General features: G+C 40.2%; 2 protein-coding genes across 2 annotated transcripts; both read left to right on the forward strand.

Annotated features, from left to right (window-relative positions):
* Positions 1-4,201: 4,201 nt before the first annotated feature.
* LOC128712636 (serine-rich adhesin for platelets) lies at positions 4,202-19,020 on the forward strand. The gene is made up of 15 exons (XM_053807526.1): positions 4,202-5,622; positions 5,671-5,771; positions 5,955-6,748; positions 6,785-7,415; positions 7,452-7,922; positions 8,084-8,184; positions 9,328-9,772; positions 10,166-10,318; positions 11,189-11,389; positions 11,936-13,989; positions 14,071-15,943; positions 15,980-16,120; positions 16,469-17,755; positions 17,816-18,061; positions 18,170-19,020. Exons 1-15 carry the CDS (start codon positions 4,202-4,204, stop codon positions 19,018-19,020), a joined length of 10,770 nt encoding a protein of 3,589 aa, XP_053663501.1.
* Positions 19,021-44,098: 25,078 nt separating this feature from the next.
* Positions 44,099-51,012, forward strand: LOC128712637 (ras GTPase-activating protein raskol). Its single transcript, XM_053807527.1, has 5 exons — positions 44,099-45,152; positions 45,475-45,580; positions 45,675-49,287; positions 50,165-50,625; positions 50,781-51,012. The coding sequence occupies exons 1-5, from the start codon at positions 44,099-44,101 to the stop codon at positions 51,010-51,012; spliced, it is 5,466 nt and encodes a 1,821-aa protein (XP_053663502.1).
* The last annotated feature ends 8,835 nt before the right edge of the window (positions 51,013-59,847 follow it).

Below are 59,847 nucleotides of genomic sequence, written 5' to 3' on the forward strand. Positions count from 1 at the left end.
CATCAATCGTTACTGTGGTCTGGAAGATTACACATCTTCTGTAATATTCGATTCGTTCACAATTCTGTACATGATTGAAGCATTCTGAGGCATACCTGTCATGACCAACCCAACCTTACTTCAATGCATGTTTCCTAGAATCTCCTAATTGGAAAGCTAATTCAATGCAACAAACTGTATGTATTTTGATAGGTTTCAACAAATGTGCAATTCTAATAATTCTCTGAAATTCTCCTGAGTATCCATGAAAAATAGTGTGTACTATGTTGTTGTTGTTTATTGTTTTTATAGAGACTTTGAGCTGGGCAGCTTCATTCGCCTCTCAGCGTGTACTATTCAAATGTTATTTTATAAATAATTCCACTCTTGCAAAAGAATGCATTCATTATTCTGTTACGGGCTCCAACACGGCGTACACAACACCGGTACAATTGTTAACAAACTTCACACGCACACTTTTACAAAGGACGTGCAATCACATAAGGGCGAAAACAGAAAGCACAAACATCTAGACACACCATAGCCCATTTACGCACATTAGAAACGTTGAATCGAACAAAAAAAAACACATCGGCGCTGATATTGTTTTCCCATCTACAGCATGCGTGCGCGATTATGAATGTATATGTGCGCGATTTGGCAATTCTCTCTCGGTGCACACTCTGATGTCAATTGGAAAGGAAACGCAACACACATATTCACACGCACACAATTCTATACATTAAAAGTGATGGCTTGATGATCCGTGCAACGGAGATGAAGAATGGAGCACAGAGAAGTTGAACATCAAACGCGTCGTGGCCTAATGTTGATACATACACCGGTCAGAGCAATTGGCTACAGATAGCACCACTACTACTGCTACCATCGCGACGTTGCGTTAACGCAGGGAAACTGTATCCATAACGCAGCAACCAATCATTCTGTACCGTTCTCGATTGCGATAAGCTTGAAGAAATTTCACTATGTCACCACAAACCAAAACAAATATAATAGACAATTATTAAGTTCAAACTCAATTTAAACCGTTTCTTAATTTATGCTTAACGAATCATAAGTAAAAATAAAAACAAATTAAATCACTCCTCCGTTGTTGGCTCACACAACTTCAGATACTCGGGAAGATTTTAGTATCAATATAATTTAATCGACGAAACATACAAACTTTTCTTGGTATTTTGCTTTCCAACCTATGTGGTATACGCATTAATTTGCTTAAAATATGGTCAAATCAAATCATATGGTGACAGGCACACATCCGAGCTACATTACGAAATAAATGCTTAACGGTGAGAACGGCACTAAAATCTTTCATTTCCTTGTTAGCCGCAGCTTGGTTTCATTATTCTGCATCCTCATATTATCTTCCATGACGAATATACACGGCACACACTGATATACATAATGACACCAAATGAGAAATGGAATTCATCCAATGCTACGCTACTTGCTACAATTTCATTATGCGTAAAGTGTTCTTATTAAGTTTTGGAACACATTTTATCTAGCGCTCCCCACCTCTCGTAAACCAACATGCAAACGCCTCACACTAACTCAATCAGATTCCCAATTTTGTCATTACACCCGCCTGGGAAACCACGCGCCTTCTGTCTAATCACCGTACAGTATAAACGATTAACCACACTCAACATTTACCCGAAAGATTTGCGGTTTTATGCAATATTTTGAATGGTATTTTCACGTTTAATCATGGTAACAATTTCACTCAGAGCGTACTCGCCAACATAGACGCCATCAATTTTTTTCAACACTGGTGGCCATTTTGAAATAGGGGCACGGAGATAAACGTCATTTTTGCGCACATAGCAATGCGTCAGGCCATACTTCTGACAGTTAAAACTTTTGATTTCACACGCATTCATAAAATTTATTTGCATTGTTCAGTTTAGAGCAAATTTTTTGATTGAACGACAAACTTACCAAGCAAGGTTTAATTTTGATCATGAAAAAAAAATTCAATAACGCTTTTCATTAAAAACGGATAAAAACGAGCAGGACTTGCGGGAACTGTCATTGCGGTTATTTTTTTACCACCAATATTCACCACAGCAGGGTTTATAAGCCTTTTCGAATAGCTGTGAAAATAATACCCTATTAATTGATCTTGTAGCGGTGGAGAAGGTACGAGGTGGTTATAGCCGGTAAGAATCCGGTAGTACCCAGGGGGTCTACCGTTACTGTACAACGTAATACTGGGTTCTTACGAAAGGTTTCCACCACAGCATACAAAAAAGCCTTTTAGGATAGGTCGTGTCTACACAAAACGTATGCCCGTGAACCAAAGCAATCCCACGCAATATCTTGCAGAATATAAATTTTATTCATCTCGATCGCTAATAATCCGCTAGAGAACTATATAGAAGGAATATGTAATGACTTCAAATATATTCATTGCAAGGCCACGATGGAAATATTGCAATGAACTTAAACACTCCGAATTTGTCGTCTCTGCAAATGCAATTTTGCGTTAAATTGTCAAATACACGTATTATGCGTTAAATTCCTTATTTTGGAATTAGTTTAAAATACATCGTTCTATTGTGAACAGCATTGGACATTTAAAAGAGCATCGAGGTTTTTTACGATGCACAAGCCGATTTTTCCAAACTACGATAATACATATACAAAGAACCATAATAATCTTCCATTCAGCAAATATGTTTTCATAATGTATCATCAACTTCATCGAGCCATAGGTAACGTTAATCTTTGAAGTCTCGTGAGAAAAAGCTGCTTAAACGCTGTTTAAAAGAGTCGCGAACCTAGATGCTGTTGAGCTACTGGAATTCATGAAAGATCATAGAGGTGATTCCAATTAGTTGCTCTCAATAATTTGTTTGTTTTCTTTTTCAACCTCCTCTGCGTGTCGCGCATTTGGCTGAAAAAAAAAATTGCGATTTTTCAAGCAAATATTTATAACTTCCCCCCCATGTCCTGTGCCATAGCCCTTTGTGGGTTGTTCCCGAACTGGTACACACACCACTACCAAAAATCGTAAAAGAAAAGCAAGATGGCTACCGTTTTGCTCGCCGTGGAATAATTAAACAAGAAGAGAGCCAAAAGCTCAAGATAAAATCGTATTTTTATTGCTGTTAGGGATGTGTCAACATACGTAATGTGAAATATGCCGTGTGTAAAAAGTTTGCCATTTAGTCGAATGTAGTGCAAACCTTGGGGCCCAATTCTGTATTCAATAGCCGACAAAACTTGTGCAAGGTCTGTAAGTGCAAAAGTAAGCAATAGGGGAAAGAAAGTTTCTTCCATGTGGAGCCGTACCAAAACATCCACCAATGCATTATCCATCAGCGGTGATAAATGTGCAGAATCTTCGACTATTGAACCAAAATATCTAACATGTTCCGTGAAAGGGTGTTTACAAAGGCAGTGTTGAATAGAGAGAGGAAAAAAAACACACAAATAAAAGAAACAATGCTTGTGTTTGTTAGTGCGTGTGCGAAGAAATGTTTGTAGCAGAGCAGCTTTTAACAAAAAAAACGTAAAACAAAACACCACTTACATCTGGAGCAGTAAGCAATCGTACATCGTTGCCAGTATGTATAAAATTGATGCGTATGCGTAATATAGAGATTGTCCATGCGCTTTCCTTTGAAATGAAGCTACTTGATTTATACACTTTGTTCCAATATCCAGCTTCTTTTCTACCTTTCTTGCAACGGCATGCAACGCATGGCATAGAACGAAGTGAGCACAGTATATTGCAAAAGGTGTATATCAAACCACTGGTGTAACCAGTGTGTGTTTGTCGCATGAGAATCAGTGAAGAAGGGACGTTGTGTTGTCATTCGAGAAGCAAAAATATTCCAAATCAACTGAATTCTGTGGATATGTAATTTCGATGGCACAATCCAACCAATCAGGAAATGTTTTGTATAGCTGCGTGTGTTAAAAGTTGGAAATATGTGACATTTTAGAACTGCAATTCGCGTACTGGGTTTTATGCGTAGTGAAAATACATTTTTCAGAGCAAACTATTTCCCACTGTGAACGGATCATATAAATGTTCAATGTTGCACCTCTGGATGCTGGATTAAGTAGGATAATGGTAAACACCTGCGAATTGAAAAAAAATGGTAAATATATTGTTTGGAAGAAAGGTTCATACGATTGCAAAAAAAAATAATAACAACGGTATCATCGTTTTTTCTGTCCACAGACTAAAATGATACGGTTACCAGTTGGCGCTGATCAGGAACAGTCGCCACCGGATTTAACCACTGGGAATGGCATTCAGAGCGAAAATATATGCACAGAGATCCCGAGTCTGCGTGAAAGTGCTCCGAAACCCACCATCAAGACGCAAGAACCCTCTTCCAAAACAGCGCCAGCGTTAGTGGACGTAGTAGAGCAGGATATCCAAAATCAACGCAGGACATCGCACCGGTTGTCGACAGCTAATCGCAATGACGCTGTTGGTACTACTTCCACACTATCGTCGACAAGGTCTATCAATGACCAGGGTAACATGCGAAACAGTGAACAAAGAATGTCGGCGTCAAGTGATCCTTCTAGCACCGCAACCAGCATTATTTGTAGCTTGCCTCTGAACAAATTGGAGTCAATACTGGGAATGCTAAATGGAATGAAGAAAAACCCCGATCACACCGCTGATCTGGTATCAGCAAACGCGGTGTTACGTGACCATGATCAAAACAATAGCTCGCCCGCTGGTTCGGACAGTACGCACGATGCACCGAACGATAACAGCTTAGTATATAAGGTGCTATGCTTGTACTGTGACCGAAGTTTTACCAACCAAAAACTGATGATTAAACATACCGATCGCATTCATCGGATAGCGAAAGACCGGCGTAGCAGTGCACGTGTACTGTCGACCGCATTGAATGGGTCGGACGTTTCATCATGCTGCCATTTTTGCCATAAAGGCAAGACGCTAAACTTAATGTCAGAAAATTTGCCGGAACTGTTCAAGCACCTGATCTCCGTACATTCAGATCGGTACTATGCTTGCGCGCATTGCACTATACGTTTTCCAAGCGATGAAGCCAGGGAAGCGCATATGGAAGCTTTACATCCGTCTACCAATAGTAGACGACCAAAGTCTAAAGCCGCGCTTAAAGCCTTCAGTCATGGTCAAAACAGCTGTACTCTTCACCACCCACAGCCGGTTGTCAGTGTTGTGAACTGCAAAACGTTCAAAACTGCTGGTGTTCCTCGATCGGAAGCAACGGAACCTTTGTCAACGATGCTGGAGCTTTGTTCCAGATCGATCGATCGTCTTGTTGTAAATAATAATAGTATAAACAATAGCAGTACTAAGGGTGAATCGGCAGTTCAAAACATTTGTTTACGGTCCTCGCTGCGCAATGCTACCGCACCGACAGTAGAAAAGGATGCTGCGAATTGCAAACCGAAATCCAAGGCCTTCAAAAAGTCAGAGCGTCTGCTAAGAAGGAATTCGGAACCTATGCTACTGTCACGTTTGGGTATTACACAGCACAGATTACCTCGTCAGAGCCGTCGGCTACTGGCAGCAGCATCAACCACTGCAAATGCTTCCCTGTTATCATCTGACACAACATCCGCATCTTCTATATCATCCACATCCTCAGCCATGGGTTCGTGTTTAGGCAAATTGACCACAAAGAAGAAGAGCACGATATTGGCGAGCGATGACGTACAACCGGTACAAAATTGCTACAATAAAATTACTAAATTAAAAACGATACGTTCGACACTGAGTACCAACCCGATGGTGTCGATCGCTGATGGTACGATCATCGAAACGACAGATTCTGGCAAAGTGTTAAGCAAAGGACTCGAAGCTACAACAAACGGTGGTGCTGCAGTCACAACTGCCGGACCAACTAATGAAACTGTGGGTGGGATGAACAACCGTGGAACAATGAATAATAGCTCCCTTACTGGCAATAGTATTTGGTGCAACAGCGCAGGCAGCGTTAGTAACAATGGATCTAATGGCAGCACCGTTATGCTAGCAACTAACAGTGGCATATTTGACGAAGATTTCTACGAAACTGTCACACAAAACGTGAAAAACAATCTTAGCTGTCACTTGGACGGAAAATTGGAAGCCTCTACACCCTATGCACCGAGCCCGATGAGTCCAGTCTCGGTTGTACCTGCAGTACGTTCCACTGTCGTCAAGAGTCCAGTGTCGACGGATAGTAAAATTCACGAAGCGACCAACCTTCCGACTGTCTCCGTAATGTTTCCTACGTTGTTAACTGTGGAACAGTATGGTACGGATCCGAAGCCAACGACGAGCACTGCAACGGTGGCTTCTGTTTCATCTGCGTCGTCAGTAAAAACGAAAAAAACTGTTACAAAAAATTCTTGGAAGTGGAAGTGGGACTTTGTGAAGAAATACAAGTATGTAAACGAAAATGGACGAATCGTTAAGAAAATCAAACAACCAACAGTCGGACTTCGCGATCTCTCTAAACTTGACATGTGGACACAATTAACCATGCGTACGAAGCATGAGCTATTTCAGCATCGACGAACGAGCGATGATCAACGTCAGCTACAAGCATCATCAGCCACGAAAAACGATTCTGCCAAAGAGGAGCCGATGATAATAGCGGAAGTAGGAGCCACTTTGCGACATGAAAAACGGGCCATGGTTGAGCAATTGGATCAAATTCTTGACGCACGGTTGTTACCACATATAGATTTGGAGCAGAATGATCAGCGCATCATAAAAATTGAACCATCTGACGAACACGTAACGAAAGAGGAAACGCCGAGTCTTAGCACAGAGCCAATTGATGACAAAGCCGAGATCAATATACCACCAATGCAATGTTCGACGCTCGTACCATGGTCAAACACACAGTCCTTGTCCAAGAATATGGATTTCCTGCACAATCTACAGTTAATTCAACTGAACAGACACCATCAAAATTCACCTGTCGTGTTAAGCGGAGAATGGGCCCGACCTAGGTGTTACATTTGTTATGGCTGTGGTGCAAAGTTTAACTCCTTAAAGCAAGTAGAAGAGCACAGAATCTTTCGACATCCTCATGTGCACTCTACCTTCTACGAGATCGTTGGTCGCGAACTCATCGAGAAACGATTGTACAAGCATTTTTTCATTCCTGTTATAGCACTGATGATGCAAAAAATGCATTGCATGCGATTGGGCAAACCCGACCGTGTAATGAACAGTGCCATCATGCATGGCATGATCCCTCAACATGCTGGAGTTTGCAGAATCAATACTGTTACGGAAATTAAAAACGAAGATTCTTCGTCGAATGAAGCTACCTCGTTTTCGACATCAACCAGCGCCTCGTCATCATCGTCGTCGTCGTCATCTCTACATTCTGCAAACACCACGGTGACTACCCTAATGGATACTTGCTCTGATGCTATTAATGTTCTTTCGCAGTGTTCTTCACTTGCAATCGATGATGAGGACGAAGCAGATAGTGTCCGCTCAGTGATATGCAGCAAATGTCAAAAAGAATGCCAGAATCAGATTTTGTTATATGCACACATTCTGCACTGCTCCAATGATTATGTGTGGCTACAAGCGAAAAAGCGTATGAAGTACCGTCGTGCTAAACGGAGAAGAGGTGGAAATCGGAGTGTTGCTAGTTGTGCCCCAGCTATGCTAACAATGCCTAGAATGATTCAGCCTCAACCTAACTTAGTGGAGAAGGTGGATTCGATAGGATATGTCACATCTGTAAATGAAAAGCATGGTTTGAACGAGGTGGTCACATCTAATTCAAGCTTAAACAACATTAGCCTCAGCAGCAATGTCAGCAGTAGCAGCGACAGTACTTGTGGCAGCAGCAGTACCAGCAACAATAGCTCCATAAACAGCACCGATCTTTCAAAAGTGAATTCGAACCAAAAGGTTCGCAGATCTCCTAAGCCAAAGGAGAATGATAGTAAGTATTAAGCATTAACGACCTCATTGGTTAAATAACATTAGTTATTATCGAAATTAGAAGTACAATGCTTATTTTTTTCTTTTAAAGCATATTTGTAATGTGATCTTTACCGTACAAAAATGTTCTAACTATTATCGTAATTCCTGGCATTTTTGCAGGTGATATAGTGAAAAAGCTACTGGCAAATCTACCGGCAAAACGCAACTCTCGTGAAACAAATTCTCCAACTTCGATACAAATCAACAAGCGATCTCGGGTGGTAGGAAGGAAGAATTTTTGTTCTACCACCGTATCTGCTGCATCTAAATCGCGAGGACACGAAACGAAACTTCCATCTTTACCCTTGGGTGAATCTGTAGTAGCGCAACCAACTCCAGATAACACTGCTCCGGTTCACAATGGTAACGATAATGATAGTAATAAGTCTTTGTCAACTTCCTCAATATCTCCAACAAAAAGGGAAATAATCTCACATAGTACTATTGCTACCAAATTACGAACACGACAAGGTTTGTCGTCGTCTTCTTCCAGTACTTTGTATGTATCTTCGTCGAACAAGACACAAAGGGTATCTTTCAAAAAATCATCTCCATCCTCAGAGAATACCGTGAATGATGCAAATTATAAAAGAAGCTCCAAAGAATCTGCGCTCATTTTAGGGAAAGCTCCAGAGATTAGAAAAAAGAATAATATTAAAAGAGGAAAGCTTGTAGGGACGATCAATAAGAATAAAATGTTGATGTGGAAGAAGGGACAAAAACGTCAGCTGGTAAGAGTATCGACGACCAACGGACATCACCGAATGTTACGCAGCAGTGGTAAGCGCTTGCTTCCATTATCGGTTTCCATTCGTCAATCATCCTTATCATTGCGGTCCATCAGACATTCAACGCGTGGTAAAAATGTCTCGAATAAGAGGAAAATGTTGAAGAAACATAATCCGTTACCACCTGTAGTAACGTTTCAAGGCGAAACTCTTGATGAAAAAGAATCTACAACGATGGTGGCTAAGGAGGACACCAATAACGATGCAACAGAAATGGCGTATGATGGAAGTAGTCGGTCGATTTCTTCAAACAGAATTGATTCATTTTTGGAAGCTGTCGCATTGGAGAAAGTTAAAGCAAGTAACTCAGCAGAAACCGAAAGAGAGGATCCGATCATTAAAGATACAAACATGAAACAGACTGTTGATAACATGCAACCGCTGGTCAGATCGAGAAAATCATCCACATCCATGGATTTCCCACACAGTGCAACCCAGGTGACACCAAACCAACCCATAAAGAAGCAATGTTCAAAAGATCCACCTGCAACACCGACGAAATGTGATTCTACCCAAGCAGAAAATTTACAACAGTCATTGTCCTCATATTCTGGTGTTGCCGAACCTAATGAACAGATAAGTACTAGTGGCGGTCAATCGTCCGGAAACAACAAACCTAGAAAGAAAAAGTTAAACGATTGTATCGCGATGTTGACGGGTAAACTATCACAACAGTTAGGAGTAGATTTTTTTAACAATGAAAAAAATAGAGGAGAGGTATATCCAACTGAATCGGCTGCTTCTTGCTCTACATCAGAGCCTGAAAAGCTTGTAATAAAAAACACGACCACTAGCAGCTGCTCCCTATCCTCTGATGAATGTTCAAGCTTCAAAGAAGATGGTCTGGTTAAGGAACAAAATGTCCAGATACATTCTATGCTTCCAGCAATTGCGCCAAACAATAATTCTAATACATCTTCATCTGTACAAGTCGACACGGCTGCATCATCCACCCCAACAGTTTCGTCGAATGAGTATCGTCAAGCTTTAACTGCCTTGCCACCACAAACGGCACCAATTCGTATGAAAACTGTCAATAGCGTTCAATCTATATTGCCTAGCCTTGCCACACCTTTGACATTCGAACGATTAGCAACTCAGCTTGAATCGGTAACTGAACAAATCCCGGATGAGCCATTAAACTTATCCTTAAACAGCCCTATAGGACGAGGTGTGATAAGAAACCCCAAAGTGCAGTGGAAACCGGATAATGATTCCAGTACCGTTTACAAATCATTTCATTCAAAGCAAGAATCCGCAATTTCGGCGAACTCCATTTCTACGCAACCAGTGCATGCTCATCGTTTAAAAGCTGAAAATTTGGTTACACATTTCAATCATTTGCTTGGATCCTCAACACATATAAACCACCAGAAGGTACGAAAACCAAAATGTACGTCACCAACAATGACAGATTCTGGAAGTACCATTGCACCGAAAATGGGAGCAGGCAATTTTTCGTCGTTAAAACTACCGCCGGGGTTAATAATAGAACGTGTTGAATACAAGCAGTCTCGCCCATCTATTACAAAGGAAGTACCATCTGTTACAATTGTGGCACGCCAACGTCAATTGCCGGCTCCAGATCTAATTCCATCGATAACTGAAAATAACGCAACAGATTTGACAATAGAAAAACCGACACCGTTAACGCACAGCTCAAACTTAATCGCCTTTGCTAGTAATTCTACTAATTTTGTAAAACCTTTAACAAACAACACTTCTGGATTAATCCATCACTCTGATGCTAACCACGTGAAGATCTTAGGATATGGTACCTATTCCGATCCAAATGTTCTTCCTCGCCGTTCTGAACCAACCACCGACACTGTAATACCAATGTTACCTTCAGTTTTACGATCGGGTCCATGTGTAGAAAATCGAATATCAGTTACAATTACCGAGTCTAAATCAACTGTTCACGAGCGAATGCAGGATGTACATAATCCTTCGATTAGCGTTGATTTATCAAAAACATCTAAGAACGATAAAATGGTTTCATCATACTGTTCAACGTTGCAAAAATCACCGTCAGATTCAGTGCAAATAAGACCACTACAGCGAACATCATCCTCAGTTACGCCATCATCGTTGCACAAATCATCCATCGCTGCAGCAGTACATACACCCGGGTCTTCCGAAAAAACACCACCTCCTATGACAACATTGATTATTCCACAAGTCCCTATGCCGCCGCTATCGAGTAAGGCTATGCACCCCATAAAACGAGCACGACGTAAAAGTGTGTTTGTACCATTACCTGTACCTACGGACGAATCGAATCGTGATGGTATGGTTAAACCTTTGAGACAACAACATCCAATCATTCCCACGATTTCAACACCTCCATCGACATTACCCGTCCCTACTGGTATAACTAGTGCTAATCTGTTGGCGTCTATGTCCCTGTCGTTCATTGCACCGGGTTTATTACCAGTGCCTGGAACATCTATGTTAGGACCAATCGACATGCAACGGCTTGCTGCTGTGAGGCTTCCTGCTCATCTGCAACCTCCCGTGATTCCACCTTTAAAAATACCGGATGCTGCAACTTCGGCTACATTGCTAGAAAAAATATTTCACCCAACACATAGCGACGCACTATCCACTGGGCTCGAATTGAAAACAGACGCTCATTGTAATCAAGCTAAACAACCGCCATCCCTTCAGGCGACTGCTGTACGTTCACACGTGTACCACAACACTGCTGAAGAGAATTTACAATTCATTTCGTCTACAACGGCTAAAACTTCAATGATCAATGGATTTGTTAACCAATCAGAGCAAATATGCAAAATAAACGCCATCAGAACAGACGGAATTAGAACACCTGATACGAAAATCATGAAATCAAATAATTCATCCGCAGCGAGTAAACCGAGTGGTCGCATAATGAAACGCAGAGCCTCCGTAGCGGACTTGCAAAGACAAGCTTTGATGGAACAAATTTGGAACCAGTCAATTATAGACAAAATGATGCATGAAAAAGACGCAAGAATTGTAGCCGGTCTAGATGAGACATCGAAAGCAGTTGAACCTACTACCCCAACAGCAGAGATCGCGATAGAAAAATCCAGTAATATACAAATAGCAAATGAACCGACCTCCGCACACAAGGGAGAACATTTAGAAACAATTGCCGAGGGACTTCGTGTACATTCTTCCGTCTCTATCTGTGCACCAGATGGAAATAAAACTGAACGACAAAATAAAAACGAATGTTTGCTAGATCTGATGTCGTCAAAAAAAATGAAAATACCGGAAAACATTAGCAAAGCCATATCGCAAAACCGTCATAATGTCGAAGAGCAACATCAACATAATACTGTTGCTGTTGCGCTAAACGTGCAAGAAGCAATTGAAGCAAAACTGCAAAACGCACAAAAAGAAAACAATGTACAACTGCAGAACAAACCAGAAGATTGTAACATCGCATTGACGCATACTGTCGATAATACAAATGATTCGAACACAACGCTTGGACAAGACCATAGTATTAAGGGGATCAATCCACCAGCATCTTTATCAGCGATTGATACTGCGGACATGATGAAGACTGTGGATAAAATCGATGCAGCCTCAGAGGATGGTTCGGTTGATACAATTGACTGTCAGGTAAGCGCTGACACACAAAAACCGGCTTTGAAGAAGATTGCTCGTAAGAGGAGGAAAAATGAACTAGCCTCGATACTATCGGACCAGCTGTTGGAGAGTTTTAAAGAAGTGGACAAGTCGAGATTGGATGATCTGAAGCTGCTGCATGATTTGACATGTGAGACGCCTGATGTGAAATTCACACTGGAACAGATTCCACAACTGGCGAAGCGCAAGTCTAACCCTAGACTGCCAGAGTTAGTAATGCAAGAAACATCAAACATCAAAGCAACCTCACTAAACATAACAACAAAAAAAGGACAGAATACTAAAAGACAACCAAAAGAAAAAGAACAAATATCACTGTCAACAGTTAAGGAGGTAAAAAATAAACCATCAAATGACACAATTGACAGCGGCGAACCTAATGAGGTGAAAAGTGTCCAGATACAAGAGAGGAAAGAAGATGGGTTTGTAAATTCTGGCAACGACATGAAAGACAAATGCGCCCTTCAAAACGAACCTTTAGAAACGAAAAAAAGTACCGGAGATCTTGGAAGTTCAACGGAACAAGAGCTGGCGAAACATAAAGCAACACGATCAAAAACACAAACTACGTTTAGTGGTGAACATGGTTCACACAACTCTCCAAGAAGATCTTTAACGCGCGCAACGAACTCAGAATTGAATGCAGATGTAGTAGCAAACGACCGAACTGCAGATATTAACATCCAAGACCGTAAGAGCTTGCTACGTAAACGGAACATTGCACCAGCTGCAGAAATAGTGCAATCATGTGAGAAAAATAATTTTACCAACAGTATCGACAATGCAGAGACTGCGAACTCTCTGACGGGTAGCAATAATCGTTCAACAGAAATGGTATCCCATAAAAATGTGGACACAACACCAACCCCACCTATTATTGCAGAAAAGGCGTCTTCAAATCCTCCAAAGCGAATTATGTCTCGTCGCAAATCTGTTTTCGTGGATTGCGATCTAGCGCTGTATGTTGAAAAAGAGGAAGAAAAACTGAAAAAAGAATCAACCAATGTCTCATTCAAAGACGATTTCATGCTGACATCTAGGCGAGGTACGCGAAGCCAAGGACAACTGGGCTTAGATTTAGTGGAGAGCCTTGCGGAAGCGACTATGAAGCCTCGTGATCCTCGTAGACGAATGTTGCAGAAACGTCGTGAAGAAGAATTTAATGCTAGAGAAAACAAAATACAGTTACAAATCAAGAATGACCCTCCAATCCCAGTCGAAGAGCAAACGGCTGACGTAATCGAAAAACAAACGAAAAGCGTTTCTTCAAACAGTATTGCTGCAAAAGGCAAAAAGTTGGTGACGAATGAGTTTGACAGCTCAGTAGACACAAATGCTAAAAATGATAAAGAAATCTTATTTTCTATCGGAACCGAAGGACATGCCCCTTTGCGAAGAATTAGTGCTAGGAGAGCTTCTGTATGCGTGCGCCCTTTAACAGATTCCAAAAATGTTAAAGGACATGACATGAGTACAATGACAGCATTGCCGGAAGATGACCATCTGCGTGACATTGGCAATGAAGTGAAGCGTATCTACAAGCGTAGAGCTTCAATTTATCAACCAACACCCGACTTGCAACAGGAAGATAAAAACGCCAGTGGGGGGACAGAAAGCAACCGTAAAGAGAGCCAATCCCCAAATTCAATGGAAGAGGAAAACACGGTTCTGGGGAAGAAAAAAGAGACGACGCCACAGAAATCTCACAATCGCCGTTCTAAAACACCAGGCCCTGGTGATTGCAAGCGTCGCAAACAACTTCCGTTAAATGGCACGTCAGAGCCTCTCATAGAATCGTTACTGCTCCATGCCCCGGATTCGGAATCGAATGCTCCAAAGCGAAGAACGACAAAAAATAGCCAAATAGCAGAAACAGTTTCAAAATTGTTTAACATACAGGAGGAAATCATGTTGATTGACAGTTCAAGACGTAAACCAAGGAAAGTGAACTTTCCATCCGTATCAACACAACCGGAATTATCCGTTCAGGAACAACAGAAAGAAACATTAGATAGTACAAATGAAGGCACGGGAATGGAAAAAGGGATTGAAAGATGTAAAGGATTATCTTCATACGAACTGCCAATGGTTGGTAATGAAGGAATTGAGAAAAAATCACCACCTCACATACCAAGAAAATCGTTTTCATTTTCCAACGACGAAGATGAATCGCCGAAAGCGATAAAGAAAATGGTGGAAAATATCATTAACAACACGACAAACTCATCTAACGCTTCGACAGACTATTCGGACGACGATAATATGTCGCTGGCTTATTTCGCAGCCCGTAATAACGCACCTGTTACTAATTTGGGACAATCGACAGACAACTTTCTGAAACCTCCTTCGAGTACCCCAGTACGTGCTATGTCGGTTATTGCAGACGACGAGAGTACCACCTGCACTGATGCCTTAGATGATGATATGATGAGTGTTACTACGGAAATACCACCATCGAGCAACGCGTCCAGAATGGGCACGAGTCGTGTAAGAAGAAAACGTAGAAAATCTAGGCGCCAGAATAGCAAGATTAAAAGGCAACAGACAAAAACACAGGAAGAGAATAACAAACCAGTGCAATCTTTCAATTGCATTCTTTGCCGAAAAATGTTCAAAAAACATGACGCGTTTAACAAACATCGCATGACGCTCTCGCATATCGCAAAGCTTTCGGAACAGGAATACCTAGTGTCGCAACAGAATCAAGAACGACGGGAAAACAAATCTTTACTCGAGCCTAAAGAAAATATACAGCTTCAACCAAATCCCGACGATAACCAAAGGACGGAAAAAGTAGATGAACCTAATGCAAATAGTATGGATGCACCTGAACTAGTTCCAACTACACCTAACGGCAATTTAGCAATGGCATCATTGCAAATGAAAATGACAGACAACAACAAGCTGCATGGTAATCAATCAGTGAAGGAACTAAGTCAAGAGGAAAAACTTTTCTTCGAATGTTGCTCGATGCTGAAAGAGTCTAATGCTGGCGAAAGCGATGAATTGAAGCGTGTTACTGTTTCCTTGGAAACAAACGAACTATTAACTTCATCCGATTCCATCAGTCCGTGCGTAGTTTTTACTGACAAATCAACCAATGTATCAGCTACTGGCGCTTCCGTTAATTTACCGCTAGTTGAACAAAACCAAACAAGTCCAGTAAGCATGACATGCTGTGTGGAAGAGTTTGTTGCGACACAAGTTACAAATATCCGCCAACAGGAGCAGGAAGGAACAGGAACACCACAGAATCATGAAAGATTGCGCGAAGGTGCAAATTTTATGGTACAACGGTATGTTGTTGCGAACGTTGCGAGGAATACCTCACCACACAACTCGATAAAGTCATCATCGACCATGCCTACCGCTACTACCAGTAGTAGTATTAGTAGTAATAGCAGCAGTAGTACCAGCAGCAGCAGCAGTAGAAGTAGTAGCTGTAGTGATAGTAACACTGTCAGCAAGAACAACGCCAATAATGCAAAAATTAAAACTAAAGGAGCCCTGAAAGGATATGACAACTTCAAAGTTTCAATACCAATGACTGGTCTAACTGTGATGTCAACTAACACAGCAAATACAGGTGTCGCCGTTGGCAAAGAATCACGTTTAGACACTCTAGCAGATGTCGCGCTATGTGGAGACATTCCTAAAGAGTTTGGCATTGAAGTTCAAAGCCATGAAATAAATGCTGCTACACTAGTCAGAGTGGACGAGCGCGTTAGTACATGCCCGGAAACACCTGCTAGGTTTCCTGTGGTTGACACTGACATGTTCATAGGTGGGAAAGTGCATGTTCATTCTTTAAAATTGATAGAAAACAATGAAAAATTCTGTAATGCTGAGCCGAAAACGAATTCCTCAATATCACGCGCTAGCGAGCAAAGCAATGCAAAGTCCATGACATCGAATAAGATTGGCTGTGTAAAGAATCGAGAATGCTCCGCCAAACCACAAAATAAACTCTCGAACAGATGGATATCAGGGCCGTATCGGAGAAGAACGGAAAGAAACAATCCTCCTGCGAATGCAGAAGCCGCATTACAATGTGATCATACGTTTCTACATGAAGGGGATGATATTTATGCATTCCAAGATTCACCATGCGATGGTGATCTACCTTCGACGTATTCTTCAAAGAAAAATAGTAATACAATGCAAAATCAAGGTATGATGAAAAACGAGGAAAGTAATCAGCAACAACAGGTAAAACAAAATGCCACGATCACGGCCTCACTGGAAGAACATGACGACAGTCAGATGTCCAGCCTGAGCTTTTCCGATCGAGATGATTTTGTTTACGGTACAAATACAATGAGCGAGGAGGAAGAAGAGGAAGACGACAAAAACAGTAGCATAAGCAGTGAACAGACTACACCGAAGAAGCTAACAAACGCGGATGTTCAGAAAAAGAGTTTGATTATGGGTCGTATTTTTAAAAAGGGTGGAGCAAAAGATAAATTTGTAGGAGATGTTGGGGTGCGAAAGAGTTCAACAACTTCACCTGAAGAACCCCCGGTCGCAGAGGTACCGCACAAAGCTGCAGGTACGCCCGTAACTGCTTCCAAACCGGCGACAACTCTTAAATCAGCTGTTAAAGACTTCGATAAGCTGTTCGACACGCTGAAAAATGATGCTGTGTCGGCAAATGAACTACAAAATAACAATGACACAGTTTCCGACATACGACACGCAGCATCCCCTGGAGAAGAAATTCTTGTTGCCACAATGGGTGTGAAGGACAAGCTAGCCGAATGCCAAACAAATAATTCTGATCATCCATATCATCCTGGACGCAATGATTTTGGAACAATCAATACCGGTACAGATCGTTTACGTCGACGAAGAGCTGGTCAACAAAAGATTCTCACGGAAACGTGGGATTCTGACGAGTTTGAGGACATTCAAAAGGATGATATCATGAGGTTGATTAATCGTACTGAAGATGATGAAGTGATCGACAATACATTGTCTACAAGAAGGATACCGTTGCATAAGACAACAGATGAAAAGACAAAATCTGGAAATTTGGAGTGCATATCAACTGACAGATTGAAGCAGTCATCATCTTTAAACGATATTTCCAACAACGAAAATCACAGAATAGAACAAATGTTGGATAAGCATGCTGGATCAAAACAAGGAATACACTCACTTTTCGATAAGAAACCATTAAAATTCGACACTACCACCGTTACGGACGACACTATTCGTAAAGTGATGGAAAGCGTTATATTGGAAACAATGGGTAAAAGCTGTAATTCCAACAAGCGAAAACCAACAACTGCTCATGCACCCACATTGGGTACAGATAGTACGGCAGCTTCTAATAGTAAAGTGCTTAGAGTCTCGTCGAACAGTGATGGCCATGGAATTAATACATTTGCTCCAAATGTTTCTACAGAGGATGTTTCACTAGCATTCGAAATGACATCGTTAGAAGAGCACACACTAGAACCGAGCGTAGTAATATCTTCAAAAACAATAACAAGCAAGTTCAAGCAAAAACTTAATTCATCAATGCGTTATAATCTAACAGAAATTGAAGGTGTATCTGATAGTTACGAAAAAGAGCCCATGTCAAGACAGTCAAAATTGGCGACAAACACTTCTAGCATATCCGACACAAATTCCGGTACAAACATAAAGTTAGCCACAAACAACAGTAAAAACAATAACAACAATAAGAACATCAACAATAATAATAATAGTAAATTATCAGTCAAATCATCGAAACCAGTTACGGGAACCAAGAATAAGCCAAAATGCACAGAAGAAGATTGGATCGGTAAAACGCCTGTTGCGAGTGGTAAACAGCGCAAAGTGGCTCCAAAAAAGATGAAAAACATTGCTTACGATCCTGATAGTGACTATGAGCAAAGCATCAAATGTAAGAAAGTAAAACGCAAATTATTGGAAAATGACATCGAAGCCAATTTGAAGATAGAACAGCTTCAATCGACACTGTTGAATGTAGAAGATAGTAGCATCCTGTTAACGACGCCGCGGCGTAAACGTAACGCCGGAGATATGCTATACTATTGGTCATCCAGTAGTGACGAGGAAATAGAAAAGGAAGAAAAAACTGGTCGTACAAAAAGACATGGCGATATCACGGAAGATCGTCGTCGTCATTGCAAGCCTATAAACAACAACAATGTAACGGTAGGAAAGAAACGCGGTCGCAAAAAGAAACAAACACAATTAGAAAGCATGAATTCCATAGAACTCATAACTGATGATGTCAAAAAGCAGGATGCGTCTGACTCCGAAAAGGATGAAACTAAATCAAAGAGTACATTATTGAGCCAACCAACTACTATTACGACGGAAGCATCGTTGATAGAGGTATCGGCAAAAAAATCAAGAACAAACACAGGATCTACTGATAAAAAGGTAGGAATAGTACCCAAAACTAAGAAGCAACTTGATACGGAAAGGTCGTTACAGATACAAACATTACCAGTACAAACAGATGAAGAAACGTGTGGTACTAGTAGTGAACATCTTCAACAGCATGGCTGGATAATGGGTGACTCACACAAAAAGCTTGTAACGATGTTGGCACATGCTAAGGGAAAACATGATAGTCGAAAACAGTCAACCACCAATCGAAAGAAGTGAAAAAATACAAATCACATTATCAAACGTCCAGGTTAGGCAGCACGATGACGATGGTGTTTCATAGCTGCACACGATCAGTCCATGTTGCAGTAGGACAATTTCAATCCCTTTATGTTGCCATTACTTATAATATTAAGAAAGTTATTGAAAAACAAACTATTTCGTTGTCGAATGGTAAAACATTGTGGTAAATGTAGGGTAACAATTTTTGAACAGCTTGAATTCCACATTAATCTTAGAGCACGATTGGACGTTTATGAGCAAAACTAAAAAAAAAATACAAATCGCCGTGCTTTAAAACGCCTAATGTGTGTTGATATTGAAGTATCGATTTGATCCCATATAGTGGATTACAAGTAATGGCACATTATTACGCATGACTTAAATGAAACAAACTTGATTGTATCTGTGAAGAGAGAAACTTTTCTTGTGCAATCAAAAATACCGTACGGAAGGAATAATCGGTGTGGCAGAATGGGTTCACCATTATTGTAAACAACACAAAAACCCCATATGCCGATAGAGAAAATACAATAGTGTTGAATGGTTAGAAATAAGATAAAATTGTAATGCTATTAACTCCATAACAAAACATGTCTTGCATTTCAGAAACAAGCGAGCTGAAGGGGTTTCTTTCGATTCTGTTATACACACTACTGACACAATAGATTGTACGCGTAATTTTAATTGTAGTAAAATTGATGAATAGTAACAGCATCACGATGCTGCACAAATTGCGATTAATTGTGGCTTTTGAACACTAACAACAAATGTGTTTAATACTGGTAGCATGCATTAGGTGGCATTAGGTGAACGAAACGATGTGAGGGAGGAGTTATCTTAAAAATGACGGTCAAAATTGTAAAATATCCCTGTACACAATACAGAGAATTGATGAACAAGTGAGCAGTGAACTGTTGTACATAGGAACTGGCAAACGAGTTTGCGTGGTGATCGAATCTCCTGAGACTCTCGTTTGAATCGTTGTATACAAATAAGAGAATGTGCATTCATTAGAAGAAAAACAACAACAAATGAACAAGACTAACATTAGCAAAATTTCGTAAAGACAATTAGTGGAGAATTTCCAATCTGACACTCATTTTTTTGTGTGTAGATGGTGTATGATAACATATAGAATGAGTTCATAATTTTTGAAACCAGTGAAGTTTTTTGGTTAGCACCAGATGAGGAACTATCTGTGTATGTTTCATATTTTTGGAATCATTACTTTCTTTCAATAAATGTGCAATTAATTGTTGACATTTAATAGAGAAAATGGTATTGCTTGTAATGAACGTTATGTAGAGGGGAAATAAAATATAAATTTTCCAGTTCGTGTGGGTTTCTGATGATTCGGTTTTGTTATTGGTTATTTCTCAAGTTCAGAATAGGTATAATTTTTCTTCAGGATGTCTACCAAATCGAGAACTAAAGCACTTGGGGCATTCACAGTATTCATCAAGGTATCAAGGTACATTTTATTTATAATTGCTTTAGTTCGAAATGTAGAGCAAACCGTACTAGCGGACATATATATTGCTGCGACGAGAAACATGTATAAAAAACTAACGAAATACATACCGTAAGAGACACACTTATTCAAATCGTATAACACTAATTATGTGGCATTATGTGGGAAAATACATGAGATATATTTGTGCATGATCAACTATACTTACGGGATAGAGTATCGAAACAACAAGTAAACAGCAATATTTAATAACAAGCGATCTCATGAAGAGCACAGAATACCGGATACATCAGAAGTAAATAAAACGGTTAGCGCCCCCATGCACAAGTTAAAAGGCTGAGGCGCAAAAGGGAAAAGATTGTTCACAAAAAACACAATTTTATACCACATTATAAGGCATATAAAAAGAAAATAGTATTGGAATGAGCGTCGTATAGTAAGAGTGGTGCTGTAATGGCTGTAAAACAATAATTTCTGAGTATGTAAAAAACAATACCTATTAATTCATACAATCCTGCTGCTAAACGCACATCGGCAAATGTAGGTCTGATGCATGCACACAATAAAAGCATAAGTTTTGCAAAACAAAACAAAAATATCAATAGATGCAAAGAAGAAAGGAAAGGAAAGCTTATTAGCGACATGTTAATTGTAGACCTGCGTCTCTTTGAAGTTTTATCATTTTTTTTTCTTCTCGTTAGAACGGCCTGGCCGTATCGACTTATTTGACCACGTAGCCGGATAGTCAGTCCTTGCTACGGGGGATTGGCCCGGATGGGATTTTGGTCCGGTCCGTTCGTGTGAAGACCGGCGCCGCTACCATCATGCGGGCCGCCCCAAGTTTTATCATTTTGGCCAGGACGGAAATCAAGCTGCTAAATATTGGTGAAGCAAAATAACATCACACAGATCTATGTTGTATGACTGCCATATAAACTTAATACACACGTCGATAGTCCAAGAGTAAAATATCATGAATGTTCGTATTGTGTTGATTAGTTGGACCAGTCTTTATTGACAAAACGCTTCTGATACACATTATGCTGTGCTGCAACAAAGCCATCTATTATATGTGGTTTACATACAGCGCATGCATATGAAATAAAGCATTATTTGGGAGATTGCCGTTTCGTTATTAATGACTCTGAACGGCAAAACCAGCTTAAGATAATGAGACACACTGTAGGTTACGGCCGAAATTAATTTTAGGTTCTACGTGCATCAATGATTTCTGGTGATTAATTCATACGGATGACGGTAAAATCAAATAGTATAAATATTTTATGAAATGTACATGGTATAAATTGTTGAAAGGAAAGTGATGAACAAAACGGTTAGATAATACTTACTGCTACATGAAACTATGCTCCCCACATTTCAGGTGAATCTGCTATCTTACAGGCCAAATCATGTTTATTTCTAAACATCTCTTTGTTATTTGCAAGCAGATTCATTTTCTCTGTTTACTAAATGTATTTTAGTGATGAATAAACAACTACTCGAAAATTTGACGTATCGAAAAATGCATCCAACGAAGGAAAGAAACTTGGTCTTTATTTCCTCCTATCGTCTTAAATAAAAGCCTAAATATTCTCTTAGTAGTCTGAGCCTGTTAGAAATAGAAACGATATTTAAATTTATCGTACTTTTCCACATAAAAGATGCATCCTGTATTTAAGCTACAAATAATGTATAAGAAAAGCGTTTTATAAGTAACAATCATGGTCGTATGATAAGTTTTTTCCTAGCATAACACAAAATTAATGAATATGATACATTTTTAGCCATTTTCTAATATAACTGCACTTTCATTTGTATGCGCTATGTTAATATACTTTTCTGTGTAGCCACATAAGTCGCAGGCTAGATGAATGATTGGTTAGCACAAGCCAATACAACCGGAGCTTATCTGCGTCTTCAAACAATTTTCAGGGATTTACAGTGTAGCGATCTTTCTTTCTCATCTATTGTTGTAAGATGTTATTTTTTCAGTTTTGGAACGGTGAATATCACGATAAAGATCACTGTTGGAAAACTACTGATTTTCTAACTGATTTACTGAGAATAAGAGTTTTTTTTGTCGGACACGGATATAACGTGTGCCAAAAAATTGGTATTTATTCTTCACGTGTCGCTTTTCAAAGATGTTGTTGTTTATTGTTTTTATAGAGACTTTGAGCTGGGCAGCTTCATTCGCCTCTTTACTGTAGGTGACGGTGGTCTAGATGACTATGGATGGTTATATTTCTTCGTACATGTTACTGATGCGGATAAATTTGATGAGTTTGCGTTGATTAGCGAGGTTCGTTGATAAAATGTCTGTGATGTGTGTGTCAAGTTGGCAGGATAGTCGATGGTTGGAGAAGGCAGTCCGTGGCAACCATGGCAGTCGGTTAGGATGTGTAGTACGGTGATGTCGACACCACAGAAACTGCAGAGTGGGGGTGTGGATTTGTCGCAAATGTAAGAGTGTGTAAGTCGGGTGTGTCCAATGCGGAGTCGGGAAAGTATTCTCTGGTTACGGCTGGATTCAGGGTCGTTCCATGCTGCTGTGGTGTGTTTTATGAGGCAAAGTTTTGAGTTGTTGGTGTTTATCCAGGTGGTGTTCCATTTCTGAGGTTTTTCAAAGAGGCCGCAGGCGCATCCTGCGATCGGTTTTATAATTTATCTTTTTCTTTTACTATGTTGCTTTTCTTTTTCCCTGGCGCTGCCTGACAGGTCGTTGGGACATTTCTCCCGCTGTTGTAGTGTTCCCAACAATCACCGTTTTCATGGACCCCGTTCCTTATACTGTAGCGGTTAACCTTGGTGTCGTTGTCACTTAATCATTTTCTGATGTCTTAGATGTTTTGCACAATTTTGCATGTTTCCTTTTACATTGTTGACACACGAATAACGATCTACAATCACGAGCCGAGTGTCCCTTTCGTAAGCAATTGAAACACAACCCATATTTCCGCACAATTTCCTCTCGATTCACTAGTGACAATTTCACGAATTGGTCACAGGTTGGTAATATTTTGACTGGAACGCTTCATTTTCATCACATTAATATTTGGGGTTAAACAACTTTACATAGCTGATGTATGACTTCTACATATCTTTTCTGTAGTATACAGTTAAAAACGTATTAAAACATGATTATATTTCGGAAAAAGAGGAAACACGTGCGTTCACTATCAGTTTCAATCCCCGACTGACTTTTATTCGCTACTATCACTTTGACAGATATGACAAACATATTCCAGGTCTTTGATATTTTTTTGTAAAGTGATCAACAATGAAAAACGCTTGAAACGATTGGTAGTTCTAGTGCAAAACGCGAGTCATTTTGTTAGTTCACCATCGAAAATCGGAAGATCAACCTTTGGCAGTTAAAGATGTTGTGTTCCTGCACTAAGCGGTGTGTTAGCTCGTGTACTGTTAAACAAACACATAGGGCCTGATTTGGGGTTAATGTTTATTAAAAAAGCTCTTATCTAATGATACCGTTTGTTAATCTCTCTTCGATCCTTTTGCATCGCATCGAAAGCTTTCGAATCATCCACTGTTTCATTGAACTCCTTACGCAATGTAATAAACTAGCTCCGAAGCTCTTCCAATTCCTCCGAACGGCGAGGTATTTGCAATGCATTCATATCAGCGTCGAAATTCTGCACAAACTCTTCGAAATTCTGAAGCGTGTTCAGGCTGCTCTACTTTCTTCAAGTTAATGATAACTGGGGTTTTGGTGGACTTTTAATTTAAGTTCATTGAAAGCTTCCTGACGGACCGGACATTTACATCACTAATAGGAACGGAACTATCCAACCCCAACACACTAGAGAATGGTGTTCCACGGGCCGGGTTATGAGATATCACTCACCAAATCCAAAATCCTCCTCATTTGTAAACATACCTTCTGTACTTACCGCCGAACAATCACGTTCAACAATACCCTAATACTCAACACACGGACTGACTACATACTCGGCGTAATCTTAGACAGACACCTTTCTTTTCTTCCTAATAGTATGAAAAAAGAAGCAAACAGCCGGCTCAACTTATTCAGGATGCTAGGCACCGGCAAAGCTCGGGTCTTCTACTCGATCCTGATTCGCATCAACAACGTCCGGCCCCTACCCAAACTACACTACGCCATCAAAATTGTTTCCCGCAAGCGAGTAACCTTCGAGAAGAGAGTAGCACCCGTATATCACCTATCCACCAGTCACTCCATTGGTGCATTCTGCATCAGCTCGACAAACTCCCCAAAGGGAATTCCCTTTGGGAAGTTCTTTCGATGTTAAGAACTCCACAATCAGCGACGAAAGACAAACCATGCAAGCCATCCCGCAACCATGAGCGTACGAAATACGCAATCTGCTGACTGCGATGCAACCCGAGATCCTCGAGAAAGTTCTCGGCATCGTGCAGAATCCTCCAACCTAGAATTGATACACTTTCTTGAAGGACGACTTTCTACAACGCCTGTCGATTAACGATCCAAGCTGTTGCACAACGCTGATATGGGAGACAGCAGATTTTCATCGTCGATTGGTGCAGGAACTACGGATATCTCAGATAAGTTGATTATTAGATTATAGCAAGGGCCGTTAGATAGTTACCGAAAGCAACCGAATTTGCCGTTATTTCAATGGGTACATCTAACATTGCGGAAATATTATCATCGCGGATAAAATCTAAGAAGCATCAAAGAGAGCATTAGGTTAGTGCGTTCAAGCCTGATTGTAGTCAAATTTCAGTTCTTAAAAGCGAAATATGTGAAATATCGCTAAAACATTTAGTACAGAAAATGCATGTTTCACATGATTGCGATCGATCAGTTTTGCGTAAAGAGTTCCGTGAGTGTGGTATCTCGCGAGGAAAAAATGAAATGAAAGGGACAAATTCGTCGTGTTTCGTACGATAACAAATATGTGCGGCTGCAAAATGTGTCTGTCCACAAAAGCATGCATGGCCATGGTAGATACTCCGCCACCCAAATTATCTACGGTAAACTATGTATACACAGGGTTGTTCAAGGAATTTCCATCTTTAACGGAATCTCCGAATTTCAACAAACTAATAAAACAACAAGTTGTCTATCACATGCATACCAAAGGACAACTCTTTGAGGCATGGCTAAATGAATTAGTACCGTCATCGCAATTTACTGACGATAACTTCTTTGTTTTCCGGAGTTATGCGACACTCGAGTTACGCGAATTCGAGATACGCGAATCTCAAAAATTTGACATTTCGTGTAATTTTGTATGTGGAATTGAGGTTTGTATTTCAAATATTTTTGTCAATTTTCAAATTTTCCCAAAAGTACATTAAAAACATTAATTTTGGTAAAAATGTACTATAATTGTCGAAATATACGTAAAGACATCAATTATTAATGTGCTTCGTAACGTGAAAAGACGAAATAGATCACTGAATACTAACTATACTATAGTTAGTAAATAACATATTATAAAGGGTATACAAACTACGCGAAAATTCGAGTGACGTGAATTTCTCTGGCACGCATTATTCACGTAACTCGAGAAAAGACTGTACAGACAGTTCCCGAAATACGCTATTATAACGGACCGCTATGACCCGGGAAAAATTCGCGTATCTCGAATTTCCACGAAAGTCGAATCTGGGAGTAAAATCGTTTATACTTAAAGATTACAAAGTTAGATAGTTGACTTCCTTCTCTTCACTTAATTTATTCAGCAAACCAGGATACTTTTTGGAAGAATACTTCAAAATGAAAACTAAAAACTAAAAACAAATGATGTATGACAAAGGCAGCTATTTTAGAGAAATTTTACTCATTTTTGCTTATATTTAGTGTTATAAACTAACTCAGCAGTCAAATTTCCAAAAACTGTGTATCTCCGAAACCGCATATAAGAGGAACCGCGTATCTCGGGGACTGCCTGTATAGTTATTTTCAGAGTTAAGGTAGCCGGACACGCTAGCTACAAGTAGCCAGCTACATTTGACGTCTATAGCTTTCCATTGTTCTCTCGTCGCCGGCTTGTATCCCAAATAGGCGGGATACGAGCCAGCGACGCTGCTGACAGCTCAACGACCGCAAAGGTTATACTAGTCGGGTTAACGAGTTGATGCATGTTCGGTGAGAAGATAATTCGCGGATTTGAATTTCCGCCGTTGAAACCGGCGTTTTGAAACCGAACATTGTTATGATTTTCCAATTGTTATGATTTAAAGGAGCATTACGGCGAGTATTATTGAATGTATGTCATTTGTTAAACACAGTATACACACAAACGCTGCCGATGCATTTCAAGGCCACACTACAGTTTACCTTCCAATTCTTGCACGTGTTATATGGGAAATTATTGCGTGGAAGTAATTTCGTAAATAATACACTTGGTTAGCGCATAGCCTTTACCTTTGAACATTGAAAGAAATTACGTGTAAAGAATTTCCCCGTTAATTGTATTTCTAATGGTAAAATCGCTAGATGAAAAAAAATATAACATATTAACGTAATCGCGTACTGCGCAAACTTGTATACACATCAGATAACTGTGTTCGTCTAAACAAGAATGTTTTCTTCAACATTTAATAGATTCGAGAGTAAATAGTAATTACAACTTGTATAACTAAGTGTTAATAGTTTGTTAACATGAAGAATTCGTTATTATTGAAGACGTCATCGGATCCATCAACTTTTACGACATAAACACACCGACATGTCGCTTGACCGACGATTGACAGCCACAGCGGCAGCGACCACAGAAGGCCCGAAAACGTTAGCTACTTGTAGCTGTCCCTACGTCAATGAACCCCGTTGAAGAACAAAGGAAAATCGCTGGCTGTCAAATGTAGCTGGCTACTTGTAGCTAGCGTGTCCGGCTACCTTTACGCGACACTCGAGATACGACAATCTCTAAATTTTGACATTTCATGTAATTTTGTACAATCGTTTTCCAGAGTTACGCTAATAATGCGTGCCAGAGAAATTCGCGTACCTCGGATTCACTGCAGAATATCGTTTATAGTTAGTATTCAGTGATCGGTTTCTTCTTTTCACATTACGAATCACAATACCGTGCAATTTGACGGTGACAATTTTCTCGGAGACTTTATCCAATACTTTTTCGATGAAATGTGATATGGACTGATTCAACAAATGATTTACTAATAAATGCCAATTTATTTAAAAAACATTATTTTTTTTCAATTTGACATAACACTGTTGATTGTTGCAAGAGTCTTTAAATCTGCGTAAGTCTTTAAATCTGCGTAAGTCGAGAACTGCGTAACTCGGGTATTGATTGTATATTATCCGTATTGTGCTAATTATCAAAACCATTCCTGTCTTGACAGCAATCTCACGCAGTGTAAACACACCTTTGTTTCGGCCGTACTGTCAAAATGATTTGCTGTCCCCCCTCCGTTTTTCGCCGTTTGTTTACTGCGAACGATGTGCGAGCGAAGCGATCGGAGACAGTCACGCAGAATTTGCGGTCAGTCGAAAGGCAGCTAAATACTGAAGTGGAGTGATCTTTAACTGCTTCAGATAACCCTGGAGTAACAACATTGGCCCAGTAAGCTGAAGGAATGTAATGTGTTTGTTTCGGTGTTTTGTTGAGCACTGGGCTGTTTCGTTACGTGTAATGTATTTTTCCGTTTTTATAGAACATCCCAGTTAATAATATGAGTGCAAAGTTTACCTCAGTGCACAGTGTTTGTTCACAGCTGTTAAACGAAACCAAATGTATTTTCCATTTTGTTTATGTGGCATTATTGTGTATCCCAAGTAATACCAAACTCACTTAGTTTGTACAAAATAATAGGAATGATGAATGGGACTGGAAATTGGTTTATCTTGTGATTTTCCTGTGCATATCGTGTGCGTATGGTGAACCAAGTGTATTGCTGGCATATGGCAGTTCCATAATATAAACTTGACTTCACGCCCAGATAATTGTGAAAGGTAGCGGATGCGACTGGAAATTAGTATGTGTGAATTTGTACGGCTAGCTCAGCAAGATGACGACAATGCCCCGTACCTCGCCTGCAAATAACCGCCTCGTTTCCATCAAATTCCCATCCAGGCTTGAGGGATGGCTAGACATCTTTGGTAAGTTGAATTTTTCATACCTTAACGGTACTCACGGTTTACGTTGAATTTATTCTTGGTACAATATAATGCTGGTACAATATAATGCAATGAATCGTTTCATAACTGTGGTACACAAATTTCAGTAACCTCCAGCATTTTTTAGTACAGAAAAGCGTAACTTTAATGAACACATAACATCGGCTAAACAGCACATACGTTATACTGGTTGTATTAGTACAACGTGGATTAAGCAAATTTGTTGTTTTATTACCGTACACAGCAGCAGAGCTAATTTTTGTTTCAAAGCGTCGTTTATATTTGTTAAGTGCTGCTTATGGTCTATGGGTCACATTTCGCAGCGCAGCGTTTTCCACGTTTAACGCTTTTATTTCTAACGTGCTTATTAATGAAATCAACGAAAATGTTTGAAATAACAACGACAAAAAAAAAGATAACTGTTTGAAGACAATGTAAAAGACAAGACCAAGAACACTAACGCGAACAAATTGTGTCATGCTTCATAGGTTTGGTTGAATAGCTTTGTTTTTCTTTCTCCCGTTCGAGAATAACTAACGGTGCATCTATTGTGCCACTAACCTTTTGTTGGAGTGTTGTGAGCGATGCGCAAGCTAATTTTAAACTTCGCTGTAATGGAATTTTGTACGTATCCAGCGGAGACGAATATTGTGAAATATTTCACATTTGGCATATGCACAGAAAAGCGGTAACTTTATACTATCGCTATCAATTGTTTGTGATATGTTGTAGCGAAAACATGTAATTCAAACACCTCAAACACTTCCCGACTCACGACCCAGTTATACACGGTCCGTTTATTGGAGCGTGAAAAATGACCCGACACTCTAAGCCGAGCTTCCACCCCGGATGTGTGTGTGTTACTTTTGTTAATTTTTAATACATAAATGTGCACTGTTCAAAACGGGGTAATAAAATCAGTTTCTCTTCAGAAACCATTGCATTTATCACATGAAATTTTTTTTTTCGCTTCAGTATCTCCAAATTTGTTCATGTTGCATAAGATTATTGAAAACTCTTGAATCCGCGTGTGCGTAAACAGCCTGGCCGAATTGGCATTCCCTAAATTGTGCACGCGATTCCATATCCAGTTTTTGCGATACCGTAATGTGTTTTGTGTTTCACTATCAATCTCATCGTTTTTTTCTTATTCGCTTGCGCGATTCAATAAGTTGGGCACGCCACTTATTATCTATCGCTAGACCCTGTAATGCTTGTATACAGGTAATACAATTTTAGGATCTGTCAAGCGTTTTTATCACTAACATCTAAGCGATGCCTAATTTCAAGTTTCATGAAGAAGGAAATAACTTTAAACATTCACCATTCACAGTTTTAGGTTTCATGATGCTCAGACTAGGTTGATCGGCACAATATACATATTGGAATACTTTATTTTGTTATCGCAGTGCAAATTTCCGCTTTGTGAATGTTAAATTTACGTACTTGAATATATATTCAAGTTACCCCATTGTTACATACCAACATAACTATTAATAATTGGTCCGATTACACATCTATTTAGCTCTGTACATTTAAATAAGCATCCGCACACACCAGATATCCATTTCTAAAAACTCCAACCATATTGGTGAATGTTTTTACAATGTAACAATTCACATTCCATTGAAAACATTTCCATCTCTAAACAGTGTAAGGGCATCTGGGTGGTGGTGGAACTAACGGCGGAAGAAGTGTGCAGGCGCATAGGGCCTTTAGCTGTAGCTTAGGGCCTCGAGGAAACTCCCCCCCCCCCCCCCCTCTCTCTCTCCCTTCCCCACCAAGCCCAAGACGACTTGATCCGTCACTGATTCCGAGTGCACCATATTCAAACCATTCGTCAGACAAAAATTTAAAATATTATTATAAGATAGGCTAAATGAGAGCCGCCCATCGCCCAGAGTCGCTGTCGAAAACCCTCTTGATGGGACATGAGTCCGGCATCCTCATAACATGCTCCAGCCATCATATCCTGCCGACCTTCGTTGCCAATTTTTGCTGCTTCGCAGATTTGCAGAACAAGCAGAAGCCAAGATATTGGAGAGACCGGTAGAAGATCGTGCCACGGATGTAGTGTAGTTGATGTTGAAGAGTTCACAGGAGAGTCCGTCACCTTGACCTGTGAGGTTGGACAACATATTGGTCTGCTGTGGTGATCTCCAGGTGCAGCTGAAGCGAGGAGCGGAATCTGGAGGAAGGAGCAGCGAATGTTCATGTGCTTGGGGGAGGCTAAATTGATAAGCCTGAGGCCCTTGTTGTTTGTCAGCTGCTGGGCACTGAAGCTTCCAATCGTTGGTTTATAAGCTTCCTCCCGTCCGACCTGAGCATTAAGTTCTCTAATGACGATCATCCCATCGTGTTGTGGGAAGCGATCGTACATCCTCATGCGCCCGTACACCCTGCTCAGATTGAAGGATTTACTACGAATCACCCTCTGTTGCACCGCACACAGCCTAATGAACGCAGTGCCGAGTCCGTGCATCTCTCAAACACTAGTAGATTACTGGTAGATAGTGCAGTTGCTACGATTCTGAGGCACCGTCGTACCTTTCCAGGGCATCTTCTGAAGTGCAACTATCCCGAAACGGTGGATCAAGATCTCATCTAATAGAACTCGGATGCTTCCATCAGATGTGAGGGAGCTACAATTCCATGTTCCGAACTACTAATCGTAAGTCCTTTTCCCTAGCGTGGGTTGGTCCAGACCAGTTGGTCCGATACGGTACTTCAACTTGTTTACTATACGTTGCTTATAATTTTTATGGAGATGGCTTGTAAGGCATCCCTCCAACCTCCAGTCTCGTCGTAGGGCCTACTGGCTGTTTAGAGTCCTACAGCGAGCCAGGACGAGAGTAACTAGTGCAGCCCTTCAGGAAGGAATATACACTAGAGGGGGAGTCGCATCTAACATGGAGAACAAACGCTCGGTAGCAGTGTCATAACGGACAAACATATTTTCCCCCTCTCAATTTAGCCATGCAACCCATTCTTCCAAAGGGTTGGGTTTCCCCGTATACCCGAGCTCGGATTATTGAGATACATGTTACCGTGTTCCGTACGATGAGGACGTATTGAGTAGGAGTAGGGGTTGTAGAGCCTGTGTTATTCTTCTAGATGCTTCGGATCCAGCTCCGTAACCACGAGGTATTGCTACATCACTGCCACGTAACTAGTCGATTTGACATGGTTCAGTACTGGTACAGCATGGCCATAAAAACTGGCCTTACCCTTCTGTGCCTGGACTCAAGAAGAGCTTGAAAAGTTGACTGAGTACCTTATCAATATCCTTATATTCGTCCCCACCGTTTTTCTATGTGTTTTTCGTTATGTGCAACTGAGAAATCTGCAAGGGCACTCCTGTGAAAATGTCTTAAATCTTGTACTGACGAGGTAGAAAGCGTTGACATGGACGTTGATTGGACAGACAAAACGAGAGATAAGGCATGTCCTTTTGGATCTAAGGCGAGCATTTGAGACAATATCAGAACCGTTATTACTCTTCTATTTCTTTGTTTTTCTTTGCGTAGTAATCCTCAGGTACGACTGGCGAATCCAGATAGTTTTAGTGCGTTCTAGGTCCGCAGGTTTGGGCGTTGAGTCATCAGCAAAGTGGCTAAGAAGGTTGGCCAACAATCTTTTTTTTGTTTGGAAAGTTCAGTTACTCAGCTAGCCAAATCAGCATGCTTTCTCATTCTGGGGCAAATCATACCATAAGTTAGAAAATTTAAGCTTTCAGCTTGTATCTGTCTAATAATACAGGTACCCGGCTCTATCAATCGGTGTAGATTCGTAAAAGACATAGCATTCTAACAAAAATGACACAAGGGACATGATTTTAGATCAGTTTTTTTTCAAGCCTGGCATCTTTCTAAAATATAACATGTGGTACTTTGACGTTTGGATCTTTTTCTTTTACAAGAAAGACATAAGGGACATGATTATGAATCAGTTGAATCAGTTGGATCAGTTGACCCATGTCTTAGAGGCGTATGTGAGTACTGGTACTATATAAGTTTGTGATGACCAAAGCATCCAGGATAAAATATACATGTTGGCCAGGACACGAACTTGTGCCACCTAGGGAGATTAGTGGTTAGTATGCACTACGCAGATGTTAGTTGGGTAGAAGGTAGCGACAAGACTTGAAGAAGAAATTAAAGTTTTGTATTGTTTTTTTTTTCTTTAGGTCTCTCGACTTTTTGAAGATGTGTAAATGAAAACAATTTTATGGCCCCTCCATTTTGGATGTCATTTAGATGGATTACATTTGAATTAAGATGTTGTACTCGTGGTATACATTGGGATTGTAATGCAATGCTTCTTCAAAATCAATTTAAAACTACGAGGAAAAAGTGAAACAAAACGAAAATGAAAAAAATACTAACTGTCAAATCAAGTAATGGTATGCGAAGACTTATATTTTTGTACTGCCACAAAGACAATGAAACACGCAAATTTTGCTGCTGAAAAAGCTATGCATGTGCTGAGTATTCTCGGACATCATCGACGTCAAAACCCTCAGGGGTGCAAACGTCGACTCGGACCACTTCCTACTCATGGTTAAGCTTCGCCAAAAACTGTCCGTGGCTAACAAGTCACGGTCACAGCCTACCCCGCGGCTAAACACGGACCGGCTGAAACTAGCTGATGTGGCAGGGGTCTACGCGCCAGCCCTCGGGGAGACTCTGCCGGACGACGACGCAGTCACCACGATGTCCCCCACAGCCCACTGGCGTATAGTGGAGCTTGCCATCAGCAAAGCAGCGGAACGACATGTCGGCTACGTGACACGCAGCCAGAGAAAGGAGTGGTTAGATGATGAGTGCAGGCGAACACTATCCGAGAAGAATGCAGCACGCGCCCGAATGCTGCAACGGGAAACTCGTCAGAACGTGGAGAACTACAGACGGCTGAGGAGGCAGCAGACCCGACTGTTTCAGGAGAAGAAGCGTCTTCTGGGGGAGTCGGAAGAGCAGCAGATGGAGCGGCTTACTCAGTCGGGGGAAACTCGTAAGTTCTACAGGATGCTGAACGCGGCGCGGAGTGGTGATGTCCGCAACATCACAATGTGCCGCGATGCAGAGGGGAGTATTCTGGCGGACGAACGGGAGGTGATCGACAGGTGGAAGTGCCACTTCGACGGACATCTTAACGGAGCACAGGCAGGAAACCTAGATTTGGGGGTGGAATGCAGAATCGAGCAGTACATCAGTCTGGTGGCAGGTGACGAGGTGCCCACGCCATCTTTGGAAGAGGTAATTAGTGCCATCAAGCAGCTGAAGAACAACAAATCAGCAGGCAGCGATGGCCTAGCTGCCGAGCTCTTCAAGATGGGGCCGGAGAGGCTTGCCGTCAGTATGCACCAGCTGATCGTGAAAGTTTGGGAACAGGAAGAACTACCGGAGGAATGGAGGCTGAGCATCATCCACGCAGTCTACAAAAAGGGCGACAGGCTGGACTGTGGGAACTACCGTGCTATTACAGTCCTGAACGCTGCCTACAAGATCCTGTCCCGAATTCTCTTCTGCAGACTTGCCCCACTTGCCTCAGATTTCGTCGGGAGCTATCAAGCCGGTTTTGTTGGAGGAAAATCGACGACCGACCAAATCTTTACTCTCAGGCAGATCCTCCAAAAATGCCCAGAGCACCAAATCCCCACGCACCACCTGTTCATCGACTTTAAGGCGGCCTACGACACCATAGATCGGATGCAGCTATGGAATACCATGCAGCGGTACGGCTTTCCGGGAAAGCTGGTGCGGCTGTTGAGGGCCACCATGGACAGGGTGCAGTGCAAGGTGAGAGTATCGAGCATGCTGCCGGATGCGTTCGAGTCTCACCGGGGATTGAGGCAAGGTGACGGACTCTCCTGTCTGCTGTTCAACATCGCTCTGGAAGGTGTCATGAGAAGCGCGGGCTTCGATATACGGGGCACGATTTTCACCCGTTCCATCCAATTCCTTGGCTTCGCGGATGACATCGACATCATCGGAAGGACATCTGCGGCGGTGTGCGAGGCATACACCAGACTGAAGCGCGAAGCCTCAGGGATTGGATTGCTGATCAATGCGACGAAGACAAAGTACCTGCTTGCCGGAGGCTCTGACCGTAATAGGGCCATGCTGGGAAGCAGCGTATCGGTCGACGGCGATGATCTCGAGGTAGTAGAGGAGTTCTGCTACCTCGGTACGATCATAACTTCGGACAACAACGTAAGCAGCGAAATCCGAAGGCGCATTGTTCAGGGGAATCGTGCCTACTAAGGGCTCCACAAACTCCTACGATCCAGAAACCTTCTCCTGCGCACGAAATGCACGATATACCGTACATTGATTCGACCGGCTGTCCTCTATGGTCATGAGTCTTGGACCATGCTCACAGAGGATACCAATGCACTCGGTGTTTTCGAACGCCGTGTGCTAAGGACGATCTTTGGCGGTATCTTGGAGCACGACGGGTGGAGGAGGAGAATGAACCACGAGCTTGCTGAGCTGTTTGGGGGACCTGACATCCTGACGGTGGCGAAGGCCGGAAGGATACGCTGGTTGGGGCACGTCATGAGGATGCCGGACTCGTGCCGCACCAAAAAGGTCCTCGTCGGCGACCCGTTCGGCACGAGACGCAGAGGAGCGCGCGAGCCCGTTGGCTGGATCAGGTGGAGCAGAACCTGTCGGAGATCGGGTGCAGCAGAGGATGGAGAGCGGCAGCTCTGGATCGAGTCTCCTGGAAACGTATTGGTGACCAGGCCATGTCAGCACAACGTCCTCAACATTAAGAGCGGGCCAAAGAAGAAGAAGCGCTAAGTATATTCGTTTTAGACACAAAAGATCATGAGGGGCGGGGTATTTAAATGTAATTGAAGCGAAAATAGATTATAATATATTTTTTCGCTTATTGGCTTGGATGGAAAGACCCATTTCCATTCGCCTAATTCAAGCCTGGCATCTTTCTATAATATAATAATAAGCGATACTTTGATGTTTGGGACTTTTACTTCTACAAAAAATACCCCGAAAGTCATGTTGAAGAATACATATTGGGTTCTTTGTAGACTATAGCGGATACACACTTAGTTTGTAGATACTGTCAAGTCTCTCTAAGGTAGTGTCTCTCAAAGATAGCAAGTCTCCCTAAGATGAACATTTTTGACAGTTCCTTCAATCAGTCATTTTCAATACATTTTTTGTCTCTCAAAGCTGCCAAGTCAAAAGCTTCTGCCATTCTCTAAGCTGCACATGATGTTTATACCCCAATGGGAATTTTACCCCCAACGGGAAAACTTTTATGAATGTAACTACATTCTGTTTTATGCGTAATTATGGTTGTATAAGCACAATGTTTTGACGTACGGTGTGATGTTTTTATGTCTCCACAACGTACTTTTTGGAACACTGTGTGACAAAAGTTGTGAACATGTTTTATAATTGAATTGATATTTTTCAACTGCAATATGATTGATGGATTAAGCTCCTGTAATTAAGTAAATGATGATTTAGTTTTTAATCAACAACCACAATTTTTTTGACCATATTTTCCATAAAATTGAAACAAAAATACAGTAGAAACAAGAAATAAAAATACATGAAAAACATTTTACTCGTCACACATTGTGTGTTGTCAACGTCCAAATCCAGTAAGGTCGCCACTAAACTGAAATTGAGGGAAACCTCAAAAGGCAACGGAGACTTTGGTTTTCAGTGACTTTTAGTCTCCTTCCTGTTAGGTTCCTTTCCTGCTTTGTGAAAATCTGCATGGCTGATTCCGGTGCATAAATAGGGAGATAGGGACGATGCTCGTAACTAACGTGGTGTCTCCCTGCTTTGTGCTCCATCCAAGATTTTCGAATATGTTGTACTTTTCTCAGTCGTTCCTAGTGTGTCTAATTACATTTCTCGTCATCAGCATGGCTTTATGCCGAAACGTTCCTCCTCGTCCAACCTCATGTCCCTTGTTGCGTCAGTGTTCGAGAACATCTCCGTTGGTCATCAAGTAGACACTATCTACACCGACTTTAAAGCAGCATCTGACAATATTCCAATTGATCTTTTACTTGCCAAACTGAATAAACTCGGCCTCGGGAGTCCTGTTCTGTCCTGGTTAAGTTCCTATCTCCATGGTAGAACTTACAAAGTTTGAATTCTGATTTCTGATTTATGATGAGATCAAAGATGATCTTTTCTGATTTATTCGTCGGATCGTCTGGTTTTCCTCAGGGCAGTGTGCTGAGTCCTCTGCTCTTCCTGTTGTTTGTCAATGACTGTGTTGATGTGCTTGCCTCTGGTATGTATGCTGATGACCTCAAATATTCCTCCCTGTAACCTCGTCTTCTGATAGTCGCCTACTTCAAAATTTCCTTGACTCCTTTTCCGCTTGGTGTTGTGCAAATTGTTTATTACTCTGTCCCCAAAAATGTAACGTGATCTCGTTTGGTCGTTCTGCCAACATGTTCCTTTGGCGATAAACAATTTGAGGAATCGGCATAAATCGTGTTTCATCCATCAAGTCCTCTAAACCGCTCACTGTCGAGCGCCTTCGTCAGCCAATCCATTACCCCGGCCTTTCTGGCGGACGCATCGACGCCAACACTCCATCTCAATTTGGGCCTAACGGCTTTGAAGTTAAAAAAAGTTTATACTTAAGATCGCTCCTTGTGCCTTCTTCACAGATTCTATTCCTAATTGCTTACCTTTTCAGAATCTCAACATACATTAATCAACACTTCAGATGAGCATTGGCATGCACAGTATTGCGTATTACTAGAAGACGAACATACACTAACCACCTATTGTAGAGATGATATTGCCGTAAGTACATGCATTTAATTCTTTGTTTTATGTTACTATTAATAACTTGGTATAACATTGTACCACAATTACATTATTCAGTTGAATATTCGTTATTGCGATACATACAGTGGAGCACCTATTATCCGTGCTCATCGGGATTTTCCGGTTTCCGGATCCGGTTTTCGAACAATCGGATAACATGGATAATGAGCACATCTTATTTTTATGATAAAAATTAGCGTATAATGTATCATGGGTAGGAATATTGAAGTGTATTATTTATTTTTCCTACGTGTTTTACTGTTGCAACTGTAGTTGTTTTGTTTCTAGAATTTGAGCTCTTTTTATCTAATTATATTGTGGTCTTTCAATTATTCCGTCAACGATATTGAAAGGAAATTGTCAAATTTCCTTTGCAGCTGTTATTTCCGAGTGAAATAAATGTAAATGGCATCCGGATAATCGGCGGTTTCACTGTACTATAGAAAAATTTAATAAATGTACAGTCATTTCGCGAGTTATGCGAATTCGAGCAAGTTGCAAATATCAAAATTTTTACAGTTTGTGTAAATTTGTACGTGATTCTTTGCTAAATTTGTTGCTGTTTATCGGCAAAACATTCTCAAGAGGTCTATGTCTGCCATTTCTGGCTTTCTTTGACTTTATTTACCCGTAGCCAGATAGTTATTCTTGCATATGCGATTGGATAGTCCGTACTGCGAGGATTGGTCCGGATGGGATTTTGGACCGGTTTTGTCGTGTGAAAACCGGCGCAGCCACCAATACCCCACCGGACCACACCACGTTACATTTGACTATTTTTGAGTTACATTTACAGAGTTACATGTTATGCTTAACTCGAAAATTCGAGTTACGCGAATTTCTATGCCACTCATTATACGCATAACTCGGAAAATGACTGTATATGTAAAGATCTTAACCTGTCTGAAATCAAACTCTTTAATCTAGCTTACTGCACCGTCACAAAATGACTTCTCACGGAATCGCTTTACGCCTCGATGTATGTCTACCTCATGGAAATCAGCCCAACCTGCAGTAATTGAAGAACAGGACGAAGATCCCGATCTCTACGCTCAAAGAATTTTCCATTGCAATATAGGTGAGAGGTAACTACATTTAAGAAATGAACAATGTGAAAAAAATTTGAATGAAATTTTCTATGACATATGTACTATATTTCCTATTCCAAAATATTTCAAAATACTATACTTCCAAAATATTTCCTTTTGTCAAGTACACTCCATCAAATAATTTAAATTTGGGCTGGGCCATGGTTGCTAGCCGGATAGGCAGTGCTTGTTACAGGTCCGGATGAGATTTGGTATCAGTCCTGTAATGTAAAGTATTTGCAGACTTGTATGCGTGCGCTGCGTGTGTGTGCACACGTGCGCTATGCTATCAATACTACCAGGAATAACAATGGGTCACACTTATACTATGTCCATTCAGAATACATTCACTAATTCCCGTATGTGCCCGTAAACTAGTCAATGACATTCCATACTGCTTTTCATATAGCATATGTCATTGCTTATTTGACATATGTCAATTGATAATAAGAATCACCACTGAAATGCGTGGATTAGCAGACAGCGAACTAAAAAACAACTAAAAACGAACTAAAATTGGGGAAGCCCGGTGGTGTATTGGTAGCGGCGCCAGTCTTCACACGACTGGACCGATCCAAAATCCTATCCGGTCCAATCGTTCGTAAGCAGGACTGACTATCCAGCTACGGGTAAACAAAGTCAAAGTAAGCGGGAAATGGCAGGCCTAGACCTCCTGAGGTTGTTGTTCCGATTAAGAAGAAGAAATTTAGCTCTAGAAATTTAGAAAAGAAGAAAGAAAGAAGAAGAGAAATTTTAGCTGATCCATATAATGATAATCTTATTATAGATTATCTGTGCTAAATTGTCTCGATCAGTGGACAAAAGCGGAAGATTCATGTTATGATTTCTGTTTGTGTTGTCTGTTGGAGAAATGAGCTTTAACAAAAGGCAAGCTTTCAAACGCACTGCCAGTATTTCGTATTCTCTAACACAAACAGAGACACACAGACACACAAACTCGCTTGTTGTCAAGTACTTTTATTGCAGTACCACCTACCCAAATGTACATATTTTATCTCAAAAAGGATACGAAGGAAATTGTGAAGAAATTTTGTATGAATCCAAATGTATATTTAAAGATATACAAACTGTATATTTAAAGATTTTTAATCTTGCTCACACAAGTTGCTGTTGATAGTCTGCTGTTAGTTCTGCTGCAGCAGGCGGTACGTTGTTGTTGCTACTCTTGCCGGTGCTGCAAAGCTAATGTGGATACTATGGTCGCTGTGGATGGTAATAGTACAGCGTTTTTTAGATAACAGGAAAACGCAAGCGCGTTTTTGAGTTAACAGTTCTATCACTACAAGCACATGACATTACAATGGCCTTACAAGACACCACAACCGGAGCAAGCGTACAAGAATGCGAGCACATGATATCACAATTGCAGCGTAGCTTACCACAAAACTCATAGGGGCTGTATTTTATTTTTTTGCATTTAGCATGTCGATACTCTCGGCTGTTGAACTAATTCTCATGCATAGTTCATTCTTCTACTAAACAGCACAATTTCTGTTGTTTTCGGGTTTAACAACGGTATTTGCAATCACATTTGCCTTTACGACGAAAATTTCAATAATTACTATAACAGAGGTTGTTTAAAGCAATTAAACGTAGAGTGTTCATTGCATTGTATTTGTGTCATGTTGGATCAGATAACGTCTTTTGTCTTGGTAACTTACAGACAAGTGCCGGTTTATCCGTACTACTAGGCAATTAATGTTCTAAACACAATTTTACGTACTATTTTCCGAATTTATGTCGGCTTCATCAATGTTGACCAATGTCGGTTAAAAATTAATTAAAATCAATTAAAATTGGCTGTAGTTGGATATATGTACATAAAAAAAAGTTTGGTGTAATAATTAATCACAAAAACTGTGCACTTTTTCCAATACAAAAGAATAAACTCAGCTCACGAAACATTATGTATAAACAAAATCATGTGTACGTATTATATTGTCCGTATGCTAAGCTAATACGACCATGGAACAATCCCGATGCGCACGAAAAAACGCTGTTGTACTATAATAATACTATTCATACATTTTAGTGTCCTATAGTGTCGGAGTATTGGTGTGCAATCATTAATTTCAATTCTACAACAATTATAAAAACAATGTTATCTAATGATGAGGCCATAATCAAATCCTTGAATTGAAATGAATTTAGATAATAGAAATTATCGTTTGTGGTTGAATAATTTAAACATAGATAAACAGAAATCTGCAACAAAGCATCAAATGCCACAGACGTATAATTGAAGTCAAATATGTCTTATATTGATCTCACAAATTCAACTGCTCATCAATAATACTGTTCTTTAAGAGATCAATAATATTGTTCAGCATATATCTATAAATTTCGTTCATTTTGATGCAACTTAGTGAGAGATTGACGTTATGTACGCTTCTTGGCGACTATGATTTTTTTTTTCGTTCTCACATCTTTATATACCTATATTTATTTACATCTCAAAAGAAACAAGCTTATAATTCTTCACACGACACGGTTAACTCTGGTTTGTTCATTCGAAGGTTGAAACCAGTGTTGGTAAGTTTGTTCTCTGGGAAAGAATTATCTCACACATATATTACTGCCATTGTCTGAGTCATGGTAACCAGCTAACGAACCCCCGCATGAACTAATTGTAATGTGTAAATCAGTCGTGCGAGTGAAGATGTGATGTGTAGGATGTGCAGAATCGCAACAAACATCCAATAACACATGTCGCTGTATGTTGGAAATAAACTTGAAAACACAAAATTTGAAAGCAAAAATCGGCACTAATTATTGTGTTTGTGATAAAAGTGATAAAAGTGGGATTATGCTATGTTCTGTGCATTGAGTTGCGTCAGTCGAGCAAGGAAAAACCTTTGCGCATGCTTGGACGGTTGGATTGAAGTTGGATATACATCAGGGACTCTAAACTCATATCGAAAATACAAATAAGTATTTTAGATAGATTTCTTTTGTGATTAGTAATAGTGCAAGAATAAGGTGAGATTAGCACGAATCGACTCCATCATCGATTTAATTTTGGAACATTAAATTTTTCCATATTTTTCATTTCATCAATATGAGAGTATTTCGTGTAGTTGAATTGCTTTTGTTTTTGAATTAGACTTTTGCAATTCATTAATAGCAAACATTACTAGCAAACAGATAAAAAACAAACATTACTAATATAAGGATCTGGAACACATTGTCCCTTATGTTAGTTCCATAGTTGCTACTTTTCGGGATTACTGGCCAAATAATTAATTCAATTAGTAAGTATAAAACAATATCTTAGTTATTTTATGAGCGGTCCAGTGTAAACTATTTGGAAGCGGCCTGCAATCACCATTGAATGATCTTTGTGCGAATATAACGAATAGGACATTCAAAACGATATTTATTCTAGTATGAGTTGTTTCCGTTGCATAAATTCTTTTGCCACCCAATTAGCTAACACTAATTTTAATGTTGTCTAAAAGAAAATTGCGTCCCCAACAGCGTTGATTCCAGGCATTATTCAAATGCAAGTTACTTCCAACAACTTTGGACGGTTCCGGACGATTCCGGACGATTTAATCGTCCTTGACGTTGTTGCTGTAATGTCTTGAAAAGACTTTGAATTCCTGTGAAATACTTGCGTCTAAACGGTGCCTGAGATACCAGATACGGACCGGAACCTTGGATGCGCTGCATCATTACTGAGGAGCATTGTTAATCGTCAATACACGCAAATCCTGACTGAGTATTAATACTTAATGGTGATCACCATCTTTCGCCGACTATTCTAGTAAAATTTACTGCAAAACTAATTGCTTTATTGTCGGCAAGTGTGAAATGCTTTCCATATTCAGTGTATAAATACACATAATCCACTGCATATGGCACACGACAATGTACGTTGTATCGCCTTGGTAGCGACTCTTGAACAGAATGAATGAATGAATGAATAAAGTGGGCAGTACAGTGAAAGATATCGTATCAAAATAATACCGAAGAACAATAATTTGAAAGAGTGGAAGGAGGGATACGTGTACGTTTTTTAGAACTGCCGTATTGTTTTTGGTTATCGATGCCCTCGGGACCGCTATCTATTATTAGCCAAAATAGCGACTGATCGCTTCTATGGGGCTCATCATACACCATGCGCATTAATAAACACGCTTTACAAATAAAGAAAAGCAAGATGCCATAAGCGTTTGCAAATGAATAACCACGAAACTTGCAGATTTTCGGAAAACAGTTTCGTGTGTTGTAAAAAAATATTCAGCTTACTTTTCGATTGTTTGCAAACAAACCACGCATTAAATGTCAAACTGGCTTCCAAAATGGCGCATTGTGAATGTCATGCATTTCCCTATGCGCCTGCACAACCAGCTTAACCATTTACTTCAGTGTTTCATACACGCTAGTGTGCGTAACGTCCATTGCAGGGGCAGTGCATAAAACTTGAATAAAAAATTGAAACAAGATATTTTTTATTCTGTTTGGATCATTTGAGAGTCTCCGACAAACCATTTGTCATCCAATGCTTAATTGCGTACGTTGGATTTCCAATTAATTAATCCTGAACATAGAACTTGACATAACTTCAAAATATTAACTCACGAATTTAAAGTTTTCTTGTTAAATTAAATGCCTTATCTTGAGACAAATGAGTTAAAGTTTGTTTTCCATTTCTTTATGGTCGATATACATATGTCAATCAACAAATAAAATACTACATATGGAAGGATGTCACTGCAACGAACCCTGCAATATTCTTTGTTACTGCGTATAAGCATACGCATGCGGAAAGAAAAGGAAAGATATATATAAATGCAAGAAGGAATACAGAGAGCAAGAAGGAAAAATATGTCAGCATACCAAACGAAAGCATACTTTCCTATTGCTCAGCATTTCGTTTAAAGCTGCTGGTGCAGATTACGCCTGTCTGCGCGCGTATTCAATGCATTTGTGTAATATTATGCCCATCAGCTATCGTGTGACAATGTAGTGATTGTGCGGAAAAATGTGAAACTATGGTGTGTACGAGCGATAATCCCTGTGATCAGTGATCAACATCACCATGAATCGCATTTCGAACCCCAGATGCTGCCACAAGCTCATTTAGAATCTTGCATTTCTTTCGCACGCTCATGGTGCATTATTGCGTGAAAGTGAGTGCGCATTATAACCACCCCAAGCATATCAACAAAATTCCATGGCTGATGTGTGTTGATCGAAGCAAGTGTGTGCGTGAACGGATTGGTACCTTTTGGTGCCGAGCAGTTCTTTTTAAGCCCTATGTTTTGTCGCAGTCACCAAATCAAACATATAAAACCACGGAAAGGGAAGGACAAATATGGGATTGTGTATGAAAAACTTTCCACGCCAAGCATACATGCTTCATAATTAAGGAGCGTTTAGATTCCCGTTGGTCGGTGTAAGCTGGACATTCGCGATGATTCATCTGCTATGCTCCATGCAGAAGTTTCATTATCATTGTATTGACTTATCGGACGATAGTGAATTCCAGTGTGTCATTTGTGTTGAGTGAAAATAATAATACGAGCAAAGTAAGCCGAGAAATTATGCACACATGGCTTCGTCGGACACATCATTTTCCTCGACGGCAGATTCGACTCGGAGAAGATCGACATTTTATGTGCCATTGACAACCGCAGACCAGTCATCTGGTGGAGGAACTGCCGAATGCAAAGATGGTAACACAGAGAAAACGCTTGCTGCAGAGAAGCGAGGAAATCGCACAGGAACAGCAAATACTTCCACAGCAGATGACATCAAACATGCTTCCATGGAGAGCATTTACCATCCAGACCTCAGCGGGTGCAGCTTCGGTTGGAGTTTGGATGAGTCGGGTCAGGACAATTTGGAACCAGTGGTTGGGCATAGTGATCACGAGAACAAACTGAAACGATACGGTGTGGTTTTAAACGCTAGTGTAAATATCGACGACGATGAAACAAAGTGCCATCAACAACAGACGCCGCGTCATCACCAATCCAACACGTCCACACCGATTCGATTGGGACAATCGCGAAGCCGCAGTAATATCTTATCCACCAACCTGACGAATGAAAGTGGAGTTACAACAGAACCCGTACCACTAAGCCGTGGCGGTGGTGTCATCTACGGTTTAATGAAAAGAGACCCACCGCTAAAAAATGTAGTACTGGCAGCGAAAGATAAATCAAAAACATTGCCACAAAACATGTCCCTTGCTAGTGCTATGCCAGTGAAGAGTTCATTTCTACTCCATTCCACACCACGCATTTCGTCGGAATGCTCGTCATCGCTAGATGTTAAAAACTGTGGCAGCATAGTTGGACAGTCACCCGAATCAACTGTACCGGCGATAGCATCTATGTTTAGCCCCAAAAAATCACTTAGCTTCATTCGGAGAACCCATTCCACCAAACTTTCAAGGAGCAATTCGCTGCTGAAAAGTCTTACGTCCAAGTGTGTCGATCAAAGTGCGATTAATGCTAGTCTGCTGCAAGTGCCAGTGAAAGAATTGGACTACGATCGTTTGTGTCGGATATTGGACCATCCGGCAAAAATAGATCAAAAGATTAGAGACATGTTTATCCTGTGCAAGGATGAAAAAGAGGAAGAAAATGCTGTACATTCGGGTAAGTTTGGTGAAAAAAGTCCAAACATAGCGATGAGCAAAATGCAATCAATTTTCATATAATCTTGATTCACAAAGTTTGCACGCGTAGTACAATAGAAACAGAGTTCCCAAGTAAATGAAATAATATCACGTTATATAATATAAGAATGGGATAAAATGTGAAGTAGAAAAATGTTCCCAATAAAATATCTTGTTTTGATTTGTTGCATAAATGATTCGACTTGTAAGATTTAATACAAGAAGTGTTTTATCGTAACAACTCACTGCACTGTATAGCTTTTGAGATTAATGGTGAAAATTTATTTGCTTACTCGTTTTAGATACTTCGTACGAAAAGGCGTGTCGCCGGGGATCAGCTCCGAACACGCCTGTAATGGGCCAAAAGGTGGAATCGTCGTCAAGATTTACGAATTTCTTTTCCAAAAGGTGTGTGTATTGGTTTGCCGGAAAATCCGGTTTCACATCCTATCAATAGTGTCGTTTTAACCTTTAGCTATTGTTATTTGGTTTATCGTTTTAGGTCCTTTCGATCAATACCATTAAAACGGACTAAATCGGTTATCAAGCTGGACCGTTCCAAGCGTGGCCAGGGAGGTATAAGAGGGTCTAGATCGCACGAAAGTCTGCTGTCGAATCATACAGTGATGTCCACCATTGATTTGTCCGGTATCGGCATGATCGAGGTAGTACCGGTCCATGCATCGGTACTTGGCAGACGCCATTGCTTTCAGGTGCGTGGAATCGCACGCGGGGAACGCTATTACAGTTGTGGTACACGTCAAGAACGAGACCTATGGATATACAGCTTGCGAAAATCCATCGCTCCGAACAAACACATCGTACGGCGTCTGGATAACTCGTTGAAAATGTGGATTTACGAGGCAAAATCGCTGCCACCGAAGAAGCGCTACTTCTGTGAAATTTACCTCGACAACACGTTGTACGGCCGAACGTCAGTAAAACTGCGAGCGGATCTTCTGTTTTGGGGTGAATTTTTTGATTTCCCCGATGTTCCGGGAGCGAGCACTATAACCGTGAATGTATACCGAGAGGCGGATAAGAAGAAAAAACGCGATAAGCATGTGCTGGTTGGGTCTGTCGCAATCCCCATTGAAAAAGTAACTGCCCGTACGTTTACCGAAGATTGGTACCAAATTGTAATGGAGAAGCATGACAACAGCATTATCAAAAGCACATCCAAAGATCCGACACCAACGCTTAGAATCAAATATCGATACCAATCGATTGACATCCTACCTTTGGATGCGTATAAGGACTTTCAAGGCTTCATGAAGGAAAACTATAAAAAGGTATGCGAAGCAATTGAACCAATTATTGGCGTTAAAGCTAAGGAAGACATAGGGCAAGCGTTGGTACTGCTAATGCATTCCCAAGGAATGGCTGCCGCATTTTTGTCCGATGTAGTTGCGCTAGATCTGTTGCGTGTTGACGACCAACGATTGACGTTTCGCGGTAATTCGCTAGCCACGAAAAGCATGGAAGCATTCCTGAAGCTCATCGGAGAACAGTATCTGCAGGACACATTGTCCATACCGATAGCGGAAATAATTGCGTCTGATCGAGATTGTGAAGTGGATCCTACGAAGGTGAACGGATCATTATCACGTCAACAGCAGGCTCTTCGCCGAGCAGTCAAATCAGTATGGACAGCAATAGCAGAAAGTAGCCGCATTTTTCCGGTTCAATTGCGAGACTGTTTCGCTACATTTCGTGAACGGTTGCAAGATCTAAACCGTGAAGATATGGCCGACAATTTGATAAGTGCTTCTATTTTTCTGCGTTTTTTGTGTCCGGCCATACTGTCACCGAGTTTGTTTAACATTACGAACGAGCTACCATCTGCGCGAGCTACACGAAATTTGACCCTGGTGGCCAAGACACTGCAAACGTTGGCAAATTTTACACGCTTTCAGGGAAAGGAGAACTTTATGGAATTTTTGAACGATTTTCTTGAACAAGAAGCTCCCCGGATGACGCAGTTTCTTTACGACATATCTTGTACCGATTGTAGCAGCGAGGACAATTTTCTAGACTGGTCGGGTTGCATTGATCAAGGCAAGCAACTGTCAATTTTACATAGCTTACTGTCCGAAATAGTGCTTAAGCTGTCGGCGGAAAAGCAGCACGAAATTCACCCACTGCCAGCTATACTTGAATCGATTACGAAAGCCAAGGAAAATAACGCACAAACGGAAGACGATCAAGATTGTGATGGAAAATTGCAGCACACTTATAAGCAAGAAAACTATGCAGGCAAAAATATCGGAACTGGAACCAATAAGCTAGGTCTCATGTCGGCTACATTTTCTGGCAGAGATTTGAGCATTTACAACACTGCCGAAGCACAAAACGTGCTAACGCCGAAAAAACATCATTCATCGAATGGTTCATTGCATCGCTCAATCGGAGCTTCTAACAGTGAACTAGTTACCAGCTTGAAGCTATTGAACGGTGTGCCAGACAAAGGCATCAATCCACTTACTACACCGGTACAACACATTCACGGTACGACGAACGAATATAGCTTCAATCACCACCAACACAGTAACAGCAGAATGAACATCATCGGATGCGCTAGTCTTCGATCGTATTCAACTACTGCTGGGGCTGCATCGTACAGCATTGGAAACAATATGGCCACAAATAGTCTACGAAGCGAAAAGGACAAAATTAACAACATGCACGGTGATGTACGGGCAAGTACATTGCCACGATATAACAACTATACGACAAGTGTATCCGTCGGTGAGAATAATTGTTCCGTTGGTAAACCAATAGGACTGGATCGCGAAATGAGCGAAAATACAACGCCCAATACGACCAGCAACAACCTTATTCAAATCGATATAGATCCGAGCAATCCTTTCCATAGAAAAAGTCCCACACCTTTGTTGAAGAATCTTTCCTACAGTCACTATATCGCTAGCAACTGGAATCAGAAAGGGTCTCAGCAAAATCTTCTAAGTCCTGCCTCCGATCATAGCGATTTGGAAAAAAATGCCCTTAACTTAGGTATTCCGCATAGTGAGACAGGTCGGGAACAACAGTACGGTCAGTGTAACTACACGGCAACTACTGTTACCCAGAAAACCTCAAGTGTTGCAACCTTATCGTCATATGCGCCCCGTCGTACCACGGTAACAACCAATCCTTCAAAAATGCCAATGAGTCTAGAAGATTTGGAAGATCTGCTCAACTATGCCGATGAACAAAAACAAACTTCCACGGGCGAATCAGGTCTTAGCGCCAGCATCGATGGCAGTGGTGGTGCGTGCGAACCTACCAACACAAATGTCAAAGGTCTGCTTGGCTGCAACGGCAGCAGCGTATCAATTAGCCAAATTTCAAACATTTGCAGTTCGGGTTATCAAAGCATCCCAAACCAATCCGCTTGTTCGAGCCCGGGTGAATTGGCTGGCCAGCAGCGAATAGAATACATTAGCAACAAAGCGCCACCGCCACGCAAATTAACGACCACCCTTATTGGGTACAACACAGAAAATGGAATTGATTTATGCTTGAATGACCGCACAACTACCAAAGCAGACCTGCCGGCGTCCAGTATTAACTTGCAGCTATTTAATGATCGTGACCAAGGAACCACATCACATATTACCGATCGTCGTCGTGATACAGAGCACGAAACACCATACAAACAGAGTAATTCTAATAGAATTTTAAACAACAATTACGTTGATAGTGCATATGATGTCATACCATCGTTAAAAAATCCCCTGTCTGGTGGAAGTGCAATAGTTAGTACCGGCCATATTCCAGCGAAGGTACATTCGCGCAATGTCCAACCAGATACTGTCGAATATTTTGGGTCCAGCCGCATTAATGAACATTCGCGAGCGAAAAGAATCATTGTGCAAGGTGTTCGCAGTTGCGGCGATAGTATACACAGTGAGTCGAGCAGTGATGAACGATTCAGCAATACCACATCAGAAAACTACACCGAACACGACTCTCTAACGACGGCCAACGTGTCGTCAATAGAACGAAATCCCGTCTCAATCAACAACGGGAACGATTATAAACCTATTGCCACTGGTCTGTACGGACGCCGACTAGGAAGCAACCGTGTGCCACGGACAAATCCTTTGATGCAGGTAAATTATGCTATCAGTTTCGCAATTCACCATTGTTGTAATATATTTTTTAACTATGCGACTATGCAAATTTATCCTAAAAGTAGGTTGAATTAGGTTGAAAATAATCAACTCTAGCCACAGTTTTGCATGTCAGATTAAATTGGAGCACAAAGCAGTATCGCATGAATTAAAAAAAATAGTAAAAAATCGTTTAATACAGGGGCGTTTTGGTCCCTTTATGTCTTCTCCTATTTGAAGAAAGAACAGATTGGCGAATAATTGTTTTGTTTTGACTGCCGCAGCATAGCATGCCACGATAGCAGACATAATGTTATGTAATGTACAGTGTAACCTAACGGTGAAGATCGAAGACAAAGTAATCCTGGCCAGTCCTGGACCACTAGACGAACGGAAGACGGCTAATCCTGAACAACGTGGAATATGTTTTGTGGACAGTGTTTGTCGAGATCTGACCAGCAGATGATCTCCCGGAAGGACCTAATTGTAGAAAATTAATTTTCGGATGGATAATAACAACGCTTTAACGAATACCTTCAAACTCCCTATTGCATGCTCTATGCCTCGAAGGAGCTTCTTTTATCCCAATCTGTGTTATCTTTCTCGAAGCCTCAAGCGGTCCTACTTCGCCTGCCGTTACATATACCAAGATCTTTGGTCATGATAACCTTGTTGTTTGCGGCATTAAACGCTGTGTTTGCTTTGCATACTGCATATTCCGCCCCTATTTGTGCTATTCTGTAATTCCGGTTAGTTGTCAGCTTGTTTTGTATATGGAGAACGAGTTTCATCAGGCGCGAGCTTGCCTGCTTACATTACACATGCTATCAATTTGCTCGTTGAATTATTAACCATCGTTGGTATTATCTTCTTTTAGTACAAAAAGGATGACAATACAGCGGAGGTCCTTGGTCAAGCAATAGGTGACAGTGCCGGTGGCGGCAGCGGCTTTCAACAAAATGGACATCGGGATCATAGTTTCCCAAACCGCCACCATCGACGGCTTTCATTAGAGTGCGCACGGACACTATCCGACAGCTCTACTGACGAAACCGAAAGTGGTAATGCAAGAACGTTCAATGCGAATCACCACATTCAGCAGCATCACCTAGTTAGCACTACGGCACATCACAACAGCTTAAGGGAAACTGAAAACAAACGACGCAGAAATGGCAATAAATCGGTCGAACAATGCGAGCGAGAAATTCAACGACTGCAAGCATCGTTAGACTCCATGCGCCAAAAGCTGGAAATGTCCGAACCAACGGAAGGGAGTGCCGACAAACTGGAGGCCGTAGCACAACACAGCGACAGTAAGATTCGCAGCATAATTGGAAGGTATGCATTATTATGATGTGAATGTGAATGAAATAAGTATTTTTTATATGCCTTTTATTTAATTCGATCAATTGCTATAGGGCAAGTTGTTTCAATTTTAAATACGATAGAGTGAACACAACTCATTAATTAGCAATTCCTTTCCGAAATTCCAGACTGCTTACCATGGAAGAGGAATTACGACAAGAACAGTACAAAATGTCCCTGGTATTGTCTCACAAGCAGCGGGTAATCGAAGCGCAAGGACAGCAAATTGCGGCCTTGGATGCGGCCAACAATCGACTACTGTCGGCATTATCTACACTGCAAAACCGATATGAAAGTCAATCTAATCAAAGTGATGATACCTCTTCGTCGCACCCCAACGCGGGCGCTTCTTCTTGCTAGAAGTTTACAGAAGCATGTATGGGTTGTAGTTTTGATGTTTTGTATTATCAACAGTTTTATAAATGAGATGCTCTCTAAATTACCTAAAAATATTGTGTTGTTTAATTGTTGTTTGAATAATATCATTAATATTTGAAAAAAAAATCCAAATGTATCAGGTAGCGAACAGAAGTTTTATGTTAGCCATCCTATATCAGAAGTCACCGTAAAATGAAATGAAAGTCTAACGATGAAGATTGAAACTAACACGATCTCTTCGGTTATCCTGGAGGTTCAAGCTTTCGGCCAGTGAACAAGCAACTTAACATGACGGACTTTGTTATTTGAAAGTGTCAGCTGAAATCCTTTGAATCCTCCAGCACTTAGTTTTCAAGAAGGTTCCGATCAAACATTTCTTTGCAAATGGTTACGGGTAAGGTATTACCATAAATCGCCATAAATTACCATAAATAAACCAAATGCTAACAAAACAAAAGTTTTGCGTAGCGATAGGTAAGGCTGGCCATCCGACAGGACTTTGAAGTTTTTTTCCTGAATGTTCATTAACAGTTGGTTGCTGCTATTTTTTTTCTCGAAGTTGCCGATTTTGACAGCGCTCATCAATTGTTATCTCCAAATCACAATGTACCATTAAGCATCTAATCTAAGTCACACATTTTTGTCACTTATTCAAAAAATTTTACTTCTACTTAAAAACATGGCGAGTTTATTCGTATATGAAGTCGATTAAGGACAATTGATAGAAAAAAGTTTATAAATTTATAAATAAAAACGATTCAATAGTTTTGCTTATTTACTGTGTACAATCAATTAAACTTAAACCAATTATGTTAGTCTGCCAATTATGTTAGTCAATTGTCGAAAAAATAGATTGTAGTCAAAACGAACTGAACTACAAGAAATGTACTGCTACTACTAAACTAATAGCGTTAACTAGAAACGAAAACTAAAAAATTTGAACGTTCAATAGATCAACCCTTCTAGTCAGATTCAATGCAAAAATGTTTCACTGAGCCCCTTTAAATCTAATCTAATTGAACAGTTTTTCGATCCAAACGAAATGTACAGTAGCGTATCATACAATTTTCGCCGGTAGAGTTGGGAAATAGCCCGACTGCATCCCCCACACAACGCTACCTTTAATCGTCCTTCATTGGAACAAGTTTTATATCACTTTTATCAGATAATATGGAATGCCTTACCTTACAAAATCATACATAATGTTATTCAACTTGCATGTCCTTATTTTGCGTAATGAGCTAGTTCAGCGAAAGTCACTGGTGAATGGTGAATGGCGGAGCGTCGAGTATACTACTTCCATGCTTCCGTCAAATAATCCAACTCAAGGCACCTTTGAAAAATCATCGTCTACTTCGTTTACAGTCCACAATCGGTTTTCTTCTGTTTTCCAACTTTCTTTCATGCAAACAGCACCGAAGAATGTGCAAATGATATTGTTCTTATTTTATTACTCGTTTTCTTCTTCTTTACACAAAATTAGTGTCAGGTATTGGTATTATCCCCCACTAAACGTTTCCTTGCTGTTTTCTCCTTTTGTATCAGTCGCGTTTCTTCTTCATCTTTTTGTTTTCTTGTTTGTTGTTTTTCATATTCAAATGTTGTTTATTCTAATGTTGTTTAATGACGCCTACATAATGTTTCAAATGATAACGCTTGTATTATTCGTAAACTCAATTTTTGCTATGAATGTGTGTTCTTGTATATATATGTGAGTGTGTGTGTGTTTCTTTTTCTTTTTCCTATTTTTTTTTCATTTTAGAATGGACTGGCAGGTCTGGCGCGTTTAGTTTCCGATTAGCATGCCATACTTAACAGTAGAAAACACACACACTTGCATCACCGAATAATGTTCACATGTGTGTTTCTTTTGGATTAAGTTTACTTATACTACGATACCGCCATATGTATATATATATATATAACAGTTACTATATCACCTACTACTTATGGTTTCGTCTTGCTTGCGTCTTAGCTTGCGTGCCTTTTTATCCGTTTATGGCATTAATTAACTGTTTTGTTCTCCGTAAAATTTAACCCCGTCAAGTGGCAGTGTCCTCCAGCATGCTTGAAGTGAGAGAGATGGTACCGTATAGTTAGAGCTTGGTATTGTGGTTCTATGCGGCGTATATGTTAGATAAGTTATCAACAAACAAACAAAAACACAGAAACGAACGACATTTTACTGGTGGTAGTTATATATTGTATGGTGGATTCGTTAAATTACTCATCATTAGTAGCTACTGTGTCACATAAGCAGTGTAATACAATGAAGATAATTTCCGAACATTGAAAACCGTACTCACAAGTACAAAAAAATGTCACTTGTACTAAAGAAAGCAAAACCACGAACCCTCTCAATATGTTTAAACCAACGCAAATCTGTCTATCTAACGAGAGAAAACAGTTGGCTCAACGAATGCGTAGAAGTAGGATCAGAACATACCCTATTATTTACCGTTCGCTGCAGTTGTTTTGCTATTGGCTAAATTTCAATGATGTATGATTACCTGATAATTACACTGGCATGTCGGTTGGTGGTGCACTCTAAATACGGTTATAGTAATAAATGGCAGTTCCAAAGTGGCTGCAGTGGCTCCAAAATAGTGGTTCCGCGCTTCAATCGCTCCTTGCCAACGGCTATATATGTATGTGTGTGAGTGTGTGTGTGTGTGTGTGAATGTGTGTATGGGTTGCAAAGGACATATGCATGTACCTTAAAGAGGATCAAGCAAACAACGAGAGGATCCTAACTTTAGCACCCAAATAGTGCAACATGCATATCACTCCATAGTCCATAGTTTGTTGGATGCTACCAAACAAAGATTGATCCAACCCTGTACCATAGACTGTCCGCAAACAAACAAAAACAAAAAAAGTGTAAAAGTTCGTAAACATAGCCAGCGTACTCATGAGTGTAAAAAAAAAACTTACACCAAATTAGTCATCATTCGTTTTGTTTTTCCATTGTGAAATGTACTTGCGTTACATGAATTGTTTTATTAAAAAAAAACGATTACTTAAAAGAATGAATCTAGCGAATTAATCAAACGAAAGAATAATCACTTTAGAAAACATAAATGATACGTTCGCACAATGATCTAAGTCTAATAAAATCACTTATAAAGGCTTTTTTTGTTTTCTTCTTGTTTTGCGGTTTGTTGCGCACGTGTGCCCCTGTTCATCTACATCTTTTGGTAACTTTGAACCACCTTTGTCTGCTTTTGCTTAACGAGTTATACCTATATGTGTTTATTCTTAAGTGGTTTAACAATATACAACGCAGGCATGGCTCTCCTCTTAAGGTAAGCTGCGTGAGAACGTGCGCAACAAACGTCTTTCTGTGAGGAGGCGTAATTTGTGACGGTCTCCTACAACAAGACAGTACACACCACAGTGCAGTCACGATGCAGTCACGAGTCACGATTTTCCAGCGGGTTTCTGCTTACTAGCTACATACATATAAATACAATTTGCCGGAGTTGGAACGGACCAAGGGTTTCCGGGTGAGAAAATGTGAAAGGTGTTTCAAAACTAAGATCAACTATTAATTTAAAAAAAATACTCAAAACACGAGAAAGGAATGAAGCTCACTTGTAAAAAAATCGAAAATGCGTTCGCATCAGGTAAACAATTTTGTTTGTTGTTTTGTTTCCATCCAAAATCTGCACCACCTGTGTTAGTACGTTTAAGGACTGTTTAATGTGTTATTTTTTTCATTTACACTTAACAGGGATAAAGAAAAAAAAGTACAATTCCATCTCGTATGCCATCGGGTTAATGCGTAAAATGCCACTTCCCGCAGAAAGTTCGATTCTAAACGTAATCCAGTAACATACGATCGCTTGAGTACGCGATCTTCTGTGCGTGTGTTATGTTCGGAATGGAATACTAAGTCCGTGCACTCCGCTGCACCTTTTGAAGTTTTTTCAACCATAAGCTATACATAATATATAATTTCTAACTAATCATGTGTAATACCGTACGAAGCGTCATCCCTTCTTGTTGTGCAGCCACGATTAAAAAACACACAAGTTTCAACACGTCCGTTTGAAGAGCAGTCTTTTGCAGTATCATTCGTGCTTCTGTGTATAGAAATATGGTGCAACATGGGGTGTTGACTGGTGCAGACTGTGCAATGTTAACAACAACACGTGTTAACAATATGTATCGCGTAATGGTTTCACTGGTAACAATGGGTACTATTTTTTTATGCGTTTTTGTTTGTAATGTATTCGTGATTTTGAATGATCACGATCGTTACCAAAAAGAGTGAGAGATTAAAAAAAACTATGATCAAATTAAACTATTTTTCAGGCAAAACCTTCTTAATTTTACGCTGCAATTAATTAAATAATCCAAACTTTTATCACACATTTGTCTCTGCTGTCCTTACAAACAGGCACCATCATACGCGAACTACACCGATCGTTCTTTGTGGGTTATAACCATTTTGCCTGATCTTTCGCAAAAATCGCACAGACGAAATTGGTAAATGCTCACAATTTTGACTATTGTTTTTTTTATCCTGTCCATATCCGTTAATTCGCTCCCATTTACACACACACACACACACACAAAGCACAACAAACACACATACATCCACACACACATTGTTGTGCAATGTAGAAAGAGTAACAAAACGTAAACACCCGACACAAACAACTGCTCTGTTATTTTATCATCTAATTATTTGGTTTTTTGCTTTTTTGTGTTTGCTCTTATGTGCTTCTACGTTTGACTGCTACTAGAGGATGGGGAGCGGGCATTAAATGTTTCAGTTGTGTTTTGTGTTTTAGGATGGTTGTGATTTGTTTCTTTTTTCATGCGATACACTTTACAGACACATTCGTGTACGAGTTTCTATTATGTTAGCCACATCGTACGCCTCGATAATAATGGTACGCTTTACGCTTAATCATGTAAGTGTATAGCCTTATAATTGTTCACATTGTACTAACAAATAAAACAAGCATATACATACATACATGCTTCCCGGCCAGCCTTATACATTATTTGAGGAACGAAAGAGCGCGTTCACTCCATTTCCCAAATATCTCCACTTCAGGAAACGGATATTCCTGGTCGTTTCCCCGCAATGCAGCCACAGAGACAGGCAGAGTTGATAAACTAGCTCAATAAAAAAAAATCTACAAACATCATAAATGTATCAGGTGAAGGTGAAAGTATCAAACAAAACATTTCAGAGATGATTTCTAATAATGTTTAAACTGTCAATGCGAGATACACCATAACAAACCGGGTTTTCCTCATGAGACTATAGTTGTATACCGAGCCGTCGAAACACAACATTCGATTGGATGTTGCGATATCAATGCGGATAAGATATAAAGTATATTATTACAGACAAACAGTCGAGGAACGTGCGCGAAGCAATATGAAATTGACGGGGTACGAAAAACCGGGTTTATTTATAAAAAAAAACAGATGCACAGAGTAACGTTATAGTCTTTTCTAACTAAATAACACTTAAAAGAAACGACCACCGTTTCCTTCTATATATCTACGCGGATCCTTTCCTTACATTCATCGATAAAAAAAAATAAACAAAGCTTACTTCCTAGCAAGCTGCAGTCTTATCGTATTAAACAAACAAAAACAGGAAAGAAATAGAACACCGAAAACGGAAATCAAATGTATCTAAACGATGGAAACTTCATTCTTGCATTGAAAGCCTCCATTGATCGAGCGCGATCGAGGGCGATACGTGTTCATATACTTATCATTTGAATTAGAGTGTGTATTCGCATTTTATACATGTTACACGCGTTTGCTGTCGTCGCGGTGTACGATGGTTATCTGTGTTTTCTGAACAAACATATGTGTTTTGTTTTGTCTGTCTTCCTTTTTCGTACCAATAGTGGTCTATTCAATTACTGCGCCATTCTGTTCAAACTGGATCAGGGATCATTTAACAACTGTGTTACATAAGCTATCAGTGCTACAAAAAAGTAACATGACGTTTTTTATAACAAATAGGACGAAACAGATGTTGCATGTGCAACTTGCAACTTACAAAGTGTGTAAGTAACAACAAACAAGCAAATTTTGTTTGGTGTGTAGGAGGTGTGTGTTACTAAAAGCAAAAGTAAGACATAAAAACATAAAGGTATAAAACAGCTCTGATACAATTAAGAACAATGCACACACACACACACACTTTGGTCAATTTCTTTTTGTTTTACGTAGGTAGAATTAGCTGGATTTCATAATCAAAAGCACGCTAATCCCCCAAAATGTGTTTTGTTTCATGAGAAAATTGCGAACCGTGTGTTTTAGTCTCTTCAAGCTTTTGGATTGGCAAATAGTACGAAACTGGTACTATTTTTAACATCGGCAGTAGTAGTAGTAGTAGTAGTTGGTTAAGAGTTTGCAAATCGATTTAGTGATAAGAAAAGAGGTTACGTATTACAATAATTAGTCCTCCCGGCAGCCTATCTCGCTTCCACTTGTACTAGATCTAGATATAGGCCCGGAAAAGAAACTCCATGGTTGTTGGGTTTGTTTCATGTACAAAACTAAAGAAAAAATAACGGTGGCTGTGTAGTGTATCGCCCAAAGTTCAACGTAAACAGTACGCACACGTGTGTAATTTTCCGAATAAAAATGTCCTTTCGATAAATTATTATCTGCCTACCTAGTTCTATTATTTTAGCCTTTTAAGAGATTTTGCCTATAATACCACCATTTGCTCTTATGTCTTACTGACGGTTTCATCATTGGCCATTCCGTTGATCTCTTGCTTGTGTTTGCATGTTTAGTTTATGCTATTTTTCTATTACGATTCATTCGTATGAATCATTTATTATTTATTTGTAAATCTATGGCGTATTTGCTCTCTGTCTCTGTCTCTCTCTCTCTCTCCCTCTCTCTCTTCCTCTCTCTCTCTTTCTCTCTCTCTCGGATATCCTCTTTTATGCGCATTAATTTACTATATCAATATTAGAAGGCATTCGTTTCAGACTTCCTAGAGTGTTGGAAATTAATTTCCTCGAATGTTTTTTCGTGAGCTTCCAAGAGCTTCTTATGCGGTTCTCGCATTACTTCTTTGCGTTAATGTGTGTGCGCAAGTATTATGATGCCTATTTGTTAAACGCCACTAATTTGATCGCATGCATATCTGAAATCGTGTGAATATATGAGTGTTACGATTATGAATGAGTGATTGAATACGACATTTATGCTTGTTTCACATGCAAATGTATGCAAACCAAAAAAACTGATCGTATGATCTGATCGCGCCGATCGGCAAGTAGTTCACCCTAAACAAACAAACAAACAAACAAACAAAAGAAGCACAACAATAGGCCAGTGTGGCCATTTTGCCCGATCTCGTTTCCCGTGTTCACGCCTTTTCTACATCCCCTATATATACCCTTTACAGGAGTACAAACGATATCATATTATCAAGCAAACAACACAACTATTTTTGCCTTCTTTGCAATCATTCTACTCAAACTCCTACTCCGTGATCTTGCTTGCGTGACAATTCGTTCAGGCATGGCATGTGCCCCCATCTGCTTGCTATGGAGATGTATGTAGTTAACAAGGCGGCAAGGATTTGATATTTTGTAATAGATCCTCAAAATGAGCTTATGATATCACCGCATTTTCTCGAGTATCAATAAAAACATTAGACCGACGAAAGAGATGTGCGCGCAATCATTCAAAACTTTAAAAAACTTACCTAATCTGTTCCTTCTCAATAATTCAATATCGATTCGAATAAATGCGTTACATACAAGTACATTGCAACTTTTGGAAAAGCACCACCGATATGAAGATATCCTGCTGAAAAATTGGGCGATCAGTTGTCTTATCACACCTTCGGCGGGAGAACACTAGCCACTATAGTCAAAACAAACTTTACTGACCTGATACAGCAACGAACTGTTCACTGTGTCTCTGAATGTGTGTGTGTGTGTGTGTGAGTATGTGTTTAATCCAAGCCATTAAGCGTCTCCTCCAAGGACGGAACTCCACGTTCAGAAGCAGTGACAAATGTGGCAAAGAGATGGGGCCACACACCTATTTTCATGCACTGCACGGATGCGTATTATTACCTATCTAAAGTGTTTTAAGGTTGTGGTCATAGTCAAAATGTATAAATGATTACGTATCTAGTATCCTCTATACCAGATATATTATATATATATGGTCTCGCACATATGGATATATATGGTCTCCATATATATATATATATATATATATATATATATATATATATATATATATATATATATATATATATATATATATATATATATATATATATATATATATATATATATATATATATATATATATATATATATATATATATATATATATATATATATATATATATATATATATATATATATATATATATATATATATATATGTGGTCTCGCACATATAGACTGCGCTTTATTATGGCCTCGAATGTATCGAAGTTACTAATCATCAGGTAACACTGTTTTAATAACAAATATTGTTACGGCATTGGTGCTATTGGTGTAGTCAGTAGTATCGTTATGTACAATGTAGTTATTATTAGCAGTACGATTATTTATGTTTATAATATGTGTATCGGCAGTGAAAGGATTATTGGCGCTTATGATGCTGCTGCTGTCGGTGCTAATCTTGGTACTGTCTACGCTACCAATGTTGCTGTCGTGTGGTCTCGCACAAGCAAGCCTATTTGGTACAGTCTCGATTGATCTGGTCTGCAAGATGGAAGCTGCTTCGTGGCAATGGTGGTGCTCATTTTTTTGCTCGTGATGGACTGTGCGCACCACCGGAGCGGTTTTGGTA

The sequence above is a fragment of the Anopheles marshallii genome, chromosome 3 (assembly GCF_943734725.1).
Source record: "Anopheles marshallii chromosome 3, idAnoMarsDA_429_01, whole genome shotgun sequence".
Lineage (NCBI taxonomy): Eukaryota > Metazoa > Arthropoda > Insecta > Diptera > Culicidae > Anopheles > Anopheles marshallii.

What these genes read in the sequence shown, in the direction of transcription:
- LOC128712636 (XM_053807526.1), top strand. Translation starts at nt 4,202, where the DNA reads ATGATACGGTTACCAGTTGGCGCTGATCAGGAACAGTCGCCACCGGAT. An exon ending in GATGGTGTCGATCGCTGATG is followed by an intron (nt 5,772 to 5,954) that starts GTACGATCATCG and finishes GCAACAGCGCAG; the next exon opens with GCAGCGTTAGTAACAATGGA. An exon ending in AGTTTCAATACCAATGACTG is followed by an intron (nt 15,944 to 15,979) that starts GTCTAACTGTGA and finishes CAGCAAATACAG; the next exon opens with GTGTCGCCGTTGGCAAAGAA.
- LOC128712637 (XM_053807527.1), top strand. Translation starts at nt 44,099, where the DNA reads ATGGCTTCGTCGGACACATCATTTTCCTCGACGGCAGATTCGACTCGG. An exon ending in AGAAAATGCTGTACATTCGG is followed by an intron (nt 45,153 to 45,474) that starts GTAAGTTTGGTG and finishes TACTCGTTTTAG; the next exon opens with ATACTTCGTACGAAAAGGCG. An exon ending in GGACAAATCCTTTGATGCAG is followed by an intron (nt 49,288 to 50,164) that starts GTAAATTATGCT and finishes ATCTTCTTTTAG; the next exon opens with TACAAAAAGGATGACAATAC.